This window comes from Dendropsophus ebraccatus, chromosome 5 (assembly GCF_027789765.1).
Source record: "Dendropsophus ebraccatus isolate aDenEbr1 chromosome 5, aDenEbr1.pat, whole genome shotgun sequence".
Classification (NCBI taxonomy): domain Eukaryota; kingdom Metazoa; phylum Chordata; class Amphibia; order Anura; family Hylidae; genus Dendropsophus; species Dendropsophus ebraccatus.
Window position 1 is genome coordinate 144925702 of NC_091458.1, and position 72089 is coordinate 144997790.

Here is a 72089-nt window from a genome sequence, read left to right on the forward strand (position 1 = left end):
TTATAAATCACTGGTCAGACCACACATGGAATACTGTGTACAGTTTTGGGCACCGGTATATAAGAAGGACACAGCTGAACTAGAGCGGGTGCAGAGGAGGGCAACAAAGGTCATTAAGGGAATGGGTGGGTTACAGTACCAGGACAGGTTATCACGCTTGGGGTTATTTACGCTAGAAAAAAGACGTCTTAGGAGCGATCTGATCACAACGTACAAATATATGAATGGACAGTACAGAGATTTTTGTAGTGGTCTTTTTACTCCTAGGTCTGTAACAATGACAAGGGGGCATCCTCTACGTCTAGAGGAAAGAAGATTTCATCATCAGCATCGACGCAGGTTCTTTACTGTACGAGCGGTAAAATTGTGGAACTCTCTGCCACATGATGTTGTCATGGCTGATTCATTAAATAAGTTCAAGGGAGGCCTGGATGATTTTCTTGAAAAATATAATATTACAAGTTATGGGCATTAGATTTCTGGTGATACGTTGATCCGGGGATTGTTCTGGTTGCCATTGCAGTCGGGGGACGGGGGGGGGGGGGGGGAGTTTCTCCCTGTGGTGGGGCGTTTGTCTTCTGCCCCATAGGGGTTTTTCGCCTTCCTGGATCAACACAGTAGGATTTTCCTAGGTTGAACCTGATGGACTCTTGTCTTCTTTCAACCTTATTTACTATTTACTATGTTACAGTCTACTGGCGCGTCTGTTTAACACAATGGGGGCAGCGTATTGGGGGGGGGGGGGATTTCTTGGTTTGCATGCAATAGCCCAGGTGGCAAGCACAGCAGGGAAGAGCACCCGCTACCACGGTGTGTGTTTAACCTAAATGCAGTTTGAGAACACAGCCCAACACTCATCTTTCCCCACTCCTGAGGGCATAGGTTTTGGGTGTCAGCACTCAGCACCCAAATACAGGCCTGGGTGTATGTGAGGTGTGGAAGGGTGCTATTCACTTTTAGCTTTCTTCAGGTTAATGGAAGCCAATGGCAACCGTTGTTGGCATATGTTCAGAAGTCTTTCTGGTGCATATGTCAAATGTATCATCTTGTGTAAAATAGAAACTGGCGTACACTGTCCAAAGCACCAATCAGCCAAGATTTCAGCTCTGGTGTTTTACAGAGTTTTATATGAGAACTATGTAAACATAGCCATGTTAAAATATTTCATGTATAAAGAGTATACAGTACAGTGTACAATACCGAGGTCAAAAAGATAACTGTAGCTGTTGCCAGAAACCAACATTTTAATGCATAGCATTCCTACACAATCTGTCGCTGCCAGTGACATGACGCATACAAATATGGAAAAAAAGACACATTAAACACGTAAAAAAAAAAATCATACATTTATTTACTATTTCTCAAATTAAAAAAAAAAAAAAAAAGTCTTCCATAGTCCTTATACAGACACCAGAAAACTATTCATTTTTATACAGTAGGCTGCCAAGAACCACTGTGCGGGAGAACTGTGCACGCAGAGGCATCTCTGCACACCAGTGAATGTACACACTTCTCCCCTGCTCACCTTGACACATTCTTCTATGTGCAGAGAAAAGGCACATGATGCATGCGTGTATCTCCTTCACACTAGTGTTCACAAACATTATTGCACAATCATTTGTCTTCAGCTGTAGAAGCAGTGCTGCTTAAAAGGGGTTTGTTCCCTAAAACGTGACTGCACACTGAGAGAGATTTTTTTATTGAAGAAACGTCTCAACATCCAGTCTGCAACCCATGCTGAAATGTCCCGATTCTGGTCCATCTAGTTAGCTTATAATACACATCTATTGATGGTGACAAAATGCTAAGCACATGGTTTTGATACACCCAAAATGTAAATAAAATGTGTTGCTCTTGTGATATGACTTGTACCCAATGAATGGGTTAGGGAAGGAAAGCATATTCAACACTGGCCATAAAGCTGAAGTACCTTGATGGTTTACATTGACTGCTGGTGTGTGGGGTTCTAGGGGTTACATTAGTGTGTGTGCATTGAAAATTCTATCATACATTCACGACATCATGATAGGCAGCTGGAAAGCAAGCTTTAATTTTGTGAAGATATACTGAATGTCTTGAACGTTATCCGTGCATAAGACACAGTTATTACCTATTGTAGATATGACTGACATCCACAGAGGGAGCATATTTTTTCCTAAACCTCAGTGCTTGGATCTGTTTCTAACATAAGCATAAGACAGCATTAGACCTATCACCGCGTATATAAAAGAGAGCAATAAAATAAAACTATATAAGAAACCAAATATACAGCCGTTCAAAATTTCTTTGGTTAGAAATATAAAATAAAAAACAATATATAAAAATATGGCAATAAAGGCATACGAGAATGCAAGCAAATGAAAAAATCATAATAAATAGGTGATAAAGTGTGGAATTAAGGGAAACATGTCACTACATTTTAAGGCCCCTAAACTGTCATCATGTCATCACACTAGAATGTAATGGGTTTCAATAGATTCCCTTGTATTTACTGTCTGTAGCAGCAATAAAATAAGGAATAAAATAAAGTTATAAAACAGCGTGCACCATACTGAGCGATATGGGGTGGTGGCATTGTCATGGTGGAGGGCCCCCCTCTGTGATAACAGATGTCCCACAGGCCAGGATATGTCTTAAGTTAGCTCTGGCAGCATCCTACATATGCGCAGAAGACAAGGGCAGTACATCTCACTTCACTGTGGGGCCAGATGCCAATCAAGCCCAAAAGGGCGTGTTTAAAGGGGTATTTCACTCAGGTAAAATACATGTTAAATTATCCCCCTCCTGTAGACTAAGAATTCATTCCATACATGTCATTACGTGATCAGTCTCCTTCTCCCTGTTTGAGCCATTCACTCCTCATGTAAACAGTGTTCCTGACTGGCTGTTTATGCACTCTGTGAGGCCGGGAGGGTTACTGACAGTAAGGTCACAAGTTATTTGACAGTGCAGAAAGAGACGGCCAGGAACACTGTTTACACTGTTAAAGCTGTCTCGGAAAGGGAGTGGGGAGGAGAATGAGACAGAGTGAGCGTCTCACACACAGTTTTCTGTGTCTTCAGCAGAAAGTGGCAGCTTAGAACTGAGTGAAAGGAGACTGAAAAGATGATGACATGTATGGAATGAATGGTTAATCTCAAGCATAATTTCAATGATGATTTGACCTAAATTATGTATTTTACCTGAATTGAATATCCCATTAAGGACAACCAGCATTACTTTTTAGCAGAGGGGTACCACCCCCCATAACTTGTACTCTGCATGCACTGTATTCTATCAAATGTCTAATCATTATTGCTGCAAACAATATTCTTGATAAGGTTTAAAAACCTAGCTCCCTACAGTAAAAAAAATAAATATGGGTGGTGGTTTGGGGGTGAAAGAAAAACTGTGCCAGGTTCCCTTGAAAGAATGAATAAGATATTATCATTACAAACAAATTGGGAGGAAAAGCATGAGGGAGTGTAAGTTACATCTGTTTCAGTCCAGTTACATACAGATCACTCTGTTTTAGGGAGAAAAGGCTGGCTTTCTTCAGGATGGGGTCCAGGATCACTCAAACATCTTTGCAAGCGTTGTGTGTTTGGGCTTTCACTGGGATCAAACACGTCATCTGCCCCAGGTGAAGGGGGCTCTCTGGCTACCATTGTGATCCCTCCGTCATCTTGACCTTCCTCTTGTGTCTCATCGATAAGATCCACAGACTCGGGGGATGCTGGGTCAATAGTGATTACTGGAAGATTCTCAGAATCGGACTTTGGCTCGTAAGCAACAGGATCTGAATATAAGAACAAACAAGCATAAAATTTAAGGTATAAACAACTGAAAGGGAGCCAAAAAAAAATTTCAGCGAGAACTAACAGCATTGTCACTTATCCTGTCACTTTAGCAGCTTTCCTGCTAATTCATTAGTAGATACTAATGACTTCCTTACTTATCACTTATGTAGGTGTCTGTAAACAGTAACACCATTATATCAGAGAACAAAGGAAAAACAAACGTTTGGAGACTTAAAGTGACACTGTCATTATAACTTTCAAAACCTAAACAAACAGTAGATGTGGTATAAAGCAAATTTGTAATTTACATTATGCAGAAGGCTGTTCCTGCTCCCCTGTGACTTCTAGAAAGGATATACAAATAGCTATCAAATTACTTGGTGTCCCTTTAAGTCAGTGTTTCACACCAACTAGGAGTCTTGGAACATTGACTGGGGATTTTATGCAAAGCCAAACCAGTCTCTCCAAAAGGAAAGATTTCCCATCTGCAAAAAGCTGTTTCAGGGTTATTGTCCTTTTATCGGTGCAGGGCAGGGCGCGAGAGGCCTATCAACGTGGGCCAAAGGGATACTAGTTCGAAGACTCTTTTCCTAAGTGGTTTGTGAGCTATTTGCATATTCTCTCTTCGTAGTAAAATAACTAGACATGGTAAGACTGAACTAAAAGTATGTATATATATATATATATATATATATATATATATATATATATATATATATATATATATATATATATATATTAGTCAGTGTTGGTGTTCTAATGGAAAGCAATACTGATAAGTGAGAAATAAGGTAGATGGCACTGTCTGGCTGTCCATACACTGAAAACGGGCGAAATACCAATGTTGCTCAGTCCATGAAAACCATAAAGACATCATAAAGGAAGGTAGACAGCACTCACTGTTGCATGTTGTGTACAATCCGGCTTTATTGGCAAGAGGGAGTAGTTGGGAAAGGAGACGGGTAACTGCAGCTTCACTGCTCAGTGCCGATTTCATGAACCACTGAGCTGAGAAACCAGTTATCTGTCTCCTTCCCCTGCTACTCCCTCTTACCAATAAAGCTGGATTGCTCCCAGCACGCAAGAGTGAGTGCTGTCTACCTTGTTTTATGATAAAAAAAAAAAATATCAAATTGTATGTCAAAATTTAAATTTGCACCACCAGCCCTAGTACCGGGCTAATTTTGGCCTTAAGGACCAGGGCCTAGTTTTCAAATTTGACCAGTCTTATTTCATGTGGTTATGCTTTAATGCATCCAAGCGATTTTTTTTTGTGACATATTGTACTTTAGAATGGTAGTAAAATTTGGTCGATAAATTCAACCTTTCATTGTAAGGAAAAAAACACGAATTTTCAAAAAATTTGCATCAGAATTCTAAATTCTCTGCTCTCGAAACACTTTTTTTTAAAGGCCCATTACCAATTTATCTACTTTATGTTCGCATAATTTGATGACCATTTATTTACTTTTGTAAGGCATCAGAAAGCTTGTAAGTTCAGGAGCAAATTATAAAAATGTTTGAAATTCTCCAAAACCTACACTAAATTATTCCTTTCCAGCAGCTCTCCTGTGGAATGTCATCCATCCCCCTGCTGTGTCAAAGACAGCACAGGGCCATACTCAATGGAAGCAGCGATGTCTTCTTCAGACAGCAGTGCTTCAATGACTACTGTGCTTTATTTAACTTAATGTTTCCTAACTTTATAACTTTCAGGAGCTATCCCATGAGATTTCATTTACTTCCCTGCTGTATGATCACTGTCAGAGCTTAAAAGTACAGCAGTGTACAGAATGGAAGCAGTGATGTCTTCCAGCTATCAGCAGTGCTTCATGTTTCCTAACTTAAAGAGAATGTACTAGTGATGTCACGATACCAGAATTTTGAGTTTGATACCAATACCAACTTTTTTTTTTTTTTCAATGCTCAATACCAATTTCGATACTGAATAAATTATATTAAAACCCCCCCACAAGAATAGAAATGCCCCTCCCCCCCACCCTGTCAGGTCAGTACAAACCAATTTAAGTTCCTTTAATTTTATTACTTTAACCCCTTAGCGATCCATGACATATCTGATACGTCATGGTGCCGCGCGGGGTGTTCAGAGAGGGGTCCCGCCGGGACCCCGCTCTGAACGGCGCTGATCCCAGCTGACATGTGCAGCCAGGCAGTGCCTCTATTAGCCCGGCGCGGGTCCCGTTGCCGCGTCGGCTAAATTAAGCCTCTAAGTGCAGCTGTCAAACCTGACAGCTGCACTTAGAGGCTTTCCTCCGTGCATCCCTGGTGTCTAGTGGGACGGATCTCCCCCCCCGCGATGCGATCGCGCGCGTGGGGGGGGTGGGGGTGGAGATCCGTTCTTCTGCCCGTGCCGGGCCTCAGCGTCGGAATGACGCTGATCCCGGCTCGGCAGTAGATTGCTATGGCATGCAGCAGGCCATAGCAATCTATGACTGATCTAATCGATCTTTGCTGTGTTCTTTGCTGTGATCTTTGCAGCATTGATCTCTATGACAGATCAGTGCTGTCTATATACAAGTCCCCCAGGGGGACTTCTAGTTAAAGTAAAAATAAAAGTAAAAATGTTTTTTTATTAATAAAAAATCCCCTCCCCCATTAAAAGTCCAAATCACCCCCCTTTTCCCATTTTATAAATGAAATAAATAAACAAATAAACAAACACGTTTGGTATCGCCTCGCATGTAATCGGCCGAACTGCTAATCACATTACTGATCTCGCACGGTAAACGGCGTAAGCGCCAAAAAATTCCAAAGTGCAAAATTGCGCATTTTGGTCGCATAAAATCCAGAAAAAAATGTAATAAAAAGTGATCAAAAAGTCGTATATGCGCAATCAAGGTACCGATAGAAAGAACACATCATGGCGCAAAAAATGACACCTCACACAGCCCCATAGACCAAAGGATAAAAGCGCTGTAAGCATGGGAATAGAGCGATTTCAAGGAACATATATCTGTTAACAATGGTTTGAATTTTTTACAAGCCATCAGATAATATAAAAGTTATACATGTTACATATCGTAGTCAGTTTTACTATAAGGCAAACAGCGTAAATGCAAAACTCCCCGAAATCAAAACAAATTCCTTTTTTTTTCAATTTTACAGCGCAAATGATTTTTTTCCAGTTTCGCAGCATATGTTATGGAAAAATAATGCCTGTCATTGCAAAGTACAATTGTTTTCGCAAAAAATAAGCGCTCATATACGTCACTAGGTGAAAAAATGCAAGCGCTATGGACTTTTAAACAAAATGGAAAAAGCAAAAGTGCAAAAACGAAACTTGGCTTTGACCTTAAGGGGGTTAAAAATAATAATTATTTAAAATGTGCTTAAAAATTTCCCTACTCTGACTCCTAACACTCCTAACTCCTAATTGCTATGTGCCGGCTATTTGAAATTGGCGCCGCCGGGAACGGAGGGAGAGAGCGCACAGAGGAAGTGACAGGTGGGGGCAGTGAGAGGCACATAGAGAACACAGCCGGCGCTCAGCAGGGCCGTGTTGTCTGCACTATACTGTATGTTTAGCGGTACAATTAGGCAGCTTAAAGTATAGATGCCAGGAAATCCTGGTATCGAACCGTCTTTTTGCCCAGAATATCGATACTAGTATAGATATTTCGGTGCATCGTGCATCACAAGAATGTACCATCAGGTACATCCTCTGTAATATGACCTGGTTCCCGTGTACGGTGCCGTTCTATCCACAGGTATCGGGCCGAGGCTGAAGCACAGGAGGCGGGCCGGCTTCGCCCCGGTGAGAGGAAACCCCGCCTCTCTATGACGCAACATTTATTCTAAAGGAGCCGCGTCATAGAGGGGAGGGAATTCCCTCCCACTGGGGGCAGGCTGGCCCGCCTCCTGTGCCTCAGCTCCGGCCCAGCACCCATGGATAGAACAGCGCTGTGCAAGGGAACCGGGCCGCGGTTCAAGAAATGGACCGCGGCACTGGCTTCCCCCGTTCTAGAGCATAACTTGTTTTTTGATGCGATATCCCCTTGCCAATGTTTGAGCCAAAAGGGTCTGAGGGAAGAATTTGCTGGGACATCTGCCCAGCTACCAATGAACAGGATTCCTTCTCAAAAACACGTAAATAAATTGGAGGATTGCTTGTAAGTATAGTAAATGACGTTTTGCCCAGAATTATTTCATGTCGGATTAAAAGGACTCTTTATAGTTATTTACTAATTTTGTATGCTGTTTTCACAATGTGTTTTATAAAAGTTTATGTGCTGGGAAGCTCTCGATGTAGTATGGTAAATGGATGCATGTGAAAATGAAGTCAGAGTTTTGTCACTCAAAACATCTCATTTGTAAAGATAAATATACCGTGTACTTTTTGTGCTATACATTTTTGTCCTTTTCAATGCATGCCACTTTGCAGAATAGCGTACTATAAAAGATGTTTGTACACGTTTCTACAGAGACATCCGATAAAGAACAAAACAAACGATTCTGGCCTCCATCTGGGTGGGGGAAGAAGGTGTCCATGTTTAGTGTACTGTATATGCCCAGCCAAAAATATAATGTATACTGTAATGCAAATCCAGTGTGAACACACACACACACAGACACACACACACACACACACACACACACAATCTGCCATGCTAATCCCTTGCTCACCTGAACCAACACGTGCTCTGGAAAGAGTGGGTGAATCCAACTTGTGCGCAGGAACAGTTAAATAGTTAGCAGCCTAAAAGAGATGCAAGTAAACATGTGACTCATTAAAATCGCTTAAACTGTGGTCACTTCTATGTCCGTCTTCAGCTACAGCCTTTTATTCTTCCCATTATAGTCAAAATAAATTTAATATGGAGGATTTTAGAGCCTTCACCTACTATGCTCATATTAAGATTTATGTACAGTCCTGTAGCTGCAGTACATTAGATTTATGCTAAATGATTTTATAACCAAGTTCCATTTTTGTGCAAAAAATTAGGTTTTTAGGTTAAAAGAAATGGGTACAAAAGGTCTAAAAATGTAAACTAAAAGACTTTGCAGTAAACATTTTATATTCTCCTAGCATGTTTAACCCCTCATGGTTTCCTACGGCAGTCACTTCTTTTGATCCGAAGATCAAGATCAGAATAAGTGTATAACTCACTCTGGGTGGTTTAAACCATTACGTGCCGCTCTCAAATCATGACCGTGGCACTTAACAGGTTATGGTGTAGTCAGGGTGTAATACTTACCCAAGTCCAACTGCATGGTCTGGTTTCTCATTGGCAACCATGGCAGTTTTTATGCTGACATATACAACGCACCGTACTATAGTAGTAGTGCAGTGTATAATATTTGTATAGCGTCAACAGATTCCGCAGCGCATCGTAACAGTGTAAAAGTAAAATAAAAAAACCCACACATTAAAATTACATTGTCTTTCCCATTCCAAATAAACGTACATAAAACATAAAAAAATGTTTGATATTGCCATGTCCATATAACTCCCAAGCTATAAAATATTATTTATACAACATGATGCACGTTGTAAATAAAAAAAAAAAAAAGCATTAAAATTGCTGCAGTTTGTCAACTCAAAAAATAAGAATTCAAAGTATACCACAAAGTCTTTTATACTTCAAATATATATTTTATTGCACGCTTACCCGGTGATCTATTTGTTGCATTTTTTGTCTTCTGATTAACATCTGGTTCCAGGCATCTTCATATGGATCAGCAACCAATGTGTGCCGGTTATAGGAACGCAGCTAGATGTGGAATAACAAAACAGCTCTTTAGCGGAGGAAAAGGAGGGGCAACACATAAGATGGTTAGAGACAAAGGAATACAGGATACTATAAAAATTAAAAAACAAAAAACCCCACCAAAGCACCGTTTATTTGAACACATCTCACCCTTTGTCGTGTCTTTTGTAAATTGTTGCGGAGAATCTTGCGGATCTCCTCCTCTTTCACTTTAGAAAGTGTTGGAATTACCCTAGCTGATGGCTTAGGCTTTTGCTGAATATTCCTGCACAGAAAGATCTGTAAACATCATAGAGACACTTTCCCAACAACCCCCCCCCCCCACCCAAAAAAAAAAAAAAAACAACAACAAACACCTTTGTTTTTGTCAATAAACAGTTTGATACATTGGCAACATGTATACATATATAATTCACACGGAACATTCTTACATTCCTAACTTACTGCATGGACACAGCAGATGGGATCTTTCCGATGCCACCACTCTCTACCAATTCTATTGCCTGCTTCATCTCCATTTTATGATAAAAGGCAATGAGCTGTGGCTCTGTAGACCTTTCCCCTGCAATAAGGCACTTCTTCACATATGTTTTGTTAAAGCGGTTCAATCTGCATTGAGAAAAAAGATTTTTAAGCCAGTATTTCTTTAAATATTGGACCACAATATCCCTTATACTAAAATGAATATCACACCTAAATATACACAGTACTTATAGCCTGTCATGTCCTATGCAGCTTAACATATCAATCATGCAGAATCACACTGACTCTCATGCCGCTCCTCTTGAAATTTAAAATGTGTTTAACATTAAAAAAATAAATAAATACAAAAAACTCAAAAGAAAACTATGCCAGAGAGCTCTCAAGAGTTTAGGCTTCTGGCAATGAGTAAACCATTACAACTTACATAAAAAAAAGGATTACTCATAAGCCCAGAATAAGCAGGAATTTAGATCAATACATCTTTTGCCACAAAACTATATATCAATCCGTTCAGCATGCTGCTTGAATAGACTGCATTATTTTTGTGACCGATTTCTATCTACTTTACTCCCACTAACGGGTCGTCCTCCCATTAACTGTTTCTTGACAGGTAAACTTATTCCCTTTAACAAGAATTCATATACATACATGTACTGAGTAGAAAATACTGAATCCTTTGCAACCCATTTATTACCCTGCCCCCTGCTGCTGTACCCAATAACCTACCCATTCAACCTTTGCTGTACTTGATACTACCACTGTTGCTGTACCCAAAAAACTACCCTATCCACGTTTGCTGTACCCGATAGTTGTCCCTTTCCCCCTGTTACTGTACCAGACTGTCGTTACTATACCCAATCGTTGCTCCTGTTACTGTACCATTGTACTATTGTAAAACTGAATTCCTATTTCTGTTGTGATTTTTTTTTTTTACAAAGAGAATTTCAAACCTAGAAGTTTTTAATATAACATTTTAAAGTATTTCATAAAGAAAGGGTTAATGTATTGACCAAAATTTACTACTTACATGAAGTACATTTAGTCATAAGAACATAATCTTAGAATCATATGAATAGTAGGCCTCCTTGCATAATGTAAAAATCCAGGCCGGGCAGGGGATGGAGGTAACATAATAAATAAGCCCTACTTACAGGGCTCCAGACTAAAAAATTTACCTGGGAGCCATTGGCTCCTAACCTGAAAAATTTAGGCGCCAAATAGAATATTTGGTCGCCAACATTTTAAACCATGTAAAATTAATGTTATGTTAAATGGGACTTATTGTGTGCAGAGGCCACGGCAGCCTCCTCCTCCTCCTTTAGATTCTTTCTTTTCTTAGTTTGAAAATGTTCAACATGGAAACTTGCAGTCTGACAACCATATACAGTCTGACAACCATATACAGTCTGACTCAGTACTTCAGCTTCACTTGGCTAGCCTTTTAATGAGGCTTACTCTTCTGAACTTGAACTTAAAGGGAACCTGTTGACCCCCGTGCCAGGGTGACAGGCTCCCAACCCCCCGTTAGAGCCCCCTATACTCACCTCATTGCGCCGGATCCCGCTTCTGAAGATGGTCGGGTCACGGAGATCTCAGCCGCTGCAGCCCGGCGTGCGCTGAGAGATGAGTCCAACGCTCATAGAGAATGACGGGAGAGTCCAGCGCTCCCTCATTCTCTGAGCGTTGGACTCATCTCTCAGTGTGCGCGCCGGGCTGCAGCGGCTGAGATCTCCGTGACCCGACCATCTTCAGAAGCGGGATCCGGTGCGATGAGGTGAGTATAGGGGGCTCTAACGGGGGGTTGGGAGCCTGTCACCCCGGCACCGGGGGTGACAGGTTCCCTTTAAAAGCTTGCAACAGTCTATACATACTGAGCTAGACTTATGACTGCAGCCATAGTGACCCCCCCACAAGATGTGTATATAAATAGATATATCTCTCACCTAGTGACTAATGCAAGTGACCCCCTACAATACAGACACCTGAGGGGCCCTGATAATAATAATTGTGCATATATCTATCTCCCAGTGTCTGCAGCCAGTTTGCCCTACACTTATAGATGGCCCCCTCCCCTTATAGATGACTTCCTCTACCCCCATTATAGATGCCCCCTTCTCCCCACCATTATAGATGCCCCCTCCTCCCCCCCATTATAGATGCCCCCTCTCCCCCCATTATAGATGCCCCCTCTCCCCCCCCCATTATAGATGCCCCCTCTCCCCCCCCCATTATAGATGCCCCCTCTCCCCCCCCCATTATAGATGCCCCCTCTCCCCCCCCATTATAGATGCCCCCTCTCCCCCCCCCCCATTATAGATGCCCCCTCTCCCCCCCCCCCATTATAGATGCCCCCTCTCCCCCCCCCCATTATAGATGCCCCCTCTCCCCCCCCATTATAGATGCCCCCTCTTCTCCCACCTTTATAGATACCCCCTCCCCTTTTAGATAGCCCCCTCTCCCCCCCTTGAACATGGCCCCTCTTCTCCCCCCATTATAGATGCCACCCCTTCCTCTTCCCCCCATTATAGATGCCCCCCCCTTCCTCTTCCCCCCATTATAGATGCCCCCCCTCCTCTTCCCCCCATTATAGATGCCCCCCCCCTCCTCTTCCCCCCATTATAGATGCCCCCCCCTCCTCTTCCCCCCATTATAGATGCCCCCCCCCTCCTCTTCCCCCCATTATAGATGCCCCCCCCCCCTCCTCTTCTCCCCATTATAGATGCCCCCCCCTCCTCTTCCCCCCATTATAGATGCCCCCCCCCCCTTCTCTTCCCCCCATTATAGATGCCCCCCCCCTCCTCCTCTATGCTAAGCAGCATTTAAAAAAAACAAACACACAAACTCACCTGACAACCCGCTCCCCCGGCGATCTTCTTCTTCGGACGCTGTCCCCGGCTGATGCGCGGCTGCCGGGGGTGTCCCGTCCTATCCCCGGCAGCGCGGCACATCAGTGAGCTCCCTGTACGCCGGGGCTGTGACTTCTGACACAGGAAGCGTCTCTGACGTGCACTTCCTGTGCCGGAAGTCAGGGCCCCAGGCAGCACAGGGAGCTCACTGATGCGCCGCGCTGCCGGGGATAGGACGGGACACCCCCGGCAGCCGCGCATCAGCCGGGGACCGGACTTAAAGAGACAGCGCGCCGCCGCCGGGGCCAGTCGCAAATGGCGCCCAGATTAATAAATCTGGGCGCCATTTGCAAAATATTAGTCGCATTGGCGACCATTTTGGTCGCCATCTGGAGCCCTGCCTACTTATATACATGCCCCTACAGCGTCACTGCTCATGGACCCCCGTAAGCCTCCTGTAGCTCCCTCTTCTGCAAAGTCACAATCGGACTCAGAAATGCCCATTCTGCTAGTCAGTGACTGGGGCAGGACACCTCTGTGTTCACCGACTTGCTAAGCAGGAAGTTCCTGCCAGGTCATGACAACACAGGAAGCCAGGAGAATTAAAAAGGCTGAAGGTTAAATTAAAAAAATTTCCTCAGAGGTTCTCTAAGTAAAGACATAAAACAAGAATGGTCAGATTTGAAAAACAGGGCTCAGTCCTTAATGAAGGAAGTCTAAAAATCACAAGCAAGTAGATGGCACAGCTGCACTAATCCCACCTTCAGCTCTGGGCCCTGTGTAATAAGACGGCATGGCTTTAGAGAGTGTCCTGGAGTTGCATGAAAACTCATTGGCACTCACCAGTCTCAATATTACAGATGCATTGTTAGGACATATAAAAACAGGGCAAACAGTGCGTTCCACTAGAACAGAGCAACGTCCGTTTCACAACACATTGCTTCTTTCGGCTCACTAAGCCTGTGTCGTATAATGGCCGTTGCAGTTTTAGGCAGCTCCAATATGGAACAGTGACAAAGTTAGACATGTGACTTACTTGTCTTTCCAGTGATGATGGCCATAATGACCACATATGTCTTCAATCCCAGTCAGAAGATGATCAAGGAACTAAAGACAAACAAAATTTGGGCTATTTTTACTTCCTTAAAAACTATGCGCGTTCACGTTAAAGCAAGCCTATGTCTGAAAACTGGACCATAGCAAGGGACAGAAAGATGGTGAGGTATGTACATGGTTCCATAACTTTACCAGTTACATGGCCCATGGTTACAAGACCCATTGACCATAATACCATGCAGCAATAGTAATTAAGAAAAACAAACAAACTTGGAGACAATATTTTAAGTGAAGTGAATGTACCATTTGGGAAGTCTCTTTTTCTCTCTACATTACCTAGTTGGCACCGATATGGGGATCTTGGTAGCACTGTCCTTTTTTCAAAATGCCTTTGGTTTACATGCTTGGTGGTGTTTTGTTATTGTGCGTGGGCTTGGTGCCCCCCAGTATGGCGATATCTCCCCCCCTTGTGACGCGCCTTTATTAGGATCAACAAGGCCACATATAGTCAAACTAGGGGGGGTGCTGGGCCTGCCAGCAGTGCATAGAGCCTGTGCCATAAGAACAAAAAGGTGCAGGAATCAGGTGGAGTTTTGAAAAAAGGACCACATCACTGGGATCCCCGTGGTGACTTCCCTCACTATACACTCACTTTAAGGCCATTGCCCTATGCTACCCGTAATGTTTCGCTCTGCTTCAGTAACTGACACACTGTGGTTATTAGGTGCTTCTTATGCCAGTAACACAAGCTTAAGTCTTGACATTACTAAGCCATATATACAAATGCAGAAAGGATTGCAAAAGTGGCCATCATCACAGTAGACCCAATTCATATGAACACAAACCACACTAAAAATATCATCTCAAAAGGAGTGTGGCTGCACCATGAAAGCCCTTCAGCATGGCGGATCTGACACCTGCTGCACCTGGCCTGCGGCCCCTCCTGCTGCATGCTCCTAAATCCCAGCTTTCCTCATTCACTGCTGTTGGGGTGCAGAAACTTTCTGAACGGTAATCAGCACAGCTGGCAGGGTCCATCATGAAGCTCTAAGTAAGGTCAAAATGAGAGCAGGACTGAGCGGATAAGGTAACATCACTTTCTATGTGGTGCCACAACTCCTATTGAAATCAATAAGTGAATATTTTTTCTCAAGATAAACCCTTTGGAACTTGATGCAGAAATTTGGCAGTTGCAGAGTCAAAATCTACATGTACAATGCATCACATGATTCGTTCATAACACACGTCACCGTATGAAAGGGGAAGTACATGTAAGAAGAGGAAAGAAAACAAATGCAGGATGTGCTGCAATTTATCCTATGATTCAGTGTTCTTAAAGGGGTTACCCAGCGCTACAAAAACATGGCCACTTTCCCCCTACTGTTGTCTCTAGTTTGGGTGGGGTTTTGAAACTCAGTTCCATTGAAGTAAATGGAGCTTAATTGCAAACCGCACCTGAACTGGAGACAACAGTAGGGGGAAAAGTGTCCATGTTTTTGTAGCGCTGGATAACCCCTTTAACCTTAAAGGGAATCTGTCAGCACCTATTCTGGTTCTGAGGTGCTGACAGTGTGATGAAGGTCTGTGTCTCCTAGTGCAGTGTCATACCTTTTTTTTTCAGCTCGGTGCTGTACTTTGTCCCTAATCCATGCCGTAACTGTCTTCACAACTGTCAAAGAGGAGGAGTGGTGATGTCTTCATGCTGCAGTTTGGCCCGCCTCACCACTACCTCCTCCCAGCTTCTCTTGAATATTCATGGGGCCCACCCCCTGGCCTCCTGGCGACGTCATCTTTCGCTGCCTGGTTCTGTGTATTGCGCACGCTCCCACAGCCTGATTCGCACATGTGCTGTGGTGTGTCGGAGCGGCGCAGGCGCACTGAGGCAGGCCGAAGTGCAGCACGAAGACATCACCACTACCCCTCTTTGACAGTTGTGAAGACATCTACGGCACAGATTGGGGAAAAAGTACAGCATCGATCTAAAAAAGAAAGGTATGACACCGCACTAGGAGATACAGACCTTCATCACACTGTCAGCACCTCAGAACCAGAATAGGTGCTGACAGATTCCCTTTAAGTCTCCAACCTGCTGCTATGCATCCATTATGCGGGGGATGCTGAGATCCTCAGTGCTGGTGTTAAAGACTCCGAACCGCTTAAAATTACTCTACATTTCTAAAATAATTTAAAAAATATTTTAATTAAATTTTCAACATCAAAACAACCTGACAGTTGAGGGGGTAGGGGAAAGATGGGCAAGGGGTCATGGAGAACAGTTACAGAGAATAGAGTTTTTCCACGTTTAAATCATATGTTATACATTCATTCAAACTGCAGTTTATGCTCCCTCTTTTCTCCGTTCAAAAAAATAAAAATTAAAAAATTAAGACCAAACACAGGAAGTCCTAGTCCTTTGAGCGCTCACACAAGGAAAGACACCTGTTTATCATGCAGGTGACCATACAATGCGAGCACCCCCAGGATTCTCTGCTACTGAATGTGGACATGCAGTGAAGGGAGACACCTAGAGGCCATATGTATAATGCGGTTTTAAATAGAAAAATAAAATAAATTAAAAGAAGTGTATTGCAAAACTGCTTGTGATCACAATCCCTGTTGATTTCTTGTGACGGCCTTTTTTAATGAAAACGTTACTGCAGATGAAGGTAAGAAAATCACTTTTATACTCAGCGTCCCATGCGCCATGGGAACATAACCGCAGGATACAGTCTCCTTTAAAATTAATACAACTGTCAATGAGATGGGCTCTTGTCTTCTTTCAACCTTATTTACTATGTTACTGTATTACTATGATAGCACAGTAGACCACCAAAGTCAGTAATCAAAAAAGAGAATAAATTGAGGGCACTCACCGTTAAAATGAAAAAATCTTTATTTAATCTTCCTTTAAAAAACGTGTATTTCTTTGTGCTGCAGTGGAACGGGACGCCAAGCTACAGCTGATTACTAGTCCATTGGACTAGTAATCAGCTGTAGCTTGGCGTCCCGTTCCACTGCAGCACAAAGAAATACACGTTTTTTTAAAGGAAGATTAAATAAAGATTTTTTCATTTTAACGGTGAGTGCCCTCAATTTATTCTCTTTTTTGATGATTTGCACATATTTTTTCCTGTGTGAGCACCTCCGTAAATCTTTCCACCTCCCTACACTGCTACCATGTTATTAGCCATCCTAATCGGATAGTGCCAGACCGCTGCATCTTATAAACTGACACCAAAGTCAGTAAAGTTTTCCATATACACGGTGAGCTTACATACTAATACTTTTGTAAGTTTAACACACAGTAAAGGATTATGGTTGCTCTCATGACGACAACACCTTTACATATGCCCTATTAAACAGAAGCTGGTCCCCTCTTTATGAGGCCAGAAGAAATAAACCAGCATATTGTATGTATTACACCCACTGCTCAGAATATGAAGAATCGATATGTAATGCTATATTCTCCTGTACTGTGTGCGTTATGTTAATGCTTCAAAAAGTGAGAAGGCGAATGAAGGAAATATAAGTGAATTATAGGCTGTATCATTGTATCACACTGAACAGGATGCAAAGAAGTCTGCCCGTACTACTAGGATACCTGAAGCTTTGTCTGTACTTACCTGCGTATGGATCTCTTCATTTATTGAACGCTTGGTCTCCTGCTTCTTTTTCACAGCTAAAAGTTCTACCAGAGGTCGAATGGTCATTCCCTTTATAACACAGAAAAAGAAATACTAAAGCCAAAGAACACAGCAGCACGTCATACCAGTCTTTATCAAGGATTGAGGATTGACAAATGGTTGGTACACAGGTTTCAAAAGACCTGAGGCCCCCTTCACATGTCATTGAAATTTACCCCGATTCCTTACCACAAATCTGGGTAAATTCCTGGATCCATAGGGTTCTATTAGGCACAGAAACACTTCAGGATTTTTCCTGAAGGGTGTCTGTGCTGGAAAATAGCTATTTGTCCTAAATTCCATTTTTTTTTTTTTTTTTTTTACAACTAGGAAGCATTGATGGTTTCCTGAAGCCTCCTTAAAGGGGTTATCCAGCGCTACAAAAACATGGCCACTTTTCCCCCTCCCTTGTCTCCAGGTCAGGTGTGATTTGCAATTAGGCTTTTTGTAGCGCTGGATAACCCCTTTAGGGTGCCTTCACACATACCGACTCACAGCAGAAAACTCCCTGCCAGTTTCTGCTACGAGCCGAGGTCCTGGAAGGCCCCTATCACTACATACAAGCAGTGTTCTGAAAGACCGCTGCGTGTATGTAATGTAGCCGCCCCCTTAACCCCTTCGTCTCCCGCACCGGTGTCTCCATACATTACCTGGCTCTGGATGCACGGGGTCCCAGGGTCCTGCTCTGCCGCCCAGCCAATCAGTGTATTGCCCAGCCGCAGCCACCGATTGGCTGGGCGGCAGAGCAGGACCCCGGGATCCCGTGCAGCCAGAGCCAGGTAATGTATGGAGACAGCGGTGCGGGAGCCGAAGGGGGCGGCTGCATTACATACACGCAGGGGTCTTTCAGACCACTGCTTGTATGTAGTGATAGGGGCCTTCCAGTCGGTATGTGTGAAGCCACCCTTAAAAGTGTTTCCTGATCGTAACAACATCCACAGACATGTGAAGGAGGCCTGAATCAGGGGTCTCCAATTTTTCACAGGATGTTAAGAAGTACTTTGGGAAGGTAAAAAAGACTAAATAACCAAGATTTATCTACTCAGATTCCTAAAGGAGGGAAACACAACTAAGTCCTGCCACTGTAATATAAAAGCAAACATGGGGGGAAAAAAAACAAAAACAAAAAAAACATCTATGTCCCACCTATAGGGTATTATATTACTGTCTTCCAACATCTGACAAAATGTGAACAGTTCTCTACTTACCTGTACGAACACTGTGAAGAATATAACTGTAATTATTGCCGTGAGGAACATCAGTCTGTTCTCGCTATGCAATAAATATCCCAAGGAGAAGGCAATGGCTCCTCGCAGGCCACCGTACGCAATAATAAACTGGTCTTTGGTTGTCAATTTGACTATGCGAAACTTGTTAATAAACCAAGTCAAGCTCATAACACCTGCAAGACGACAGAAATATTACAGTTAGCTTCCACCATGCCTTGTGGAGCTTCACACAGAAGTCTATTTATACAGTTACACAAGAAACGGGAGCTTTATGGATCAAAAGCTAGGTAACGAAAAACTGTAATACTAAAAGAAAGATAAAACAGTTTAAATCTTTGCGCCACTGTTCGGAAATTATCAGATGTTCCAAAAGCATCAGAAAATCTGACTGTTAAAAGGGGAAATATGGGAAGGATACATGAATCTAAACTGCTGATAGCCCCTATTGTGTACAAGGCACTGAGGATGAAGGTACACAGGAACGACAGAGGATAATGTAGACCTTTGTTCCTCAAAGCAGTTTGGAGCACTGCCCCGCCCCTAGAGTGCCGATCCGCCCCCTTCTAATGGTTAGCTGAGGAGCGGGCCTGGCAGAGGCGGGTGGGATCGCCACTTTGGGGGTTGGGCACTGCTCCAAACGGCCTTAACGGACAAAGCACAACATTAAAACTACACAGGAATGGCGCTGAGGATGAAGGTAAGAGACATACCTTTATCCTCAGAGCCTCATGCACAATAGGGAGAAATCAGGAGGTTAGATTCACTTATTCATCTGCTGATAGTTACCCCATGAAAAAAAGAAAAAAAAATAGATTCCCCCTCCCACCCCCACAATACGGCCTAAAAATGACACCCGCATTTAACTTAGGGTGACAAAGATGTGTTTTAGGCTTTGTTCACACACACACACACACACCGTAAAATAAATCACATTGCCGCATTTTTAGTGTAATAATGTGATCCATTTAAGTCATAGGTAAATTGTCAGGCAGTGTGCACACCTTATAGAATAAAGTAATCGATTACAGATAATGAAAATGCTTATTATTTACTGCCTACTTTAGCATTTTTTATTTTACTTGTTCACACACAGTTTTATTAGTTAAAATTACGTTTTGTATTTTTACAGTTTTAAAGGAACTCTGTCACCTCTAAAACACCCATTAAACCTAAAGGAGAAGTCAGGCAAAAAAAAAAATTTAATTATTGTATTGCCCCCCAAAAGTTATACAAATAACCAATAAACACTTATTACGGGAAATGCTTATAAAGCTTATAAAGGCTTTACGTCCTAGATAAAATGGTGATGTCACGACCAGACTCCCAGAGCTGTGTGGGCTGTGGCTGCTGGAGAGGATGATGGCAGGGGAACACTGAGGGACAGAGGGCACTGGAGGGACACTGAGCATCCCCCCTGCCATCATCCTCTCCAGCAGCCACAGCCCACACAGCTCTGGGAGTCGGGTTGCGACATCACCATTTTATCCAGGAAGTGAAGCCTTGATGCAGTAGTAAGTGCAGGGAAAAAACAGCATGTTATGTGCATTTCCAGTAATAAGTGTATGTTGGTGATTTGTATAACTTTCGGGGGGCAATACAAAACTTAAATAAAAATTTTCGGCGGACTTCTCCTTTAAGTTATCAGTAGATTATACAAAAGATTTATCAGTAGAGTATACAACGCTGATTCGATATCTGAAGTTTCTATATTTCTATGGTCTTGCATCCCTTTGCTATAAGCCCACATATGAAGGATTCTAAGTAGTTGTCTCTTTTATTCTTGAGCAAAGTAGTCCTCTCTATGCATCAACATGCCCAATTTATAGGCTTACAGCGGTGATACACAAAAGGAATAGAAAGACGCAAATTACAGGTTTGGAATTAGCATCCTTTATCCTACTTACTGGGGACTTTAGTTTTGGGTTTGGAGCAGGGTGGCTTGGAGGTGACAGAGTCCCTTTAAATCTTTACAGTGCTGTCTACTCAGACCATGCAATAGGGGCAATTGTGAATTTGTGCCCCAATAGGATACGTCCAATGGCTGTATACTATATGCAAAGACAGGCAATAAAATGTCAGTACCTAGAACACGTGCGATCAAACAGAATATTAGTGTACTGATGACATAGGTCCAATTCCAAGAATGAGGTCCGGCCACAGTGGAGACCCCTAGGAAAATGAAGATTAAGGTCTCGCTGACACTGCTCCACATCTTCAGGAAATACTTGATTGTGGTATGAGATTTGTGGGAAATATTAGCTTCAACATAAGGTCGCATTACTACCCCTGAGGCAATCAGACTGCAATAAAGAATACAGAAGACGTTGGTTATACACAACATTAAACGCTGATATACACAAGGTTCAGGTAGGAAAAACAAGCCAAAAAAAACCAATACAACATGTAGTAGTAAGAACAGCGCATAACACTTACGACATGATTCCGGAGAGATGGAAGAGTTCTGCAGACATGTAAGCCATGTAACTATAGAGAAAGACAAATAATGGTTCAATAACTCTGATGTGGGATGTGAAGCGGGAGGTGAAGGCTGCGATGATGCCGTATACAAATCCTACAAACACCCCTCCAAGGGAAACAACGAAGAAACTCAGGAACCCGAGGGAAATATCACGGAATGTCACCTGGTCCAAGCGAGAAAACTCTTCAAAGAGATGGTACAAAACCTAAAAAGGAGGAGAGATAGACACGAATAAGGGGGAAAAACAAACAAGAAAACAAAAGATCCTATGGAATATGTATAATAATAATAATGTATCAGAGTGAACATTACAATTGCAAAGCCCTGTGTGACAAATTGTCTATTAGGCTTCCTCTAGACACGAAACCACACAAAAATCGGCAAGAGTTTTTTTTTTTTACTGTTTGTCAGTTTGTGTTTTTTTATGTCATTTGATTCCAGGATTTCCTTTTAACTACTCCAGGAAAAAAAAAATCAACATGCTATTTTTAGGGTCCTATTACATGGAGAGATTGTCTGCCTAATCAGGTGGGATCGAGCAGATATCGTGCCATGTAATGGTGCATTTACAAAGAGATTTATCTGACAGATTATTGATAAATCTCTGTGTAAACGCACCATAAGGCTGTGTTCACACAGACAGATTTATCTGACAGATTTTTGAAGCTAAAGTCAGAACATATGATAGATACATTTCCCCTTGTGTGAATATAGATGTGCCCTAACACTTACCACAGTTACTGCATCATTGAGTAAGGACTCTCCAAACACCAAGATGTGGAGCAACTCATTGATGTGGATTTCCTCAAAAACAGCCAACACCGCGACAGGGTCGACGGCTGAAATGATGCTACCAAACAGCAAGTTGTCCAAGAGTCCTACATTCTTTAGGGCTGCCCCACTGATCTGACACACCCCATACAGCAGTGAGCCTATGAAGAAAGCGTTCCAGAGCGTACCCAACACTGCAAACATCAGAATTGTTCCCAAATTTTCAGAGAAGGGTCGCAGTGGCAGGAAATATCCGGCATCGAGGATGATAGGTGGCAAAAGGTAAAGAAAGAAGACATTCGACTTCAAGACTGGAGGAGTTTCACCAACAGCCCTCATAAGGCCGCCTACTAGAAGGCCGACAACAATCAACAGACAGCTCTCTGGGACAACGTTGGATACAGTAGGAATTACATGAAATCCTGTAAAAAAAAAAAAAAAAAAAAAAAAAAGCAGGGATTAGTACAAAAAAAAATATTCTATTATACAATGAATAAAACGGGATGAAAAACAGTGTCACAAAATAACTCCACATATCCATTGGCCGAGGAACATGACAAGTATTGAGATCCTGACTTCTAGACCCTCAACTGTGATATATGCGAATAACTGAGGACAGCAGAAGGGCTCCCTGGTGCTAAGACTAGGTTTAAGGGGTAGTTCACAAAAAGTTTTTTCTTTCAAATCAACTGGTTCCAGAAAAAGGCAGGGATTTGTAATTTACTTGTATTACTGTATGTCCTGCAGGAAGTGGTGTATTCTTTCCAGTATGACACAGTGCTCTCTGCTGCCACCTCTGTTGTGAGAGGAACTGTCCAGAGCAGTAGCAAATCCCCACAGAAAATCTCTTCTGCTCGCCAGACTGGAAAGAATAATCCACTTCCGGCAGGACATACAGCAACTGTTAAGTACTGAAAGACTAGAGATTTTTTTATAGACGTAAATTACAACTCTCTGGCACTTCCTGATACCAGTTCATTTGAAACATTTTTGCAGAACTACCCCTTTAACTAGGTTGCGATCACAGGGGTGAAGTAGCCTGGAAGAGGTAACCTGAGTTCTTAAAAAGGACTTTGCAAGTTGATCACTACAGGCCCTTTTGCGCGAGGTTGACTGCAGAGATCAACCAAAACACCGCAGAGACACCACCACGTGTCTCGACGTCAGTGTATTCTAGAACATTGCCCCCTAGGAAATCAAATATGCAAAAGAACACCGTAGAGACACCATCACGTCTCGACGTCAGTGAACTAGCCAGACCTTACTCTGGGAAGGAACAGCCAAGCCAATGGAATGTCTCCAATCAAGAAAACCATTCAAGCAAGGTATCCACCCTCAGACAGCTGTTTTGGGGTATTTGTCCCTCATCAGTGTGGAGTAGGATTCTGGCTAGATGGAGCAATGCCTAGTAAGTGCATGCAAAAGGACAGTGGTTGACCTCAGGGAAATCAACCAAAACACTGCAGAGACACCATAACGTGTCTTGATGTCAGTGTACTCTAGAACATTGCCCCCTAGGCATTGCTCCCACTAGCCAGAATCCTACTCCACACTGATGAGGGGCAAATACCCCGAAACAGCTGTCTGATGATGGATACCTTGCTTGGGTGATTTCCTTGGTTGGAGGCATTCCTTGGCTTTGTTGTTTTTTCCCAGAGGAAGGTCTGGCTAGTTCACTGACGTTGAGACATGTGATGGTGTCTTTTGCATATTTCATTTATCGTGTCTTCCAAACCAGCACCCATTTTATTGATTGTGTATTGGACCGTGTAAAAGGAATCTGAGGCCTTGTGTTAAAGAGAAGCTTTTATTTTTAAGAAATAAATGGTCACGTTTAAAACGTCACATCTTATTAAACTTAGATGAATTGCTGCATTCCAACACCCCCTCCCTTAGAGTAAAAAAAAAAAAAAAAAAAAAAAAGTCCTACAGTAGTTGCTTGTGGCCTTGTAATAACTCACAAGACCAAGACCTAATGGATACCAGCTGATCTGTGGTTTACAGAAATGCCAGGCATACTATGTTAAATCTATGAAAGTATATACTGTATCAGATAAACAATAGAAGGAACTTCAGAGAAATACAGATTGCTATGGTTTTAAGGGTGCATTCACACGTACAGGATCTGTAGCAGATTTAAAGTTGCAGATTTGCTTTGACCCTAATGTGGATCATCAAATCTGCTGCAGATATTGTACGTGTGGACGCAGCCTAAAGAAGCACTCCCGCCCCACAGTACTTTGATTGCCTATGCACCCCCCTTCAGACTACGATGTATACTCACATGTGATAAAGTTGGCCACACGCTTTGGTGGATAGCTGTCCCCCTGACATCTACTTCAATTCACTCCACCACTAACTTTTTTTTTTTTTTTTTTTTTTTTTTTTTAATGGAGAACAGGATAATGAGCCGCTGCCAGACCCCTCTGAAATCCAACATGCACATGTACTCGACATGGAGAAAACTGCTTCCCCAGAACCTAAGGATCGGGCAGCTGTGATCCAGCAGCATACTTTAGGGGAAAGTTGGGTGACACCCATACACGTAAGTCACAAGGTTGGTGGGTTTGACTAAAATTAAAGAAGCACTTCCTTTTTTTTTTTTTTTTTTTTTTTATTGACCCCATGCGGCAGGCTGACCCGTACACTCACCTGTTATGATAATTTCTCCAGTGACCCAGTGTCATTTCTGTGCTACGGCACTTCTCAAATCCTCCTGGTGCCCATGTTACATAGTTAATAAAGTTTAAAAAAAAATACATCAAGTTCAACCTACAGAAACTCTACTGTGTTGATCCAGAGGAAGACAAAAGCCCCCATGAGGTAGATGCCAATTGCCCGATAACAGGGAGAAAAATTCTATCCCAACTGAAACTGCAATCAGAACTAGATTTGCATTTCCAGTGAAATACATAGTGCTTGAAAAGAGCACCCCTTTACCAGTGACTTCCCTTTAACTGAAACTTTAACCCTGAGTGCCATCCTTTCATAAGCGACATAAGTTCCGTCCCTTTAAGAGCAACATGGGTCCCTTTAATAGCAACTTGGCTCCCGTCCCTTTAAGAGCGTCATGGCTCCCATCCCTTTAAGAGCGACCCCGGTTGCTCTCAAAGGGACCCGGGTCCCTTCTTAAAAACGACAAATCCGATCAAAACGAAAATTAGATAGAACACCTCACACCGCCGAGGGCTTCGAAATGCAGTTTGAACAGAGTCTGTTCGCAAAGCGGTTCGGGCTGTATTAATCACAGAAAAATAGCTGGAAGAAACGGAAGAAGAATACGGATTACAATATAGGGGATTTTCAAGCACTATAATAAATCCTTGGATCACCGTCCTATCACTAGAAATCTAATGCCCATAACTTAATGCCCGTAATATTATATTTTTCAAGAAAAGCATCCAGGCTTCCCTTGAACTTGTTTAATGAGTCAGTCATGACGACATCATGTGGCAGAGAGCTCGTCTCACTGCTCTTACAGTAAAGAATCCGCATCTGTGCTGATGGTGAAACCTTCTTTCCTCTAGACAGAGGATTGCCGCTTGTCATGGTTACAGACCTAGGAGTATAAAGATCACTACAAAGACCTCTGTACTGTCCATTCATATATTTGTCTTTTTGACGTCTTTTTGTCAACGTTTTTCTCTGGCTGGCATGTAAAAAAAAAAAACAAAAAAAAAAACAGTAAGTCAGTGTTTTCAGTGCATATCTCTAAGGGCAATGAAACAAAAACGGAGTGCTACTTTAAATGGCCAGCTTAAAGGGGTTGTTTAATGATGTGGTTTTATACCTAAACCAGGATGGGCTTAAAGCAAAAAAAGGACAGAGGTTACTTAAAAAACCCCAAAACGTGGTCAGACGTTTTTGAGAATTTAAGTTGTCAAATATGCAGACTCAGGATATATTTTTTCAGTGGAGAATCTTTCTTTAAATATATAGAATGTATTGGCCACAGCATAGAGCACACTTTCTGAGGTAGCTGGTCTGTAAGATTCCCAACATCCAGTCGCAGTCCCAAGGTCACCTCTACATTAGTCTTCAGACAGAAAACATTTGACAGCTCGGTGCAGGCAGCGGTTACACCACGGCACTGTCTGCAGCCGATTTATTCTACAGAGCGCTGCATCAGCTCATAGACACCTAATTATATATGTGTTACTATATACTTACATTATTATATGCTAAAGCCTCATGCGGCTGGACAAAGGATGGAGATTAGAGGGAATGTATTCTAGCTACAAGCGGGGTGCCTCAGGGGTCTGCAATGGGTTCTTTTAATATGTTTGTAAGTGACATAGGAGAAGGTGTGATAGGTAAGGATAGTGATATAGGAGGTGGTGTGGTAGGTAAGGTTTGTCTGTTTGCTGGTGACACAAAAGTGTGCAATAGGGTTGATATTCCTGGAGGTGTCAGTAATATGGAAAATGATTCAGCTTAACTAGATATGTGGTCAAAACAATGGGAACTGCAAATGTACAATAATGCAGCAGCAGGAGGAATCATCCATCCGAGTATCATAATGGTGGTTTTGTGTTGGCAAAGACTAAAGAAGAGAAGGATTTAGGGGCAGCGATTTCTGCCTTAAAGCCCCCAGTCCAACCAGGCGGTAGGGAAAGCAAATGGTATGCTGGTCTGTACAGCTAGAGGTATAACCAGTAGGAAGAGGGACCTTATGATCCAGCATACAGACTTCTAGTGACATCACATCTGGAATACTGTGTCCAGTTCTGGAGACCTCCCCTACAAAAAGAATATTGATGAAACAGAACAGGTCCAAAGACCGGCTCCAAAAATGGTGGAGGGTGTGAAGTTATCCAAAGAGCTGCATATTGTTTTTGCACTGTAGCACTTATTGTTTTAATTATATTCTTAATACATTGTGGTAGGGATGCACAAAGCACCAAAATATCGATACAATCTGTATTCTGGGCAAAAAAAAAAAAAACGGCTCATACCAGGATTTCCTGGTATTTGATACTTTATGTTAAGTTGTCTAATTGTGCAGCTTAACAAAGTATAGCGCAGAGAACACAGCTGGCGGCTACCTAAGAGGCGGCCATGCTCTCTGTATGCCTCTCCCTGCCCCTAGCATCACTTCCGCTCCCTGGCCAACTCTCCGCTCTTGCGGTGCCAATTTCAAATAGCTAGCACATAGTGGTCGCTTGTGCCAGCTATGTAACTGTGTTGATACCGCTGTCACAACTGAATGCCACATCTAACCCCTGAGATGCTCCATATGCAGCAGGGGTCGGCTACTATGTGTAGCAGACCCCTGCTGCCCGTGTCTGTCTGATAATAGAGTCTGGCTCAGCCAGACTATCAGAAAAATTATATATGTAGAAGAGCCGGAGCTGCAAGGAGGTATCTGTGGCTGAAGAGGGAGAGCGGGAGGTCCCAAAGAGGAGATCAAAGGAGAAGGGTGAACTGCTGCATCACATGTGAGGGTTCAGCTGGATGTGAAGTGGGGGAGGCAGTCAGGGGCTGTGAGGTGCCGAAATGAGTGATGTAGGGCTTACTGAGGGATCGGCCTTGTTCTGACTATACTGTGTGTGGGGTCCTCCTGTGTAAATGTAGCGTCCTATTCCTGACATGCTGCAGCACATGTTTTTCACTTGGGCTCCCGTCCCGCCACCGCAGAGTACTCATAACCTCTGGCTGAAGAGAAAGAAATGGGCTGCAGCATGGGTCAGTAGCAGGACTGTGTTAATGATCACAGTAACTGATGTAGCTAAAAGGTGTCGGTAATCATGGGAACTGGTGTGGCCAGTAGCTGTTGACGCAGAGATATTTGGGTGGTCAACGTATCTGGTGCAGTAAAGATGTGTTGGCGACGGCAGCAGATCATTGCTATAGGAGTCGTTTGTCTTTCAACATGTTGAAAGACAAACAACTGCAATGATCAGCCTATTACACCGGACGATTATCGTCCGTGGCGTCCGATAATCGTTTCGTGTAATAGGGCCTTAAGTGATCATCACTTTACTTGGAATAGCAGAGCTGTCTAAGTAATCACTTTAGGATATGTGCACACTATGGAATCCCAATGAAAAATCTGTTGTGGATTCCGCAGCTTGCACCTGTTCACGGACTCTGCCCGTGCCATAGACTCCATTCTATGCATGCTGTGAAGATAGTTTAGTTCGGAGAACAGTAAAAATCTTTTATACAGTAATGTGCCAATCCATTTGGTCTCTATGGACTAGCAGAGACCTGACGTCATTTCCCAACGCCTTTCCCCCAGTAGGTTGAACTGAATTCATAAAGGGATAGACAGGTCAAAGTCCTCCAGACTGGTATTATAGATCCTGGTCCTCCAATAAAGCTAAGTATATAGGTGGTACTATGGTGTATACAGGCAAAGAGATGTGTTACTAGATATCCAGGAGAAGACAGTGTGTCCTCAAACAGGTTGGGACTAGTTGGTCTTGCTGGTGCAGCAAAGTCTGGAGTCCCGAGTCTAGATGTATTGCGACATCCTGACTAGATGAGCAGGGCCAGGATGATGCGCGACTTTGGCTGCAGCAGGATTTCAATGTCAGACAGCTGTCAATCATATTCTAGAGGTGGCAGCAGGGGGCCTAGAGACAAAGCAGTGCCCAGAAAGCAGGGCAGGGGCAGACAATGTGACAAAGAAGCGGCATGTTCTTTATTTAGTGCTGAAAGTGTCACCAAGAAGCATCACAGAGCGGTGCTTAAGGTAACTGTGACTACAGGGCTACTAGAAACTGGCAGCACGGGTACATGATATGAGCATGGTTTTCCAGTTTGCTCTATTGAAGTGAATGGAGTTAAATTGTAATTCCACGCACAACCAGGACAGGGGTGCTGCTGTTTTGGCTAGAAAGTAGCTGTGCTTTACCAAAGCTTGGATCATCCCTTTAGAAGCAGAAACTGACAATTTCCAGACCAGTAATTATTATTTGCTCACTCCAGCACAAAAGCAATGAGGCAGACAAGCCCTGCATCATGTATAATTTATTCTGGCAAATGTTTATTCCAACCCATCATTAGTGACAACTGATATAACTTGACTCACAACAGTGATGACAAACAGGCCCTACAGACTAGCAGTATATACAGTATTTTTCACTTTAGAAGACTAAAATACCTTGCTAAAATTGCCTGAGTCTTATATTCTGTAGACTGGGCAGCCCGGCTGTCACACCGCCCTAACTCCTTCCCAATTGTCAGGCACTTTGCTGATTCAGCACTGTGCCCGACTGATGGGTGATCTGTGCAGCTCCTGACATAGCTGCATAGTCCTCAGCCTTCTCCTGCCGTTATAGTTATATTTTACTTGTCCACGTCCTGGAGTGCCGGTTCCATCATCCTGTTTTGAATCAACTCTTTGTTCTGAGCGCCTGGCCAACCCTGGAAGCCTGTGCACCATCCACTCAAACTGACTGTTGCTACAGAGTATTGTCTTTTATGTTGAGCTGTATCTATTCTTTTATATATTTTGCACTGCTGGCAATATAGAGGCCCAAACTTCAGTGGGTAGCACCTAACTAGGGCAGATTCTTGCCTTGGGAAATCAAGATCATGTAGTACATTCACAATTCCCTGGTTATTAAAATAAACTGGGTCAATTAAAAATGTTCCCCTCATTTAACAAAACTTTTGACGTGTCAGGGATATGTCAAAAGTTTTGACCGGTTTCCAATAGGCTGCTTAGACTTACTATAGAATCTGTCTCTCGCAACGAGAAGGGGTGAGCAGCACTCTAAACACTTCTCTCCGCTCATTCCACTGACCTGTAGGGGTCTGGGCCCTCACCAACCTGAATTTTCGACTCTTTTATGACATGTCAAGAGATTTGTTAAATGACAATATATTCACAAATACTGCGGATTTGACGCTGTGTAAATCAATGTAACTGAATTAATCATTCAGTTTCATTGATTTACACAGCGGAAAACACTGTTAGGCTTCATTCACACGATCTATAGCTCTGTCCATAACTGTGGATCCGCAATTAGGCTTTTGACACTGTCCTTAGTTTTACAGATCCATAATCCACAAAAATTACTACCAAGCTCTAGTATTTGACATCCATCCATTTTTATGGTTGAAAAAAAATCCGTAAAAATTACAGATCAAAACTAAACTGTTCCCACTTTTTTTTTTTTTTTTTTTTACCCTATTACCTTCCTCTTTTTTGCTGATCCGCAAAAAATATATTATGAATTTAATGCAGATGAATTTTTTTTTAGGATTACTGCAGACATGTCAGGAACAGATCATAAATGGAGGACACAATGAAAAAAATAATGGACTAGACTTCTCAGACTCATTCCTGATTTAAACAAGAAAAAAACAAAAGGAGGCACTCACCATTAAAAATCATCTTTATTCTTTCAGAAACTTAAAATCCTGCAGGGTGTGTAGCAGTCGGCGTAGACACCAGTCAATCACTGAATGTCACACCATTGCAGGGTTTTAAGCTTCTGAAAGAATAAAAATATTTTTAACAGTGAGTGCCTCCTTTTGTTGTTTTCTTGTTGAAACTACTTGATTGCATCTACTGCATGCCTTTGGATGAGCACTCTGTAATATCTCTGCAGTTTGTCGGACTTTGTGCAGATAGTCAGTTGCCAGATCGCTACTTCTTTTTTGTTCCATTCCTGGTTTAGTGTTGAACAATTGCAGGTCCTGTAAGTGCACCTGTCACAGTGTAGCCTTTCATACTTCCGCGTGCAGTCACAGATAACAGCGGAGGTTTGGGTTGCCGTGGAAACATTCCATGTGTAAGAGATCTGTGCACGTGTGGGCATACACTGTATATCAGTCTGCTCCCGCTGCGATACATACTGCATGCAGACCAGACTACGCATTCCTTTCTACGCCTATTTCATTCATTTCAGTTTTGATATTTTTATCACTACGCAGAGGTGCAGATATACAGGTCTGTAATTTAGTTCTATTTAAAAATAGACTTCCAGCTTCCACCTCTGTCAATGTCAGAAACTATCCAGAGCTGGGGGAACCTATGGGGGAACTGCTGCTGCTCTGGACAGTTCCTGACATGGACAGAGGTGACAGCAGAACAGTATAACAGTTATACTTACCTGTATCCAGGTCCAGTCTCCTGAAGGAAGCTTTTTAAGGTCCTATTACACAAAGTGATAATCTTCCTAATAAGTCCAATTCGGCCGATTATCACTCTGTGTAACAAAGACAACAATCAGACGAAGAAACAATTGGCTGATCGCTGTCTTTTAACATGTTAAAAAATCATTGGCCGTCGGCAGTGCATCACTACGTATAACAGCGATGCACTGCCAACAGCTGAGGAATGTGTAAAAAAAAAAAAAAGAAAAAAAAAAATTTGTAAAACTTTATAAATACCTTTCCACACTCCCCGGGGTTCTTCTCACTTCTGCCCATTCCCTGCACCCACCGCTGGAACTTCTGAGTCGGCCTCTGAAGTAACAGGCCACTCCAATAGCCGCAACACTGTCCCGTCTCGGCCAGTAATTGGCTGACCGGCCTGTCACTGCAGAGACCGGCTCAGAAGTTCTAGCAGCGGCTGTGGGACCGGGCAGAAGCTAGAGGAAAACAGGGAGCATAGACAGGTATGTATAAAGATTTAACACTTAAAGAGGGCCTGTCACCCCGGCTGCTGGGGCAGAGCCCACCCCACCCCCCTGTGGAGCCCCGGATACTTACCCCTTCCTGGAAGTCCCGCTCCTGGACCCAGTCCCAACATGGAGGAATCGCCACCCGAAGCTGTGCACGCGTGTTATGCTAATCACTAGAGAGGAGTTTGACGTCCATAGAAAATGACTGTAGCAGCTTTGGGCGGCGATATCTCCACGCCGACTTCCAGGAAGGGGTAAGTATCTGGGCCTAAACCGGGCGGTAGGGTGGGCTCAGCCCCGGCAGCCAGGTTCCCTTTAAGACAAGGGCTGCACAGACATTGGTAACAATATATATACAGCCCTTGCTGCACAATTATTGAGCCATGTAATAGGTTCAGTAAGCGAGCGCCATTAATTTGGAATTTCAGGCCATGTAATATGGCCCTTAGTCTTATGCTGGTTGAAGGAGACTAAACACAGGAAGTCCCAGTCTTGTGCGCTCAGGAGAGAAGGTAGTCATGTGATTGATGGACACATCGAGCCAATGCTCTGTACTGGCTGGGACTTTCTCCGTTTGGTCTTTTTTTAACTAGTACAAGACTAAAAGGTTTCCTTCAGGAGACTGGACCTGTATACAACCAAGCATAGCTTTGTTATAAAGCATCAGAATTAAAAAAAACTTGCAAACTTAGATTTATAATTACTTTATGTTACATTCCCTGTTTTAGATTTTGAAAATTAGAGTAACAATGAAACTTTAAAGGGAATGTACCATTAGGCCTGGGCTGAAGTACTGGGAGGTGGGTCGACCCACCCCCAGTGAAAGGAAACCCCTGCCCCTCTATGATATGGCTCCACTGATTCTAAACTGATAAACTGCAACATATCAGGATTATTTTATAATATTGATAGAAAAATACTAAAAAAAAAAAAAAAAATGTTCAACAAAAAACATTTATATAATAGGTTATTTTCTGATGACACACTCCCTTTAACTTAGGGACAAAGCTCTGCACCATTACACAAAGCTGGAAGCGGTTCCTTTTGCCCTGTATAAGATATATCTCTCACACTATCCTCATAGGGTTAAAAGATCTCAGTTGGGAAAACGTCACTGCTTTCCCACAGCAATGGAAAAATGCAAACACGGATACCATTATAATAATACCTATGTTCCATCCACTTCAACAGCAACCTCAGAAAGCCAAACAAGGAAATAAGCCTAAAAAGCTGTAGTATTATTGTTGTATTTGTAGTGGTGCTAACCATGAAGGAGGTCATGTTTACATCCCGCTAAAAAGGTGTTTTTTCCCCCCCATGATTAAAAGTAAAAAATAAAATAAAAATGTACCTATAAAACAGCACACCTATCCTGCTGTTCTTACCTTCTGTGTTACAAAGAGAAAATAAACCAGTATTATTTGTGCCCTATTACATCCATTGTTTTAGTGGTAAATCTGCTCAAACACAATAGTATATAGGAAAACCAGTTAGGCCTTTTTCACACGATCCGTGCTATGATCCAGAGGAAGATCGCAGCACGGATCACCCAAAATTGACAATGGACAATTTTACAGGACGTGTGAATGCAGCCTTATTAGTACAGTCAAAACAATGCAAGGTCACAGTATCAAGCACAGGGCTCCAGATGGCGACCAAAATGGTCGCCAATGCGACTGATATTTTGCAAATGGCGCCCAGATTTATTAATCTGGGCGCCATTTGCGACTGGCCCCGGCGGCGGCGCGCTGTCTCTTTAAGTATCCCCGGCTGATGCGCGGCTGCAGGGGGTGTCCCATCCTATCCCCGGCAGCGCGGCGCATCAGTGAGCTGCCTGGGGCCCTGACTTCCGGCACAGGAAGCGCGCGTCAGAGACGCTTCCTGTGTCAGAAGTCACAGCCCCGGCGTACAGGGAGCTCACTGACGCGACGCGCTGCCGGGGATAGGACGGGACACCCCCGGCAGCCGCGCATCAGCCGGGGACAGCGCCTGAAGAAGAAGAGGATTGCCGGGGGAGCGGGTTGTCAGGTGAGTTTGTGTGTTTGTTTTTTTTAAATACTGCTTAGCATAGAGGAAAGGGGGGGCATCTATAATGGGGGGAGAAGAGGGGCCATCTTCAAGGGGGGGAGAGGGGGCTAGCTATAAGGGGAGGGGGTATCTATAAGGGGGGGAGAAGAGGGGGCATCTATAATGGGGGGGAGGAGGGGGCATCTATAATGGGGGGGAGGAGGGGGCATCTATAATGGGGGGGAGGAGGGGGCATCTATAATGGGGGGGAGGAGGGGGCATCTATAATGGGGGGGAGGAGGGGGCATCTATAATGGGGGGGAGAGGGGGCATCTATAATGGGGGGGAGGAGGGGGCATCTATAATGGGGGTAGAGGGGGTCATCTATAAAAGGAGGGGGTTATCTATAAGGGGAGGGGGCCATCTATAAGTGTAGGGCAAACTGGCTGCATACACTGGGAGATAGATATATGCACAATTATTATTATCAGGGCCCCTCAGGTGTCTGTATTGTAGGGGGTCACTTGCATTAGTCACTAGGTGAGAGATATATCTATTTATATACATCTTGTGGGGGGGTCACTATGGCTGCAGTCATAAGTCTAGCTCAGTATGTATAGACTGTTGCAAGCTTTTAAAGGGAACCTGTCACCCCCAGTGACGGGGTGACAGGCTCCCAATCCCCCGTTAGAACCCCCTATACTCACCTCATCGCGCCGGGTCCCGCTTCTGGAGATGGTCGGGTCACGGAGATCTCAGCCGCTGCAGCCCGCCGCGCACACTGAGAGATGAGTCCAACACTCATAGAGAATGACGGAGCGCTGGACTCTCCCGTCATTCTCTATGAGCGTTGGACTCATCTCTCAGTGTGCGCGCCGGGCTGCAGCGGCTGAGATCTCCGTGACCCGACCATCTTCAGAAGCGGGACCCGGCGCGATGAGGTGAGTATAGGGGGGTTGGGAGCCTGTCACCCCGGCACAGGGGTCGACAGGTTCCCTTTAAGTTCAAGTTCAGAAGAGTAAGCCTCATTAAAAGGCTAGCCAAGTGAAGCTGAAGTACTGAGTCAGACTGTATATGGTTGTCAAGTTGCAAGTTTCCATGTTGAACATTTTCAAACTAAGAAAAGAAAGGATCTAAAGGAGGAGGAGGCTGCCGTGGCCTCTGCACACAGTAAGTCCCATGTAACATAACATTAATTTTACATGGTTTAAAATGTTGGCGACCAAATATTCTATTTGGCGCCTAAATTTTTCAGGTTAGGAGCCAATGGCTCCCAGGTAAATTTTTTAGTCTGGAGCCCTGAAGCAGAAAAGATTTATAGGTACAAGTTCATTGTCCAAATCAGCATTATATTGTTGTATATATTGTGTGTATGTATAATATATATATTATCACATATTCTGCAATTATTACTAGTTTTCCCCTCTGCAGTCAATTGCTTGCTCCCCCCTCCTGAAAGTTTTCTATAGCCAGCACTTTATGTTCTATCAATCTAAAGCCCCCTTCACACGTCCGGAAAAACCACCCGGATTTCCTAGCAGGAAATCCGGACGGATTTCCGGACCCATAGAGTTGCATTAGTCACGGATCCGGACTAGTCATAGATCCGGAAAAAAATAGGACATGTCGTATTTTTGCCTGGAATTTCGGCCCAGACGCCCCCATAGAAGTCTGACTGTCGCGCGCCCCCGCCCCCCCCCCCCCCGCATCAGACCCTCCCAGCCCCGCCCCCGGACCTGAGCAGCGCCGCCGATCTCCAAATTAGGCCCAGACAGGTGAGATTCCCCCCCCCCATAAATAAAACTCCCACCATATCCTACAGGTCATGATGGGAGTTGTACTTCCGCAGCCTGTGGCCATCCAGGTTGCAGAAGTACAACTCCCATCATGCCCTTCCTACAGGTCATGATGGGTGGCAACAGACTGCAGAAGTACAACTCCCATCATGGCCTGTCAGCCGGGCATGACAGGAGTTGTAGTTCTGCAGTCTGTAACCATCCAGTTTGCAGAAATACATCTCCCATCATGTCCTATTTTTTCTTCTCATCAGGAAATCCTGAAGGTTTTTCCTGGTGGTCTCCTGAAAGTAAAAACAGACTACTCTCAGGAAATCCTGATACTTTCCTGATGACATTTGAGGCCTCCTGATCAGGATTTCCTGACAGTAAAAACTGACACGGATGTGTGAATGGGGGCTAAGCCCCTTATTTATAACAACCAGAAAACCCCTTTCTCCCGTATATTTACTTTCCTCCATAATAATTTTTGCTCCCAAAGATGCACTGTATCTTATTTTCAGGGGATGTTTTATTTAAGAAGAATTTACACTTATTGATGAAGAAAAAAAATAATTATTATATGTAGAAAACATATATAATAGTTGTTGTCATCACAAACCAGCATAACCAGACTGGGCCTATGTCTGACCTCCTGCTCCATCTAGTCTAGTTTTGAGTTGTTCAGGACATGGAGGCTGGAGACTGGCTGCATCAACTGCACACACAGGAGAATCTGCTTTATATCTTTGCCTTATTCCCTCAGAAGTCGCCCCAGGATCGTGTAGGACATTAGGAAGAAGCTGCTGAGCCCATTCCACTTTATACTAGTTGGACAAATAAGTCCCCTGGTGTCTAAATGGTCATTTATGATGGAGCTGGAGTCAGAGCTGCGGCTTACTGACTCCACAGCACTGGTAGAAAGGGCTTAAGTCCAGGGCTCTGGAGTCGGAAAAAATTTACTGGCTTCAGCTTTAAAAAAAATCTTAGAACAATTTAGAGTTTTGATATAAATTTTATAAGTTTTGCTCATCAATATATATTTTGAGCAACATTCTAATAGGACACTGGCCCTATTAGATAAGGGTGGTCGGGGAAAAGTTGTCAGTCACTATTTGGCAGATTGTTTCTGAGTTGGAAGAGTCCATTGTGTGGGGGAGATCTGTGCTGTTCTCTTCCTGCATGCTGGATGACTGTATATGAGCAGCAGTGTAATATGTAGATATCCTGTGTAATATAGAGGAGGAGGAGAAGACATTAGTAGTGTAGCAGTAACCTCTGTCCACAGTGTGGTGTTTTTTTTTTTTTTTAAGAGATGAGCGAACCAGGTTCGGGTTCGCATCGATCCAAACCCGAACATTCGGCATTTGATTAGCTGGGGCTGCTGAACTTGGATAAAGCTCTAAGGTTGTCTGGAAAACACGGATACAGCCAATGACTATATCCATGATTTCCACAAAGCCTTAGGGCTTTATCCAAGTTCAGCAGCCACCGCTAATCAAATGCCGAAAGTTCGGGTTCGGATCGACTCGAGCATGCTCCAGGTTCGCTCATCTCTAGTTTTTTTCTTCACTGTTCTATGGCTGCAGCAGGCTGCGTGTATGTGTGCTATGACTGCAGGAGACTGTGTATGTGTGTGTGTATATGCTATGGCTACAGCAGTGTGTGTGTGTGTGTGTGTGTGTGTGTGTGTGCGCATGCTATGGCTGCAGCAGGCTGTGTGTGTGTATGCTATGGCTACAGCAGGCTGTGTGTGTGTATGCTATGGCTACAGCAGGCTGTCTGTGTGTGTGTGTGTGTGTGTGCGCATGCTATGGCTACAGCAGGCTGTGTGTGTGTGTGTGTGCGTCCCCACAGTGACCCCTCTATATCACTATGTGTGACCCCCTCTATATCACTATGGCTGACCTCTATATTACAGGTATCTGGCATTGTTAGCAGTATTTCTGTGTGTATGGTGAATATTTAGTTAGAAACTAAAAGACCACCTGCTCCTTCTAGTCTATTTGTGAACTGTTCAGGACATGGAGGCTGGAGACTGGCTGCATCCACTACACGCACAGGAGAAGGTGCTTTATATCTTCCTTCATTCATTCAATTGCCCCAGGATCATGTAGGACATTAGGGAGAAGCTGCTGAGCCAGTGTGATAAATAACTCCCCTGGTATATGACTGGCCATTTATGAAGGAGCAGGAGTCGGAGCTGCGGCTTACCGACTCCACAGCCCTGCGTAAGTCTAGCAACTTTGGATCCCTTCTTTGATCGCTCATCACCTATCAGTATTTATTTAGAAGGTTATATGTTGAGCTCTAATTACTTTTTTACTATTTGCAAGTCACATCCCAGCTGTGGCCCATGGCCACATGCTGCCCGTTGATAGATTCTGCCCGGCCCGCGCTCCCTTTCAGCATCCCCCCTAGAAGCTGCAGGGTGAGTGGGCTGAACATAAGGGACAGAATAGAGCAGCAGGAACTCTATTCATCGTCGTAGGCTTTGGGCACCTTGTGCCTGCAGCCTGTCGAGACGTGAGCTTTCCAGCAGGCGCAATGATATGACGTCATCACACCTGCTGTAGGATCCATCTCGCGGCTGACAGACTGGAGCAGAAAGGATGGAGGAACCTGCCGCTTTCTTGGAATAGGCGAGTATGAGGTGCTTTTTTTTAAAAAAAATGTTAAAGGCATTATTACTATAGGTGGGGGCTGTATACAACAGGGGGCATTATTACTATAGGTGTGGGGGTGCACAGCAGCGGACATTACTGCTACATGGGGGGGGGGTCACAAAAAGGGGACATTACTACTATATGGGGATGAGAGATAGAAAGGGATATTACCACTATATGGGGGATCCTACCTACAGGGGTAACCCACACACCTACTCCCTTTACTGCACATGACACCACAAAGCAGAATTACTGCTGTATGGGAGCCTACAGTAAGGGAAAAGGGAAGGAAAATGAAGGAAAAGTGGGAAACTTAAGATGTTAGTCCGGCAGGTTCTAAAGAGATGAATTGTAGCTGCAAGAAAATCGAGGAACATCTGGGCGAGGAAGAGAGAAAGTGACAATTCAGATCAAAGACTGTCACCGACTCTCCCCCGGAATCTCCCACACCTGCCTCACCGCCGTCCCCACCAGAACAGTTTAGTATATTGGTCTTGTGCTCGAAAACCATTACAATTTCTCATATGGCCCCATGGGAAAATTAATTGCCCACCCTTGGCATAGGCTGTACTTCCCGTCAGAACGTGACAATGCAGGAAGCTATGAGAAAGCGGACCCCGACGGTGGTCAGGGAGCTGGTGATGCTTGAGGAAGCGCTAGTATGGATCCTTTATTATGTTCCTCCCACCCCCTGCCGACCTTGGATTTTTAGATTTAGCCAGAGCTCCCCTTACTTGTCTTGTTAAAACGGTACTCCGACATCAGGAAAAGAAATAATGCTGCAGAAGCATATATCATTGCTTAGTTGTCTACCCCAGTTTCCGAAATCATGAAACCATTTCCTTTGAGGGTCTTCGTTCAGTATTTTGTGGTTCTCCCTAGTCGAGCAGTTGCTCAGCACTACAATTCCCAGGATGCATTGCTTCTGCAGACAGAAGATATGACTAATGTTATTCAATAGCCCGGTTCACATGTCCGTACAGGTTTACATAGCGGCGCTAATGAAGTGCCAATGTAATACTCCATGAAGCACGGAGCACTACAGATGCAAATTCGTAGTACAGCCGTGGGCTGCACTATGGACGTGTGAATGTAGCCTAAGGGTCCATTTACACAAAAAGATTATCTGCCAAAGATTTGAAGCCAAAGCCAGAAACGGACTATAAACAGAGATCAGGTCATAAAGAAAAGCCTAAGATTTCTCCTTTTCAAATCCATTCCTGGCTTTGGCTTCAAATCTTTGGCAGATAATCTGTCAGACAATCTCTCTGTGTAAATGGACCCTAATGCTGGGTTTACACGGGACGATAATTGGCCCGATCGCACGATTAACGATGTCGGAGTAACGATTTTTTTTCATAACGATCAGCGTTTAGACGGTACGATATATCATACGGAAAAATCGTTTTGCGATCATTTTAAGATCATGCGCCTGCAACCCGGCCCTCCCGGTCAACCCCCTGCGCTGCCCCGATTGCCCCCCCCGCCGCTCCGATCGCCCCCGCTGCCCCGGTCACGAGCATACCTTACCTGCCCCGCGTAGCAGGTGTTCGAAATCCCCAGCTTCCCTCTTCAGTGCATTGATTGGCTGAAGAGGGGAGCCGGGAATTTCAAACGGCTCCTCTTCAGCACTGATTGGCTGAAGAGGAGCACTGATTGGCTGAAGAGGAGCCGTTTGAAATTCACGGCTCCCCTCTTCAGCCAATCAATACACTGAAGAGGGGAGCCGGGGATTTTGAACACCTGCTACGCGGAGTAGGTAAGGTATGCTCGTGGCCGGGTGCAGCGGCAATTGGAGCGGCGCAGGGGGCTGCGGATGAGCGGGGGGCCGGACTTTCGCGCTACGACTGTTTACAACTGTTTTCAACATGTTGAAAGACAAAACTACTACTCACTGCTGACTGACATCTACCAAGAAGTAGTGTACAGTAAGTAACGTTAAACGGATCTGTCAGAACGCTGAGTGTTATTTCGACAGATCCGCTCAACACTACTTAGGGCCATATTACACGGCCCGATAACTAATGCAAGTGAGCGCTGATCTTCTAGTGATGTCCGTGCAGCCCTTGCCTTCCCCAGTGTTCTTGTAGCTCCTCTCTGCTCCCCGCAGCCGCCACTGGAACTTCTGAGCCGGTCTATGAAATAACAGGCTGCTCAGCCAATCACTGGATGAGACAGGACAGCAGCGTGGCCAGTGATTGACTGACCAGTGCCCCGTGTAATAGAAGGGAGGGGTAAGCTCTGGTGCAGTTTTCTCACCAAGAACAAGTTGCAATCCAACATCATTTGTCTAGGGAGAATTGGGAGCTTTGGGTATGGACACACTGCTATCTAGGGGGCCTGTAATTACTTTAGGTCATACCTGAAAATAGGTTTTCCCTCCTCCATGAGCTTCAAAGAGTTGGACGCTGTAAATGTTGGTAGCACGGTGCAAGCGAGGAAATTTCTTCCAGATGTATTTCACAGCATCTACATGACCACAGGGCTAATCGTGACAGATCTAGACCACAACCTGTGCCACATGACTTCTGTTACATATCGTGGGAAGGCACCGGCACATCTTTATTACGCAGTCATATGACACAATGTCAGGTGGTTTTCCGCAGTCATTTGCACGCTACTCTTATACAACACCACAACAAAATGTGACATCATAGCACAACAAAAATGCACACAGTTATCAGCTATTAAAGATATTTAAAGAAGTATTCTGCTCCAAAATAAGTTTCCATATGTTGCTTGCCACCGGGATGACATAACAGTGTATTACTACCTTAGGGCAGATGCTAAAGGAGAATACCGGGGAGCAAAGAAAGTGGCATAGAACAGCCGTTATTTCAAAATAACTGCAATTATTTGCCATTAAATGTCGGCTATCTCTAGTCTGACACAGTGCTCTCTGCTGCCACCTCTGTCCATGTCAGGAACTGTCCAGAGCAGGATAGGTTTTCTATAAAGATTTGCTCCTGCTCTGGACAGTTCCTGACATGGACAGAGGTGGCAGTAGAGAGCACTGTGCCAGACTGGAAAGAATACACCAATTCCTGCAGGACACATAGCAGCTGATAAGTACTGGAGGACTGGAGAATTTTAATAGAAGTAAATTAAAAATCTGTATAAGTTTTTATGACAGGTTGATTTTAAAGATATTGAAAGATCTGTGGTATTTCCTAGCCAGAATTCTCAGACGTGTATTGGGATTCCACTTCAAGTAGTAACGTGGATTCCTGATGCCCATTTCTTATGGAATCATTCTCCCACTACCCTGGGAAATCCACTGTGATGCAGACAGAAGGATTTCCCTGTGACGTCACATGGGGGTCCCACAGCTGTATACCGGTCCCATAGCTGTATATAAGTCCCATAGCCGTATACATTCCATGGCTATGTTTACACAACATAAGAGACCGGCTGTTCCATGACCCGCCCGGGTCACGGAACGGCCGGTCTATGAAAAAATCCCGGACGATACTGCAGTACCAGATAGATGATCTTTGGCACCGCAGTGCACTTCTCCACTGTACACTATGGAGCGTGCAGCCGCTCGCTCCATAGTGTGCACTGACATGGGTTTTCTGCAGCCGCTATTCAATGAATAGCGGCCACAGAAAACCGACATGTAAGTTGTTTGCAGCGCCGCTAGGGATCCCGGCCGGAGCATATACGCTCCAGCTGGGATCCCATAGACTGCAAGGTAATGTATATTTTCATAATAACCACAGCTGTTGCACAATGGACATGGTTTTACGAAAATATACATTGTGTGAACATAGCCTATAGCTGTGTGTCCCATAGCTGTATACATGGGTCTTATATATGTCCCATAGCTGTATATATCGGTCCCATACCTACTGTGTGTATATATATATATATATATACACACACACATACATATATATGTGTCTCATAGCCGTATACATCCCATAGCTGCATATGGGTGGCATACCTGTATACGTCCCTTAGCTGTATAGGTCTCATATAGAAGATGATCCAGTATGAGCAGAATACGGATCCGTGTCCAGGACACAGCGCCCTCCCCTTCCCCGAACACAAGGTACCGGCTGCCACTCACCCCCTCCCCCGGACACAAGTACCGGGCACCGGCTGCCACTCACCCCCTCCCCCGGACACAAAGTACCGGGCACCGGCTGCCACTCACCCCCTCCCCCGGACACAAAGTACCGGGCACCGGCTGCCACTCACCCCCTCCCCCGGACACCGGCTGCCACTCGCCCCCTCCCCCGGACACAAAGTACCGGACACCGGCTGCCACTCACCCCCTCCCCCGGACACAAAGTACCGGGCACCGGCTGCCACTCGCCCCCTCCCCCGGACACAAAGTACCGGGCACCGGCTGCCACTCACCCCCTCCCCCGGACACCGGCTGCCACTCGCCCCCTCCCCCGGCTGTCACTCACCGAGCTTCATCAGACAGGCCAGCAGGATCCACAGGGCGATCTCGAAGGGATCTCTGATGTAGTCGTAATCCATACCGACCACCGGGAAGAGCTTGCGGTGATGGGCGGTTTTATTGCCCGGAGCCCCGTGCGGCCCCTCGGTGACCTCGTGATGCTCATGCCCGTAGAGGGTGTCCCGGGGCTCCAGGTCCGGAGAGCTGGCATGAGAGGGCAGATCGGGGAGCAGGAGCAGCACGAAGAGCAGCCACCCTGCCCGCCTGCACCCGGGGAGCATCATGTCTACAAACCGCAGCAGCATAGACGGATCCGCCCGGAAAACGCAGCCTTATAGACTGCAGGCACACACAGCGGCTCGTCCACCTCCTTCAGCCGTGCGCATACTGGGCTGCCGCTCACACAGTGTACACGGGGCTGTGCAGTGGACGCGTCTCATACCAGTGTATGTGTCACACAAGGATATTACATGACCTCCACTATAACAGCCGGGAAGCAGCTCCTCCATATGTGCAGCCCAGATAACAGTGACCGCCAGAGGACAGGGCGGCTCTATGAGCCGCTGCTTCCAGCATGTATGCCCCCCGGGCCGGCACCCTGTGGCCTTCACTCTCCAACCTCCCGGCTGCTCTCTCCTCTAGCTACTAACTCCTACTGGATTTCCACTGATAGAAAGCCCGGGAAGAGTGGGCGATTCCACTGAAAGATTAGGGTGGAGGCGATAGAGTGAGCGCCCTCTGCTGTAGCGGAGGTTCATTACAGCGGGGAGGGCGCTTCAGTAAGAAGAGGAATTTGCTTGAGGCTTCTGTCAGCTTACCTGTCTGGGGTAGGAATTTATAGGGAATGGTAATAGCCAGGCATCAATGGATTCATAGATTTCCAGGAAGAATAACAGGGGAAGGAGAGACGGGAAGGAAAGAATTATTTTAGTGCTGTAACCTTCAGGTACATTCGCTTTAACATGACCCACGGATAGATCGGCGCCGACACAGGGAAGCGATTGGCTGAGCACAGTTATGTTCAGCCAATCACAGCTGAGCAACTGAAGACGCGGCAGAGTAGGGCTGGCATGAGAAACAGGTGGACCGGTTCGGCCGGCCTCCCAAAGATGTCGTCATTGTCCCAAGATGGCGGCCAGGGGTCGACAGTAATGCGGTGAGTATAATACACCACACTTCCAGGGTGGGGGAGGGACACGGGGAAGGGGGCCATTCACTTACATAACACACATTACAAAGTTGCACTACCTCTTTAAAGGGGAACTCCAGGTAGAGGTTAAAAAAAATAAAACTTCTGCAGAAGCATAACGCATTACTTATCTGTCTATGCCAGCTTTCAAACTACCAAAAATCCATTTGTTTGGGGTTTTTTTTGCTCTGTTTTGTGTTTCAGGGGAAAACAATGTTTTTTTTTATGGCAAGCAATACCAGAAGAGAGGCAGCAACTAGTAAGGGGAGACCCATAAGTGGCCTCTCTGCTTGTCAATCATTCCCACACTGCACACTGACAGGCTGAGAGACATAACTAGTCACGGGTGGCTTACCGCCCAGGTGACTAGTTGCCGTCTTTCTACCGGCCTTGCACGACAGAATAAAACATCTTTTTCCCCTTTGTAACTTTGCCGCTGCAGTCGTGTCTGGTACGCTCCGTGAGCTCCACAGTCAATCTATACTGTGCTGCTGGGAACCATATTAGCACAATTATGCTGACTGGTTCTCTTTAAATACAGAGGCTATACCCCTTTTATTGAGTCTAAATTCAATTATAAGGTACATACTAAACCAAGGAAAACTTATGGAAACTTATGATAAGGTTATGTTCACATGATGGGATTTTGTGGCCGTGAAAAAGACGTTTGTCATTTGCCAATGAAGGCTGTCTACAATTGTCATTGGAGAATGATCATTTTTAATTTTCCCAGTACATTTATTATGAGTTTCCTTACAGGTCTGGCACATGTTGTTTTAACTTTACTGACCAACGGGTCAGTTTTCACCTTACTGACACGATTAGTCCAAAATAGCCAGCTGATTCCCTCTACAAAAACCAGCCATATACACCAAGTGGCCATTGTCAGTACAGTAGCATGGAGATTATGGCATTATAATGAATGATGATGCCGGGAGTTCCAAGTTCCGGTCTGCATCATACAATCGGTGCATGGACCATATATTATGGACGCATGAATAGGGCCCAACTTCACAGGGAGAGAGGCCAGACACCACCTCTCTTCTTTGTACTCTCCACTAAACTACCATAAAGAGAGGCTCACCTAGGACTGCAGTGGTCCTCTACACCCTCAGAGTCTTTAAAAAAATCTGGCATCTGGACATGGTCTTCAGCCTCGGTAGTGGACAACCAGGCCTCTTTGCCCGCCATGATACAACACCCTGGCAAGGAGAGAGATGATGGCCTCTCTCCACCTCCCAATACCTGCCTAGACAACAGATTTTAGCAAACAGACATCCTCACAGACTAAACAAAAAGGTGTGCACAGGTGCAAAAAATCAATATGTTCAGTTACTGATATGGACACAAACAAAGCGAGCATAACATAACGGATTATGCACACTAAACCACAAGTAAATGAGAAAATGTATACAAATAATCTTTATTCCATATACCACCAACAAACAAAAATATTTTTAAAAACTGATGTAATCACTGTTGGCTTCGGTCACGTGATTGTGACGCAATACTTTCATTTCCACACGCAGGATTCCAATTGGGGGAAATAATTGTTTGGTTATTATATCTTCTTTAACAGATATATATATATATATATACTGCAAGTTTGTGTATGCCAGAGGACATAGCGGAATGCGCGGGGTTGGCTCTCTGACACCAGGATGAGTTGATCAACTGACTTACATTACATACATACATACATTAATCTTGTCTGTTTATTTACTGTTGGAATATAGGTGTAGTGGCTGCATTGGTATTTCATGAGTATACTTTGTTTTAGACACTTGTTATTAGAAACAGACTAGTTCAGGTCATAAAGGAAAGCCTGAGATTTCTCCTCTTTTCAAATCCATCCCTGTCTTCGGCTTCAAATCTTCGTCAAATAATCTGTCAGATAATCTTTTCTGTGTAAATGGACCCTAAGGCCCTGACTATTGTATGGGTCCTTCAGAATGGTTATAGACCGCATGTGGTCTTTTTTTTAAATGTTTTTAATTGTTTGTTGGCAGTATATGGAATAAAGATTATTTGTATACATTTTCTCATTTTTGTGTGGTTTAGTGTGCATAATCTTTTGTTATGTTCACTTTGTGTCCACATCCTCACAGAGCTCTACGATTGACCACACTATGGCGAACATTGTCTTCAGCCAGAAGAATCTAGACCAGCTGGTGCAGGGTGACACACCATACAGAATAACGTCCGTAATTGATTACGACTAACCAAATAATAGTAATCACTGACCTAAAGGAGAACAGTGAAAAAACTCCAATGATGTACTCAATCAAAAGTCTCAGTGGAGATTCTTGATTGAGTACTTCATTGGAGTTTTTTCACTGTTCTCCTTGAGTTCAGTGATTACTGTGTTTTTTTGGGTGATTTGTCATTGCCTCAACTAGCCAGAATCCTACCCCACACTGACGAGGGGCAAATACCCCGAAACGGCTGTCTGTGGATGGATGCCTGCCCTGGCAAGCCCTTGTCATGATCGCAATACTCGTACCTTGAGTTAGACATAGACAAAAAGGGGCCACCCTGGTGTTTCCCTATTTATGTTCCAATATTTGCAACCGAGTGGGACTTAAGGGGCTATTTATCAGGGTGATGTGGTGCTCTCCCCATCATGGAGGCACCCGTGGCAACAGGCTAGAGATATCTGGCTATCCCGTGTTTTGAGACTCGCAACCGAGACTCCACGGACTTTTGTTTTGCATGACCAACTAATAAACATGCTCATTATTTACCACCTGCTTTTTGCAAAATACGGCCGCATTTTCCCCACCAGCTCACTGGTGGGTTATTATTGTTTTACTTTTACTCAAAGCTACGACTGTATTTTAAATTTTTTTATTAACGTGAACATAGCCTTAGGGTGGGTTCATGCACAGCACTTTTGAGGGCCTAAGCCAGAAGGGTTTGATATTAGATCTTTAAAGACACGCACATTGTTTAAACATTAGAAGAAATTCAGGTTGATCTGCTTTCCTGTGTTAAACGTGCGCCTTTTTGACTATACTCCACAGGACAAACTGTGGCAACGCCCTAAGTGGTTAAACAAGCTATTAAAAAGCCTCCTGAGATTACGAGCAAGGGTGTAGCTATAGGGAACAACTTTGTCTGAATATTTTATGGCCAGGGGAGGTAGCCAAGGATTAAATGGTCAAATTTTAATTGATGATTTATACAACGTTTACAAACTTTTATTTACATTTTTATACTAAATGTCCTATCACACTAAGCGATTATCAGCCGTATTTGGCCGATTATCAGCCGTTACGGACAATAATCATTTGATGTAATAGTTAGTGTTAAAAGGCAACAATCAGCCGATATGCATGATGTCGGCTGATCCTTGTCTTTCAACCTGTAGAAATAAATCTTGACAATAATGATGGTCCGCTACCGGTCGCTCCGTGTAACAGGAGCGATGGCAGCAGTCTTCCGCTATCTCCTATGGACTCCCTGGACAATCTTAAGATCATCCGGGGAGTCCCTCCTGCAGACTTTCCCATTTGCTGTTGTTGCGTGTTATAGCAGGGAACGAGGATCAAGCGAGCGCTGATCTAGCAGGTCGGCACTCGCTTGCACTTCCTGATCAGCCCGTGTAAGGTCCTTAACAGAAAGAAAAACTGGCTGATCCATAGAGACAACTGCTAAAGCTGTTAATAGCATATGTTTTTGCCCAGAGCCACAGATCTCCAGGCAGCCACTACTTTCAACTGTATATACATCCTTTGGACACAGATGCAGTTTAACACAATGATGGAACATGGAGCCGTCAGGTTGCTGCTGTGCAATTCAGTCACATAGGATGCAGACACATCAGTCCTGCAACCTATGAGCCACTCAGATGGGATCCTTGAGCCATCATTTCACATGACCAAGGTGGCTTATAGGCTGCAGGACTGAAGAGAAAGAGCTTCATTGCTGGTAGGCGAAAGGAGAGTATCACTTTTAATTGCCCACAGTAAAGGGGGAGTCAAAATTCTCAGGACACTCTTGTGTCCATCAGGTATATCCTCTTTAATATGACCCACTGATAGAACTGCGCCGTCACGGGGAAGCTAGTGCCGCGGTCCGTTTTTTTGAACCGCAGCCCGGTTCCTGTGTATGGTGCCGTTCTATCCATGGGTACCGGGCCAGAGCTGAAGCACAGGAGGAGGGACGGCCCGCTCCCAGTCGGAGGAATTACCTCCCACTGAGGTCGGGCCGGCCCGCCTCCTGTGCTTCAGCCCCGATACCAGTGGATACAACGGCGCTGTACATGGGAACCGGGTTACGTTTCAAAAAACGCACTGCGGCACCGGCTTCCCCGTTCTATCCGTGGGTCATATTAAGGAGGATGTACCTGACGATACTCTTAAATTTCAGAAACTAAAGGTGGCCCCTTCAACAGCAGAAACTTCCTGAGGATCCTTCTCAAATTTATTATCTTGGACAACATGCCTGGGGTCTGGAAAAAAGAAAGGGAGGCGGTAGAAAAAACCAACGGGGAAGGGAAAAATGCACAGGAGGGCACACCAAGAAGAACCCAATGACCTTGTGGTAAAGTGATGGCGGAGACTGTGAGATATATCACTATGAAAATTGTTTATATTTTATGAAATGACAATTGAAGATGTGATTAGTTGTTTATGTTACACGAGTATGTGTTTGTGTATATATAAGCACCTTTGAAGACTGTTTTGCTATGCTTGAGGGAAGCATTGTTGCCAAAATGGTGCAAGTGGTGTGAATAAATTCACAAGTGCTGTCCCCATCTTCCACTTTGATTCAGACTTCAGACTCGTGGATCCAGTTTGGTGAGACGTTCATTGTTTGAATTTTTAAACGCTTTGCTATAAAAAGCTTCCTGTGCTGACGGTCATTGTTGTAACTGTGTAAAAGATCTTGCCTGATCTGACATCGGGTATGGAGAGATGGAACTGCTCGCTGGGCAGCAGAGTTACTGAGGCTATTAACTGTTGTGAATAAATGTTATTAATAAAAATTAAGGGGGGACATTTATGAAGGCTGCACCACTGGCGTACGGCAGGGAGAAGGCACAGATTGGCCGCTTCTCCCTGGTGTACACCAGCCATATTCCTCACTCATCCAATAGGCTGGCATGACCTCCTCCTGCACCTAATTTACCATGATTTACACCTGCTTGCAGGCAAAAATTATGGCAGAAATTTACACCTGCTCAATCGCAGGTCAGGTCAGTCTCTCTCTCTAAGAGGTGTGCATCTCTTAGCGAATACGCCAGTCTTCATAAATGTCCCCCTAAATCCGTGTATGATACTCAGCAGGTGTCATATAGTGACCATCAGTCCAGTGTGCAGTTACATCTCTCAATGCCAAATTGTGAGTGTTTATAAGTGAGTGTGTGCAGAATGCAGCTTAAGCTAGCTACGCCTCTACTTGTCAGTGCAATATTTTATTATATTCTTTTACTAAATCAGCAAGAATTTTTTATATTTTTTTTTCGTTTTCACTTTGTCAAGACAATGAGTGCAGAATGATGGGGGGGGGGAATATTTTCTTTATTTTAGCACAAGGTCTCAAAATAACATGACGCCATTTTAGTCGATTTCTGGATGCGGAACTTTAGTTGTGGGGACCCCCTTGGTTTCAGAATCATAAATGTGTTTCATCCTCAGTCACTAACCTATCCAAAAAGTCCTTTGGAGTATCAAAATGGGCCAAAACAGCTCTGGACACCTAAACTTCTGCCTTCTTCTGTTCAGTCAGCACAATTGTGGTGATCTAGCTCCCAACTGCACCCAATACACCTCCTGCACATCTCCCTTACCATACAAGCTGTGTGTGCAGCGGTATATGATTAGGAATATAAAATTAGCTTTTATAATATGTCAGCACAATCATGATTATTGGTTCCCTTTAAAAAATGTTGCCACCCACTTAGCAGAAAGCTTGTGCATGTCTTGGATAATGTTAATACTGAAACCAATGCACTCCCAGGAGATGCCTAGTATCATTCTTTTTGGCAGATATTTGCCTAAAAAGACAGCTGTCAAATGGCCAAAAAGACAGTGTGTGAACCTAGCGAAAAAAATAGGTCTGGTTCAGTTGGGTCCTGACAAGTCATGTTTTTCAAGCCATTCGTTAGGTGCAGCGACTTAGGGTCTGGATTAACAATTAATCTGTTATTCATGTTGGTGGGATTCAAGTAGGTTCGGTAGTTAGGACCTGAAAGTAAACAGAGAATTAAATTACCTAAGAAAATACAAGCTTGCATTATAGGGCACTCCTTTTTTGGGGCCTGGAAGAGAGCGTAGGCGAGTAAATATAGGACTAACTTATCTTTAGACTCTGCACACTTTTTCTGTTTGGTTACAAAGGCTGGAGTTGGAGTGAACTGTATGCTATTCTGTATAGATTAGTTGCATCATTGCCCACACCCAATATATTAATTATTGATGGTGGCATCGACATGAGCAAAGTTAAGACTTTAGATTTGATCTGGGAAATAAAAAGAAATTTAGTAATTTCTCATTTCAGATTCTATTATTTCTTTTTCAGAATGTGACAAGGATGTGCTGGGCTGACCGTATAGCATATAAGAGAATAAATAGATCCATGGAAAAATTTCTTCAGCCTATTGGGAGTTTTAGGGTACAAACACACACGACATATACGCTGCGTATTTACTGCTGCGATACGCAGCAGATACGCAGCAGATTAGATCTAAATAACTGAACACAGTATCAAATCTGCTGCGTATCTGCTGCGTATCTGCTGTGTGTGTTTGTACCCTTATGGAAGGTTTTGTTCTAGAATTACACGGAGCCGACTTTCAGGTTAGGAATAGGGGTCTGCATTTTTGTGATAAATCTGGACTTCTTTGGAGACTGAATAGCAGTGGCTTTGCAGTAATCCAGAGGAGACAGGTGTTAGCTAGGGCAGATGTTTAAAAAAAAATAAAAAAAAATTATATATATATATATATATATATATATATATATATATATATATATATAAAGCAAAAATCCTGCAGCACTCCACAAATGTAATATGAGTTGGTGCCAAGCGGTAGGCACGAGAGACCAGTCGTGTCAAACGTATAGCAAGGTAGAAAACCGCAGCACTCCGGATAAATTCAAAAGAAAGTAGTATTTATTTTCACCCAAAAACTTGCGACGTTTCGCTCTCGCTGAGAGCTTTATCAAGCAGTGTAACAACATGTGCTCCAGTCAAAGTATAAATGTGTTCACATACAAATAGGATGATTGACCAACAATCAATAAATCAAGTGAATAAAAATATAAAATTCATATGGCATATAGTGACAGTGATTGACAAAAAAATAGTATGATTATATTTTACATTGTGCATATGTGGCAGTAATGTGGATCCATTTTAGTGTAATATAATATAGCGTTATATTTATTATTATATTACACTAAAATGGATCCACATTACTGCCACATATGCACAATGTAAAATATAATCATACTATTTTTTTGTCAATCACTGTCACTATATGCCATATGAATTTTATATTTTTATTCACTTGATTTATTGATTGTTGGTCAATCATCCTATTTGTATGTGAACACATTTATACTTTGACTGGAGCACATGTTGTTACACTGCTTGATAAAGCTCTCAGCGAGAGCGAAACGTCGCAAGTTTTTGGGTGAAAATAAATACTACTTTCTTTTGAATTTATCCGGAGTGCTGCGGTTTTCTACCTTGCTATATATATATATATATATATATATATATAAGTTTTTACTATTTTTCTCCATTCAAAAAAATTATAAAAAGTAGAAGACATTTACAAAACAGTTCCATCAAAACACTGTTCCTTTTAACCCTCCCCACCCTCCCCCACCCCCTCACTGTGGCAGAGAAAAAAAGAAAGAACACAACTTTAAAGAAAACATTTATATATAACTTTATACAACCTTCCCATCCCTCTATTTGTGGAACCTTAGGTGAAATCCAGTTTCTAGTAATCAGCAATTTTGCATAAAAAAACATCTTAATACCACCCTAATTAATTCCAGCTGTATCCCCTAAAATAATAACCATTGGGGAGAAGGGTATCTCCACTTTAACTCTTTGTACTGTTTTGGTGTGGACTAGTTTCCAGAATTTATCCAGTTTTCCACATGACGAAAACATATTGGGGGAACATGTATGAAATGGAGTAAATGCCTTTTTTCGGCGTAAATCGGCGTAAAAATATTCGCAAACTGTATTTTTACGAATATTTTTTCCTCATCTGCGCCACCTTCGCCAGTTGGGCGGAGAGAGGGAGTTACGTTGGGGTGCGGATACACGCAGAGGGGGCACGGCCTCTGCATGCGCCGCATTTATCATTTTTTCTGTGGAAGAATGATACTGAAACCTTTGCCAGCTCTCAGCTGGTGCAGGTTTAAATTTTTTCGCACGGACAGGCTCCGTGCGATCGGGATTTTTGTAGAGGCAATGCGCCTCTACATAAATCCCCTGAGCTCCGGAGCTGCAGGGACATTTGTAAGCCCGGCGTAAAAAACGCCGGACTTCATAAATCCCTCCATGGAGTTGATCAGCTTTAACTGCACCACAACGAGGACAGCAACTATTCGCCCTTTTTTATCTTGCACAATAAACTTGTAGTCATATACAACCTATGAATAATGTTGAATTGAATCAATTGATGATTACCCGACAGAGATACCTTACTAATATTTCCATAGATACTGTTCCATTGTTTTTCTTAAACCACCTCCATCTCCAATTCCCACTTCTTTTTACTCAAGAACTCCACCTTAGTACATCCACTTAGATATTTATTTACGAATGAGATCTCCTTCTTTTTTACCACTTGCCCTCTTAATGACTCTATCAAACTATCTGAAACAAACTTAACCTCAATGGATCTGCATATAACCTGCATAGCGTTGTATAATCTCCTATATTCCCACCAGAGTTTCCTTGATAGAATGAACTTTGTTTTTGCTGTTTTTATTTTGTTTTGCTTCCCCTCCACCATCACGTCAGAAAGTTTAAGAATGCCTGCTCTCTTAAAATTTACTAATACTCCCAACTTATTAACTTCAGGAAGTGTATCATTAACCCCTTAAGGACCGGGCCTAAAATGGCCTTAAAGAGAACCAATCATGGACGAAAGTTTTTTTTATTCCTTAATTAAATGCAAATCATAATTTAATTGACATTTGCAAATATAATTAATTATTTTTATTGTCACGTTTTTGAATTATTCCCTTTTTACTTTCCTGTCTCGAGCCGGCTCTTTTCAAAAGAGTCGGCGCGAGACAGGAAACTCCCGTCATGCAGAGTGGCAGGAAAGGTTCCCATGATCCTTTGCCTGCCGCTCTGTTAACACACAGTGATCTCGCGCTATACAGCGCAAGATCGCTGTGTATTATCTAAAGTCCCTCTTCTCTAATCTATTTATGAAGATACAGACTGCCTCTGCAGTCTGTATCTTTATACTTTACCTAATCCTCTTCTTCGGTGCAGCAAGGCCGGCGGCGCCATCTTGATTACGTCACTTGCGTTCCAGCGGAGGAACGCAAGGCCCGTAATCAAGATGGCGGTGCCCGGCCTTGCGGCACTGAAGCAGAGGATAGGTAAAGTATAAAGCTACAGACTGCAAATGCAGTCTGTATCCTCATGAAGTCTATCTATGAAGATACAGACTGCCTTTGCAGTCTGTATCTTTATACTTTACCAGATCCTCTGTTCCCTGGCTGTTCCGGCGGCGCCGCCATCTTGATGACGTCACTTGCGTTCCAGCTGTGCGTTCCAGCGTGACGTCATCAAGATGGCGGCGCCGCCGGAACAGCCAGGGAACAGAGGATCTGGTAAAGTATAAAGATACAGACTGCAAAGGCAGTCTGTATCTTCATAGATAGACTACATGAGGATACAGACTGCATTTGCAGTCTGTAGCTTTATACTTTACCAGATCCTCTGTTCCCTGGCTGTTCCGGCGGCGCCGCCATCTTGATGACGTCACGCTGGAACGCACAGCTGGAACGCAAGTGACGTCAGCAAGATGGCGGCGCTCACCGGAACAGCCAGGGAACAGAGGATCAGGTAAAGTATAAAGATACAGACTGCAAAGGCAGTCTGTATCTTCATGAATAGACTTAGGGAGAGATGTACTGTCATAATAGGGACAGTTATATTTAGGTGATTGGTTCTCTTTAAGGACCGGAGCAAATTTTATGAATATGACCTGTGTCACTTTATTCATTAATAACTTCGGGATGCTTTTACCTATCCGGCTGATTCTGAGATTGTTTTCTCGTAACATATTGTACTTCACATTTCTTGTAAATTGGAGTCGATACTTATAACGAATCTTTATGGAAAAAACCAAAATAACGTGAAAATTGTAAAAAAATGCATTTTTCCAACTTTAAACCTTTTCTGCTTATACAGAAAATGGTTATAGCATTAGCAACAAATTATAGCATTAGCAACATGTCTACTTTATGTTGGCAGCATTTATTAAACTATATTTCATTTTTTTTAGACAATAGAAAGCGTAAAACATTAGCAGCAAATTTCCAAATTTTCAGTAAAATTTCAAAATCAGATATTTTTAGGGACCTGTTCAGGTTTACTAAAAGTGTATTTGAGGGGCCTGTATGTTAGAAAGCCCCACAAAGCACCCCATTTCAGAAACTGCACCCCCCAAACTCTGCAAAAGCAGATCCAGAAAGTTTTTTAACCCTTTAGGGGAGTCACAGAAATAAAAGCTAAGTGTGTAAGAAATTTGAAAATGTTAATTTTCTGTGCAGAGATTTTATTGTAATCCAATATTTTTCATAATTATAAACTTATTACCAGAGAAATGCACCCCAATATGTATTGCCCCGTTTCTGCAGTTTATAGAAATACCCCATATGTGACCCTATTGCGCTATTTGACGCAACCACAAGCCTCAGATATAAGGGAGCGCCTAGTGCATTTCAATGGCTCCGTTATATTTGGTCATTTCTGACTGTATCACTTCAGCTTGGCAGAGGCTCTGGGGTGCCAAAACCTAAAAAACACCACTAAAGGGACACCATTCAGAAAACTACACCTCTCAAGGAATGTAACAAGGGGTGCGGTGAGCATCTGGACCCCACAGGTGCTTCACAGATTTTCCCAACAATACGGCGTGAAAAAAGACAAAAGTATTTTTTACACTAAAAAGTTGTTCTAGCTGTTCTTCAATTTTTCATTTTCACAAAGGGATAAAAGGAAAAAAAAAAACACAAAACATGTAGCGCAGTTTCTCCCGAGTACGGAAATACCCCACATGTGGACATAAAGTGCCAAGCGGGCGCAGGACGAGCCTCCAAAGGGAAGGAGCGCCAATTGGCTTTTGGAAGCTGGATTTCACTGGAATGGATTTCAAGGGCCACGTCGCATTTACAGAGCCCTCGTGCTGCCAAAACACTGGAAACCCCCCATAAGTGACCCCATTCTGGAAACTACACCCCTCAAGGAATCTAACAAGGGGTGCAGTGAGCATATGGACCCCACTGGTGACGGGCACAAATGTGGAACAATGTGACGTGAAAGTGAAAAATTTCATTTTTTCACTTTCACGGCAAAAATGTGCCCGTCATCAAGGGGTCCATATCCTCATTGCACCCCTTGTTAGATTCCTTGAGGGGTGTAGTTTCCAGAATGGGGTCACTTGTGGGGGGTTTCCACTGTCTTGGCAGCACAAGGGCTCTATAAATGCGACATGGCATTCATCATCCATTCTAGCCAAATCCAACCTCCAAAATCCAAATGGCGCTCCTTCCCTTCGGAGGCTTGCCCTGCGCCCACATGACGCTTTATGTCCACATGTGGGGTATTTACGGACTCGGGGGAAATTGCTCTAAACATTTTGTGTGTTTTTTTCTCTTTTAACCCCTTGTGAAAATAATAAATTCAAGGCTAGACCAACATTATAGTGTAAAAAATGTAATATTTCATTTTCACGCCACATTGTTCCATATTTGTGCCCGTCACCAGTGGGGTCCATATGCTCACTACACCCCTTGTTACATTCCCTGAGGGGTGTAGTTTCCATAATGGGGTCACTTGTGGGGGGTTTCAACTGTCTTGGCAACACAGGGGCCTTTTAAATGCAACATGGCCCCTCGAAATTCATTCCAGCCAAATCCAGCCTCAAAAAACCAAATGGCGCTCCTTCCCTTTGGAGGCTTACCCTGCACCCGCATGGCGCTTTATGTCCACATGTGGGGTATTTCCGTACTCAGGGGAAATTGCTCTACAAATTTTGTGTTTTTTTTATTTTTTAGCCCCTTGTGAAAATGAAAAAATCAAGACAAGATTAATGATTTAGAGTAAAAATTTAAAACAAATTACACCAAATGTTGGTCTAGCCTTGATTTTTTTCCATTTCCACAAGGGGTTAAAAAAGAAAATAAACGCAAAGCGTGTAGGGTAATTTCCCCTGAGTACGAAAATACCCCACATGTGGACATAATGTGCCATATGGGCACAGGGCAAGCCACCAAAGGGACAGAGCGCCATTTAGAGGCTGGAATGGAGGATGGAGGCCATGTCGCAATTACAAAGCTCCTGTGCTGCCAGGACAGTAGAAACCCCCGACAAGTGACCCCATTCTGGAAACTACACCCCATAAGGAATCTAACAAGGGGTGCAGTGAGCATATGGACCCCACTGGTAACAGGCACATATGTAGAACATGTGCCGTGAAAATAAAAAATACAATTTTTTTCATTTTCACGTCCCTAGCGCATTGCAGCAGAGTTCTCGACTTTAATTGCTCTTACCTAACTGCTGACATTTTCTCCTGTCTAGTTATCAGGGATATGAAGAGAATAGCCACCCAACATGGATAGGGTTTTCTGTTTTTGCTAGCCTACAACAGCCTCACCTTATGGCTCACTAGCTTGACATACCTAGGGCTCAGAAATTCTCTCATATATACAGTTCCCACAAGTGGGTCCTGAAATCCAGGCCAGGCCCTGGAAAAAGTTTTTCAGCAGAAATTCTCTTGTGTATGTACTGTTTCTCACAATACTGTACTGGACACTGCCCCAACTAGCTCTACCTCAAATTAAATACCCTCAGGGAGATATCTGTTAGTGCAGGAATGCACCAGGAGACTAAGAAGCTGATACATGAAAGGACACAGGACTAGAAGAGAGAAAAGTGTGAGGTGTCCAGCTCAGGGATTGGCTGTCATTCAGTTGAGCATTAGTGGCATACATGAGAAAATACATGAAACCAGTGATGTTTGCAGTTAATCCTTTGGTAGACCTCCTTCAGCTGTGCTAAGTAGTGCAGTAGGAGACAGTGACACCAAGTGGTGGGAGTGCCAGCTACTACCTTCCATCCCAGAGCATAGAAATACACAAGTATCAACCTACACCTGTTAAAAAAAAGCAGTGGCAAACCGGCTCTAGGACCCTACTGCCTAATCTTGTGATATTCCTGCTCTAGGGACAGCCACAAATGTGGGCCCTTTATCTTCCTCCAGATTATAAAGATTTGCCTTTACTAAATGTTTTCTTTTCAGCTCTGGGCCTACTGTTTGATGATTCAGATTAAGGGGCCACTGCTGAAAGTAAGATCCGTTATCTTTACAAGAGAAAAACGCTGTCTTGATGGATATTAAAGGAATAGTCCAGCCCTGGCAAGGATGTGACAGGAAGCAGGGGCAGGGGAGAGCGTAACAATGAAGCATTTATTACCTCTCCCTGTGCCCGCGATGTGCCATCTGCCTGGCAGGGACCCCCGCCAAAAGACATTTTTCCCCATGTTATGATGACACATGGGATAAATGCCCATCCCGGCAGATGGACAGCCGGTTTAGCCAATCAGTGACTGGAGCGGCACCCCACCCTGGTCAATGGCTGAGCAGCCAGTCGATCAGTCGGGTCATGACGTTGGCAGTGCAGAAGATCCTGGAGAAGGACAGGGGTCCTGGAGCGGTGATTCAGCACTGAAGAGGCACGGGGAGAGGTAAGTTATCGTTTGTTGTTTTACCCCCCATGCCCTGCCATTTTACTTTTTGAATGCATAGTCTGCTGCAGGTGTTTTAGGTTTATTTTAGACATTTTCTTGATTTTCAAGTAGATAACATTGATATACAATACATTGCCCTCTTTAGTAACATAAAGAAAGGGGTGGGAAGAGTTAGAAGAAGAGAACAATATTTGAGTCAACCTAATCTCAATGGCATTTGCACATTGAACAGAAAAACAGTTGTAGACTGTCTAGCAGGGAATCTGACACTATTGTTCTATATCTAAGCATAGGTGTTAATTTTACACGGCAGAATTCCTGTGATCCCTTTAGGGTAAGCAAATAAGTTCTATTTCCCATTAAGCGATTTACTTCAGCCTGAAGACACTTGTTTTAGGTTTGTTAAAGTATTTTTGTTGAATTTTTTGTTATAATCTGCTTGTAATGAACAATAAACATAAATTATAAGAATTATTGCAAAAAGCTTGTAGTACAGCTTGTAGATATTCCTGTATATGCCGCAGTTCACACTGAAATGGGGCCTTTTGTTCCTTTCCAATTAGAAATGTTATTTTATTAAACAGAAAGCATGCAAACAGCTGTGCTTTGAGGGCACAATGAGTGTTGGATAATGAAATATAACGCATGTCTGGTCAGAAAGAATGTAATCAATGTAAAGAAGAGGAGGTAGCTAATAATGAAACAAAGAGGAGAGTTCCTTGTACGATGAACATATCACTGAGGAACCAGCCAAAGAAAATGGCCATGTCATGTCCTTAGACTCCTAAATCTATACTGGAAATTGACTGAAAGGGCCACTTAATGTGGTGGTTTTGGTGGTCTCCTTCCAGGAGCCACCCCATGGCTGTCTCCATCCCTGGAGGGATTACTAAAATGGTTCCCTTTAAGAGCGAAATTAGTCCCTTTAAGAGCGACCTGGGTCCCTTTAAGAGCGAACTGGGTCCATTTAAAAGCAAACTGGGTCCCTTTAAGTGCGATCTGGTTCCCTTTAAGATCGACCTGGGTCCCTTTAAGAGCTACCTGGGTCCCTTTAAGAGCAAAATATGTCCCTTTAAGAGCAAAATAGGTCCCTTTAAGAGCGAACTGGGTCCATTTAAGAGCAAACTGGGTCCCTTTAAGTGCGATCTGGGTCCCTTTAAGATCGACCTGGGTCCCTTTAAGAGCGAAATGGGTCCCTTTAACAGCGACCTGGGTCCCTTTAAGAGCTAAATGGGTCCCTTTAAAAGCAAAATATGTCCCTTTGAGAGCGAAATATGTCCCTTTAAGAGCAAAATGGGTCCTTTTAGGAGCAACCTGGGTCCCTTTAAGAGCGAAAGGGGTCCCTTTAAGAGTGACCTGGGTCCCTTTTAGAGCGAAATATGTCCCTTTTAAGAGCAAAATGGGTCACTTTAAGAGCGACCTGGGTCCCTTTAAGAGCGAAATGGGTCCCTTTATGAGTGAAATGGGTCCCTTTATGAGCGACCTGGGTCCCTTTAAGAGCGAAATATGTCCCTTTAAGAGCGACCTGGGTCCCTTTAAGAGCGATCTGGGTCCCTTTAAGAGCGACCTGGGTCCCTTTAAGAGCGATCTGGGTCCCTTTAAGAGCGATCTGGGTCCCTTAAGAGCAAACTGGGTCCATTTAAAAGCAAACTGGGTTTCTTTAAGTGCGATCTGGTTCCCTTTAAGATCGACCTGGGTCCCTTTAAGAGCTAAATGGGTCCCTTTAAGAGCTACCTGGGTCCCTTTAAGAGCAAAATATGTCCCTTTAAGAGCAAAATATGTCCCTTAAATAGCAAAATAGGTGCGATCTGGTTCCCTTTAAGATCGACCTGGGTCCCTTTAAGTGCGATCTGGGTCCCTTTAAGAGCGACCTGGGTCCCTTTAAGAGCGAAATTGGTCCCTTTAAGCGTGAAATTGGTCCCTTTAAGAGCGAACTGGGTCCATTTAAGAGCAATCTGGGTCCTTTTAAGATCGACCTGGGTCCCTTTAGGAGCGAAATGGGTCCCTTTAAGAGCTAAATGGGTCCCTTTAAGAGCAAAATATGTCCCTTTAAGAGCGAAATATGTCCCTTTAAGAGCAAAATGGGTCCTTTTAGGAGAAACCTGGGTCCCTTTAAGAGCAAAAGGGGTCCCTTTAAGCGTTAAACTGGACCCTTTAAGAGTGAAATTGGTCCCTTTAAGAGCGAACTGGGTCCCTTTAAGAGCGACCTGGGTCCCTTTTAGAGCGAAATATGTCCCTTTTAAGAGTGACCTGGGTCCCTTTAAGAGCGACCTGGGTCCCTTTTAGAGCGAAATATGTCCCTTTTAAGAGCGACCTGGGTCCCTTTAAGAGCGACCTGGGTCCCTTTAAGAGCGAAATATGTCCCTTTAAGAGCAAAATGGGTCACTTTAAGAGCGACCTGGGTCCCTTTAAGAGCGAAATGGGTCCCTTTAAGAGTGACCTGGGTCCCTTTAAGAGAGAAATATGTCCCTTTTAAGAGCAAAATGGGTCCCTTTAAGAGCGAAATTGGTCCCTTTAAGAGCGATCTGAGTCCCTTTAAGAGCGATCTGGGTCCCTTTAAGAGCGAACTGGGTCCATTTAAGAGTGAACTAGGTCCCTTTAAGTGTGATCTGGTTCCCTTTAACCCTTTGAGGACCAGGCCCAAAATGACCCAGTGGACCGCGCAAATTTTGATCTTAGTGCTTTCGTTTTTCCCTCCTCCCCTTCTAAGAGCTCTAGCACTCTCAGTTTTCTATCTACAAGCCATGTAAGTGCTTGTTTTTTACAGGAATAGTTGTACTTTGTAATGGCGTCATTCATTTTACCATAACATGTATGATGGAATTCCAAATATATTATTTATGAAGATATAAATAGGTGAAATCGTAAGAAAGAATGCAATATGGTAACGTTTGGGGGGTTCCTGTGTCTACGTAATGCACTATATGGTAACAGCGACATGACACTATTATTCTATAGGTCAGTCCGAACACAACCATATGCAGGTTACAAAGATTCTCTAATGTTATATATGTATTTTTTTATGAAATCCTTTTTTTTGGCAATTAAATATTAATAAAATGGGCCTATTGTGACGCTTATAACGGTTTTATTTTTTCACCTACGGGGCTGTATGGGGTGTCATTTTTTCCGCCATGATCTCTAGTTTTTATTAATACCATATTTGTGAAGATCGGACGTTTTGATCACTTTTTATTGATTTTTTTAATATATAATGTAACATAAAATCGGTAATCTGCGCACTTTTTCCCCTCTTTTCGTGTACGCCGTTTACCGGTCGCAATGACGCTTGTTATATTTTAATAGATCGGACAATTACGCACGCTACGGTATATTATATGTTTATCTATTTATTCATTTTTATATGTTTTATTTATATAATGGGAAAGGGGGGTGATTTAGACTTTTATTGGGGGAGGGGCTTTGGGGTAGTGTAATAGTGTTTTGAACTTTTTTTTTTTTTACACTTTTGAAGTCCCTTTGGGGGACTTGTACATATACTTGTGTGATTTCTACACTGATGAATGCTATGCCATAGGCATAGCATTGATCAGTGTTATCGGCGATCTGCTCATTGAGCCTGCCTGTGCAGGCTCAGTGTAGCAGATCGCCGATCGGACCGCACGGAGGCAGGTAAGAGACCTCCGGCAGTCCGTTTCAACGATCGGGACCCCCGCAGTCACACTGCGGGGGTCCCGATCGGTAAGTGACAGGGGACTCCCCCTGTCACTTACACTTAAACGCCGCGATCGCGGCGTTTAAGGGGTTAGTGACACGCGGCAGCGCGATCGCTGCAGCGTGTCATTACCGGTGAGGCCCCGGCTGCTGATTGCAGCCGGCCCCCACCTGCTATGAAGCGCGCTCCGCTCCGGAGCGCGCTTCATAGCGGGAAAAACACCCAGGACGTAAGGTTACGTCATGGGTCGTCTGGGGACAGACTTCAATGACGTAACCCTACGTCCAGGGTCGTCTAGGGGTTAAGATCGACCTGGTTCCCTTTAAGATCGACCTGGGTCCCTTTAAGAGCGAAATGGGTCCCTTTAAGAGCCACCTGGGTCCCTTTAAGAGCTACCTGGGTCCCCTTAAGAGCCACCTGGGACCCTTTAAGAGCGACCTGGGTCCCTTTAAGAGCGAAATATGTCCCTTTAAGAGCAAAATGGGTCCCTTTAAGACCGACCTGGGTCCCGTAAAGAGCGAAATTGGTCCCTTTAAGAGTGAAATTGGTCCTTTAAGAGTGAAATTGGTCCCTTTTAAGAGCGATCTGGGTCCCTTTAAGAGCGAACTGGGTCCATTTAAAAGCGAACTGGGTTCCTTTAAGTGCGATCTGGTTCCCTTTAAGATCGACCTGGGTCCCTTTAAGAGCGAAATGGGTCCCTTTAAGAGCGACCTGGGTCCCTTTAAGAGCTACCTAGGTCCCTTTAAGAGCGAAATGGGTCCCTTTAAGAGCTAAATGGGTCCCTTTAAGAACATCCTGGGTCCCTTTAAGAGCGACCTGGGTCCCTTTAAGAGCGAAATATGTCCCTTTAAGAGCAAAATGGGTCCTTTTAAGAGTGACCTGGGTTCCTTTAAGAGCAAACTGGGTCCCTTTAAGTGCGATCTGGGTCCCTTTAAGTGCGATCTGGGTCCCTTTAAGAGCGAAATGGGTCCCTTTAAGAGCGAAATGGGTCCCTTTAAGAGCTAAATGGATCCCTTTAAGAGAGACCTGGGTCCCTTTAAGAGCGACCTGGGTCCCTTTAAGAGTGAAATATGTCCCTTTAAGAGCAAAATGGGTCCTTTTAAGATTGACCTGGGTCCCTTTAAGAGCAACCTGGGTCCCTTTAAGAGCGAAATGGGTCCCTTTAAGCGTTAAATTGGTCCCTTTAAGAGCGACCTTGGTCCCTTTAAAGGGAACCAGGTCGCTCTTAAAGGGATGGGAGTTAAGTTGCTCTTAAAGGGACGGCACCCAGGATTAACGTTTAAAGGAAGTCATTGGTAAAGGGGCGCTCTTTTCAAGCACTATCTATTTCCCTGGAAATGCAAATCTAGTTTTATTTGGATGGCAAAAATGCCGTAATAATAGTTTTAGAATGGTGAATGTCCCAAGCAAATTAGGCCCAAGTAACATTGTGATGGATGCCCAGTTGCAACAAGTCACAGAGAATTAACTGTATACATATCTCTCCAACAAAGAGGCTTCTATGTCACACTCTGCTGGGATGAAATCTCGTCTATGTCTGTAAGCACTCATTGACCCTTATAACACTAAAGCCACGTTCACACTACAGAATTGGCAGATTCTGTGCAGAAACCCCCAATGTGTTTGAACGGGAGGGCTTGTGCACCTCTGCTCTCCACGCCTCTCCACTTAAAGAATTGACATGTCAATTCTTTGAGCAAAGAAGATCAGGCAGAAGAAGAGCAGAGACCTCCCGTTCAGAGATTGAAGGCAGGATTCGGTGCAGAGTCTGCGCGGGGGGATTCTGCATGGAATCCTGTTGCCGATTCTGTAGTGTAAACGGAGCATAATACAGACTGCAGACCAGACTCCCAAAATAATAAAGATCAAGAACTCACCTTCTATATACGCCACACCTAAATAAAGATGGTCCGAACTGAGTTCGGTTCGGGTTCTTACGAACCCGAACTCTCGGTATTGACTCCCGCTGTCTGCCTGCTCCGTGCAGCGGGCGGATCCAGCGGGAGGACCGCCTGGAAAACTGGGATACAGCCATAGGCTGTATCCCAGTTTTCCAGGCGGTCCTCCCGCTGTATCCACCCGCTCCACGGATCGGGCAGACAGCGGGAATCTGATGCCGAGCGTTCGGGTTCATACGAACCCGAACCTCGGAGGGTTCGGACCATCCCTACTCCTAAATAAAGACTCCAGACCAGACCTCAGACCAGACCTCCTAAACAAATGCAGACCTCAGACCAGTACTTCTGAATAAATACTTGTCACGGCCGCTGCGGCGTCCCGTGCTCCGGGCCGCCGCGACCTCCCTCTGCCCCATGCAGTTGCCGGGGTCCTTGTGCAGGGATCCGGCGCTGCTACCTGTTCGGCCCCGGGGGCGCCTTACCTCGCCCTGCTCCTATCTCCGTCTGTGCCGGCCGGCGCGCACGTCCCCGCCTCCTAGGGCGCGCGCGTGCCGGCTGTCTCAGATTTAAAGGGCCAGTCCGCCCCTAATTGGTTAGTTGCACTAATCACTCCCTATATATTCCAGCCCTGCCCCACTACAGGTGTTGGAGCCTCTGCATGCTTCCCATAGCGTTTGACCCAGCTCCCTGTTGTTCCTGACCTTAGTCCTTGTTCCTTGTTCCTGTCCTTGCCTTGTCCCTAGTCCCTGCCCGCTGCCTTCCCATTGTTCCTGAGTCCTGTCCGCCATCTGCGTTCATGCCTACAGACCTCAGCCTGCACTATCTCCTGCCTACTGCTCCTGCCACGCCTCGCCTGCCGTCACTAGCAACCAAGCCAGGGGTGGCGACCTGGGGGTCGCCTGCCGCAGCAAGTCCATCCCGCCTTGCGGCGGGCTCCGGTGAAGACCAGTGGCCCCTTAGACTCCGCTCCCTGGTGAGGTTAGTGCCATCGCTAGTGACGGTTCAGTGGATCCACTACTCCAGGCGTTACAGTAGGCTCCAACCATGGATCCCGGCGAGGTGCCAGATCTCCGTGACGTAGCCAGAGTGGTCGCTCAACAGGCTCAACAAATCCAGCAACAGTCGCAGCAGATCCAGCAACTGACTGCCGCCTTACAGCAGCATACTACAGCTTAGCGCTCACCACCTCCTGCAGCCTCTTCGAGACTTCGACTGGCTCTTCCGAGTAAATATGGAGGCGATCCCAAGTTGTGCAGGGGATTCCTGACTCAATGCACCATGCATATTGAACTCTTAAATAGTCAGTTTCCCACCGAGCGCTCTAAAGTGGCTTTCATCATCAGCCTATTGGAGGGTAGAGCTCTGGCCTGGGCCACTCCGCTGTGGGACCGAGATGATCCTGTTGCTGCCAATCTCCGAACCTTCCTGGCCGAGTTTCGCTCCGTCTTTGAGGAACCTGCCCATGCTTCTTTAGCTGAGACTGCTCTCCTCAACCTCTCTCAAGGGAGCTCCTCTGTTGGTGACTACGCCATCCAGTTCCGCACCCTGGCAGCTGAATTAGACTGGAATGAGGCCGCTCTAATAGCCACCTTCAAAAAGGGCCTATCCAGTCGGGTGAAAGATGTGCTCTCCGCCCGCGACCTCCCTACATCTCTGAACGATCTAATCCTACTGGCTACCAGAGTCGACAACCGATTTTCCGAGAGAGAAGAGGAGGTCCGGCAAGAACGGCGACTAAGCCTGCCCCGTCGCCATCACCGCCTAGCACCGGTTTTCCAGAATCCTGTTGCTCCTGTACCTCAGTCGACTCCTGAGGTTCCAATGCAAGTAGAACGAGTTCGCTTGCATTGGAACCTTCCTGGCCGAGTTTCGCTCCGTCTTTGAGGAACCTGCCCGTGCTTCTTCAGCTGAGACTGCTCTCCTCAACCTCTCTCAAGGGAGCTCCTCTGTTGGTGACAACGCCATCCAGTTCTGCACCCTGGCAGCTGAATTAGACTGGAATGAGGCCGCTCTAATAGCCACCTTCAAGAAGGGCCTATCCAGTCGGGTGAAAGACGTGCTCTCCGCCCGCGACCTCCCTACATCTCTGAACGATCTAATCCTACTGGCTACCAGAGTCGACAACCGATTTTCCGAGAGAGAGGAGGAGGTCCGGCAGGAACGGCGACTAAGCCTGCCCCGTCGCCATCACCGCCTAGCACCGGTTTTCCAGAATCCTGTTGCTCCTGTACCCCAGTGGACTCCTGAGGTTCCAATGTAAGTAGAACGAGTTCGCCTGACTCCTCATGAGAGGGCTCGCCGACTAGAGCTGAATCTCTGTCTCTATTGCGGTGGCTCTGATCACTTCCGGCAGAGATGTCCCCAAGGTCCTCAGTGTCCGGAAAACGCTCGCACCTAGATCCGGTAGGAGAGGCCTCCCTAGGTGTGAATGCCACCTCTCCAAGATTGTCTATGCCAGTTTCCATCCAGACACCCTCAGGCCAAATTCACCAGACTACTGCCTTCATCGACTCCGGGACTGCGGGCAGTTTCATTGCAGCTACCTTGGTCCAAAGATGGCGGCTACCTGTGATCAAGCTAGCCCGACCCCTGTCTATCTCCTTGGTCACGGGCGAGACTCTTGCTGAAGCTGTGCTCTACCAGACTGCACCTCTAGTCCTCCAAGTGGGCGCTTTACATCAGGAGAAGATCTCCTTCTACATCTTACGCCATTCCTCTTCCGACATCCTGCTGGGTCTACCTTGGCTGCAATTACATACCCCTAAGCTAGACTGGAGAACCGGGGAGATTCTCAGTTGGGGTCTGGACTGTCCTAACCGGTGTCTGAAGCTTCCTCAGCCCAAGTGCTCTGTGACGCACCTGACTCCGTCAAGCCTCTACCCGGCCTACCGGCAGAATACCAAGACCTGGCTGACGTCTTTTCTGCCAGAGGCGGACTCTCTACCCCCTCACCGGACATATGATTGTCCCATAGACCTCCTTCCTGGAACTTCTCCTCCACAAGGTCGGGTGTACCCTCTCTCCGTGCCCGAGACTGAGGCCATGTCTTCCCACATCCGGGAGAACCTACAGATGGGTTTCATTCGCAAATCCACGTCCCCTGCTGGCGCAGGATTCTTCTTTGTGCAGAAGAAGGACGGTTCTCTTCGCCCATGCATAGACTACAGGGGCTTAAATAAGGTAACTGTCAAGAACCGTTATCCTCTTCCACTTATCCCTGAACTATTCGACCGTCTCCGTGGAGCCAAGATCTTCTCTAAGCTGGACCTCAGGAAAGCGTACAATTTAATCCGTATTCGTGAAGGAGACGAATGGAAGACCGCTTTTAACACCAGAGATGGGCACTAAGAATACCTGGTCATGCCATTTGGCCTATGCAATGCCCCAGCGGTTTTCCAGGAATTCGTTAACGACATCTTCCGAGACCTCCTCTATGTCTGCGTCATTGTCTATCTTGACGACATTTTGGTCTTCTCCCCTGACCAGCAGACTCACGTGACACAAGTACGTCAGGTCCTACGAAGACTACGGGCCAATAATCTGTACGCCAAGCTAGAGAAGTGCGTTTTCCATCAGCGCAGTCTTCCGTTTCTTGGGTATATCGTCTCCGACCAGGGTCTACAAATGGATCCGGCCAAGCTCTCAGCTGTTCTCCAGTGGCCACGTCCTGTGGGACTCAGAGCTATCCAACGCCTCCTAGGATTTGCCAACTACTATCGGCAGTTCATCCCACACTTCTCTACCCTGGTCGCACCCATCGTGGCTCTCACTAAGAAGAAGGCGGATCCCAGGCATTGGCCACCTGAGGCCGAGCAAGCCTTCACTAGCCTAAAGTCAGCCTTTGCTTCTGCTCCTACGCTAGTTCGCCCGGATGCCACCAAGCCGTTTTCACTTGAGGTCGACGCATCTTCAGTAGGCGCTGGAGCTGTCCTCTCGCAAAGGGACGCATCAGGCAAAACCCGAACCTGCGGGTTCTTCTCAAAGACTTTCTCCCCTGCCGAGAGGAACTATACTATTGGCGACCGAGAACTCTTGGCGATTAAGTTGGCACTGGAGGAGTGGCGTCATCTCCTAGAGGGGGCCAGGCATCCGGTAAATATCTACACGGACCACAAGAACCTTCTCTACCTCCAATCGGCCCAACGTCTCAATCCCCGCAGGCCAAGTGGTCGCTTTTCTTTTCACGTTTCAACTTCATTATCCATTTCCGTCCAGCTGAGAAGAACGTGAAAGCCGATGCTCTCTCCCGGACATCTGACGTCATGGGACAAGAGGACTCTCCTCGCCACATTATACCTCCCGATCGCCTAGTGCCAGTCGCCACATCCACTCTTCAAAGAGTGCCTCCCGGTAAGACCTATGTGCGTCCTGCTCTTCGAAGACGGATCTTGAAATGGGGTCATTCCTCTATGGTGGCCGGGCATCCGGGAGTTCTAAAGATCGGGCAACTGATCTCCCGCCACTACTGGTGGCCTAGCCTACTCCAAGATGTCAAGGACTTTGTGGCTTCCTGTGCCATCTGTGCCAGAAACAAGTCCTCCCGTCAAAAACCTGCCAGCCTACTTAAGCCCTTGCCAGTTCCAGACCGCCCCTGGTGCCATATAGGCATGGACTTTGTCACTGACTTGCCTCCATCTGCGGGTAACACTGTCATTTGGGTTGTTACTGACCGCTTCTCCAAGATGTCCCAATTCGTGGCTCTTCCGGGACTACCATCAGCTCCTCGCCTGGCCCAGCTGTTCTTTCAGCATATCTTCCGCCTACATGGTCTTCCTCTTCATATAGTGTTTGACAGAGGCTCACAATTTGTCTCCAGATTCTGGCGTGCTCTCTGCTCTCAACTCCAAGTGAAGCTGGACTTCTCATCGGCCTATCATCCCCAGACCAATGGGCAAGTGGAAAGGGTCAATCAGGTCCATGGCAATTATCTTCGACACTTCGTCTCCGCTCGCCAGGACAACTGGTCCAGTCTGCTTCCATGGGCAGAGTTCTCCTACAACCATCTGGACTCGAGTTCCACAGGCAAGTCACCCTTCTATGTGGTCTATGGGCATCACCCTCGTCCTCCTCTGCCTCTCTCTCCATCCTCTGAGGTCCCAGCCGTGGAGGAATTGTTATCTGACCTGCAGTCGATCTGGGAACAGACTCAACAATCTTTGCTCAAGGCTTCTGACCGCATGAAGGACCAGGCGGACAAGAGAAGAAGACCTGCCACGAATTTTCTCCCAGGTGACAAAGTCTGGCTCTCGGCCAAATATGTCCGACTCAAGATTCCCAGCTACAAGTTGGGTCCTCAATTCCTCGGTCCTTTCTCGGTGCTAAAACGCATCAACCCTGTCACCTACAAACTCCGCCTACCCCCTACTATGCGGATTCCGAACGCCTTCCATGTTTCCCTCTGAAAGCCAGTGGTCCTCAACCGGTTCTCCAATAAGTCTTCGTTCACTGCTCCACAAGCCGTCTCTGACGACGTCTACATCGTTAAAGACATTCTGGCCATGAAAACTGTCAAAGGGAGACGGTTCTTCCTAGTGGACTGGAGAGGATTTGGTCCTGAGGAGAGGTCCTGGGAACCCGAGGCTAACATCCTGGACCAAGATCTCATCAAGAGGTTCCTGCAGGCAAGAAAGAGGGGGAGGCCAAAGGGGGGGGGTACTGTCACGGCCGCGGCGGCGTCCCGTGCTCCTGGCCGCCGCCGCGACCTCCCTCTGCCCCATGCAGCCGCTGGGGTCCTTGTGCAGGGACCCGGCGCTGGTACCTGTTCGGCCCCGGGGGGCGCCTTACCTCCTCCCGCTCCTGTCTCCGTCTGTGCCGGCCGGTGCACGCGTCCCCGCCTCCTAGGGCACGCGCGCGCCGGCTGTCTCAGATTTAAAGGGCCAGTCCGCCCCTAATTGGTTAGTTGCACTAATCACTCCCTATATATTCCAGCCCTGCCCCACTACAGGTGTTGGAGCCTCTGCATGCTTCCCATAGCGTTTGGCCCAGCTCCCTGTTGTTCCTGACCTTAGTCCTTGTTCCTGTCCGCAGTCCTTGTCCCTAGTCCCTGCCCGCTGCCTTCCCATTGTTCCTGAGTCCTGTTTGCCACCTGCGATCACGCCTACAGACCTCAGCCTGCACTATCTCCTGCCTACTGCTCCTGCCACGCCTCGTCTGCCGTCACTAGCAACCAAGCCAGGGGTAGCGACCTGGGGGTCGCCTGCCGCAGCAAGTCCATCCCGCCTTGCGGCGGGCTCTGGTGAAAACCAGCGGCCCCTTAGACTCCGCTCCCTGGTGAGGTTAGTGCCATCGCTAGTGACGGTTCAGTGGATCCACTACTCCAGGCGTTACAATACTGATGCCAGACCTCCAGAACAAATGCAGACCAGAAACCAGATATGCTAAATACAGACTACATATCCCCTAAAGTAATACAGACCTAAGGGTCCTTTTACCCATCAGTTTGGATCAATTTTTCCATTATTAAAAAAAATGGATTAACAGAATAATGGTAATAAAACAGAACTCATTGTAAAACTTGCTGCTTTCTCTTATATTTAAGTTTCGGATACATATGTTGTGGTGAGGAAGTCTGGTGTCCCACCATGTGTGTTTCTTGTAATACACCTGTCGCAAATGCCCTTTACTCAAAGGGAGGTGGTGATGAAGGTGATGAAGGTATTTATTGGTTTCTCCACTAGATGTCAGTGTTTTGTTTGTAAGCTCTTACTTATTGCACAGCTGTAGTGAACAAAGGGTTACTGCTCCTTCTATATTATGTATTTTATTGTCCAATAGAGATACTCTTTCTATCTAACCTATCACTTTCCTTCTCTTCTTACACACATTCTTCTCTACCACTCACAGGGCTCTGTACACACCCCTCAGGGGTAAGGATTCTCAGATTCTCATGGGAGGAAGACACACAGAGTAGCCATCCCTGCTGTAGTTAAGCCAGGGCCTGGCTTTGCTAGGACCCCTGTCCGGGACAGTCCAGTTGTGTTGGAGAGTCAGTACCCACGTATATGGAGCAACCAGAGACTTTCAGTTCCTTCAGTCTAACTATTTCCACTATGTAGTGTTAGACGCTACAAGGAGGACAAGTCAGGGATCATCCCAGCCCACGCCGAGAATCTCTCTACACAGTGCAGGGTAGTATCCTAGGACAGAGGAACTGACCCGGATAGAGCAAAGCAACCGTAACAAAGGCCTCCTACTCTATATCTAAGCGCATGGAAACACCGGAAAACTTCAGACACTTAGCTTTGCCCAGGTAACCACAACTGGGGCTTGTGTCACCCAAGTAGGACAGGTACCCCGACACTGTAGGGCAGACGGTGGTCAGACAAAACAGTCTAAACACGGGCACAAGTATTTCTCTCTCTCTCTCAAGTATTTCTCAAGTATTCTTCTCTGTCTTCTCGCAGAGCACAGTACTACATTGGGTTGAAACTGCCTCGACAAACTCCTCTCCTCTTCTCTCCACTGCTCAACTCTAAACTCTACAAGTGCCGCTACATCTACCTCTTATATCAGTACTTACAAGTATATCTCAGCACAGATCCAGTGAAACACTAAAACCTGTAATAAGATAAGCTATTTACTACCAAAGTGTTTTGAATTCCAAGAGACGATTCAGTAAAGCTGTTATTCTACTAGGACTCAGTCATCATTACACCAGCACCTACACATCTCCGCTACACACCTTGAGTAATTTTCCCCTTTCTGTGAGTGGCAGTACCAATAGTCTAGGTGGGTCATTCTCCACTCAGGACTACAGTGACAGGAGCCCAAGGGACCAATCATAGCCCGGCAGGTCACGTCTATTTGGGAACAGTACAAACCGGCCACATATAAAACAGATACCAACATCACACCTGTGTGCTGGACTAGCACTGGCGTCACAACATTACCATCACTGGCCAAGTACTGTATTGCACGGAGTGGGACACCACAGGAGTATTTAAAGCTAGTTAGGATTATTGATATGTCTGGATAGTTTGGGAGAATGTAGATTCCCAATAGGAGTTCAAAGGGGCCCACATGGTTAGGAACTTATGTCGCAAATTTAACTACCAATGGGAAAGACTATAAAAACGCAATGTGAACATATCCTAAAGTGCTCATTTAGCAAACAAAAATCTATGATTTTTTTCTTTCAAACAATGATAATCGACTTGTGTACAAGGCTCCTACGATTAGACATGAAGATGATTCCCCTCATTCTAGGACAGCTGACAAGTACGAATATATTCACCTCCAATATAATTTCATAAATCATTTAGCAAAGGTTATGAGAGTAGAGGAATATACTACAAATAGGAACAACAACAAAAATAGAATAAAAATTAGTTATTAAACCTTTTAACCAGGTATGTGTGATCAGCATCATAAAATAACTTTCCCACTTTACCACTTTCTATAGGGCCACGGCAGTAAAAAAACAAAACAAAACACTTTATCACTTTGAAAGCACTATTAAACAATATAGAAATATAGGCACCCTCATATGTTCTTCATAAATATCGAAGCATAGAATCTAGCAAGTGTTTTCAACTTGCCATAAGGTGCATAGTTGTGCTTCAGGGACAGGCTGCATTTTGCAGGTGTGACGCCCTCTACAGACAGTTAAGATATAACTTTTTTTTTTTTTTATAAATCTTTATTTAAATATTTTATCCTTGCTTACATTTCAAGGCAAAAAAAATTGCCATATCACAATATATTACAACAAAATTACCTCTCCCTTCCCCCCCCCCAAAAAAAAATAATTAAATAATAATTAAATAAAATAAATATATAAAAGAGGCAAAATCCAAACCACAAACTTTACACTTTGAATTTCATCCATTTTTCTTTCTGGACATTATCCTCTCAGAATTTCTCT

At 44.8% G+C, this 72089-nt stretch overlaps 1 protein-coding gene across 1 annotated transcript; it reads right to left on the reverse strand.

The window, feature by feature from the left end:
• Positions 1-1226: 1226 nt before the first annotated feature.
• SLC9A1 (solute carrier family 9 member A1) lies at positions 1227-42934 on the reverse strand. Its single transcript, XM_069971542.1, has 12 exons — positions 42503-42934; positions 22017-22477; positions 21239-21489; positions 20888-21105; positions 18785-18978; positions 17517-17606; positions 13874-13944; positions 9953-10117; positions 9659-9773; positions 9410-9511; positions 8424-8496; positions 1227-3778 (listed from the first exon to the last, which is right to left on the reverse strand). The coding sequence occupies exons 1-12, from the start codon at positions 42798-42800 to the stop codon at positions 3501-3503; spliced, it is 2316 nt and encodes a 771-aa protein (XP_069827643.1). The 5' UTR covers positions 42801-42934; the 3' UTR covers positions 1227-3500.
• Between the last annotated feature and the right edge of the window lie 29155 nt (positions 42935-72089).

What these genes read in the sequence shown, in the direction of transcription:
- SLC9A1 (XM_069971542.1), bottom strand. Translation starts at nt 42,800, where the DNA reads ATGCTGCTGCGGTTTGTAGACATGATGCTCCCCGGGTGCAGGCGGGCA. An exon ending in TCAATGATGCAGTAACTGTG is followed by an intron (nt 21,490 to 22,016) that starts GTAAGTGTTAGG and finishes CCTCCTTTTTAG; the next exon opens with GTTTTGTACCATCTCTTTGA. An exon ending in TGCAACAAATAGATCACCGG is followed by an intron (nt 8,497 to 9,409) that starts GTAAGCGTGCAA and finishes CATCTCTTTTAG; the next exon opens with GCTGCTAACTATTTAACTGT.